At 37.4% G+C, this 72,089-nt stretch overlaps 1 long non-coding RNA gene across 1 annotated transcript; it reads left to right on the top strand.

The window, feature by feature from the left end:
• The first annotated feature begins 40,975 nt into the window (after positions 1-40,975).
• On the top strand, positions 40,976-53,113 carry LOC104661294. The gene is made up of 2 exons (XR_747832.2): positions 40,976-41,094; positions 51,642-53,113. It is a non-coding gene; the product is annotated as an uncharacterized LOC104661294 (long non-coding RNA).
• Positions 53,114-72,089: the final 18,976 nt, after the last annotated feature.

Consider the following 72,089-nt stretch of genomic DNA (forward strand, 5'->3'; position numbering starts at 1 on the left):
AAAAAAATCATACGTAGAACAACTAACATCCAACCACCCCTTGCTTCCAAATTACGTTGGTTCTCTTTTACAGGTTATTGAAGAGAATAGTAAGCTTCAGATGATGGAAAACTGTAGCCTGGGCCTACCAGCATATTGGCATATTGCAGGGTTTAGTTTAGTTTAGCCTAGTTTTGCTCCTTTGTTTTGATTAAGTTAGTTTGATTAGGTTAGCTGGTGCATGTTTATTTGGAATTATTTGTCAATACTACTACTTTGTATGTTGAAAAGAAGATATTCCACTTTTTTTTTTTTTTTTTTTTTTTTTTTTTTTCTGAGACGGTGTCTCGCTCTGTTGCCCAGGCTGGAATGCAGTGGCACAACCTCGACTCACTGCAGCTTCCACCTCCCATGTTCAAGCAGTTATCTTGCCTCAGCCTCCCGAGTAGGTGGGACTACAGGCAAGTTCCATGATATTCCACTTTTATATTTGCTGAATCTGTATGGATACTTTTCCTTTGATATATGTATATTTTTCGTTTACTAATATTTTTAAATGAAGTAGTTTTGTAGTTTCTTTATTAGTATTGGAAATGCTTAGTGATTTAACCTTCTTGTTTGTATAGAAAAACATCTTAGATATTAAATTGTGTGTTCTTAGTCCTACTATTTTAAAGATATTCTTCAATGTAAGTTTTGACATTTTCTTTAACTCATTCATTAAGGATACTGTTTCTTAGGTTTATTTCTTTTTTGAAGGTTTGTTGAGTCATTGATTGATTACATTGTGATCACAAAGATTTGTCTAAATTATGTTTACTTTTTGGAATTCATTGCCATTGTCTTTGGACATATAGAGTCATTTGGTTCTGTATATGTCTCTTTTGTGTCTGAAAGAAATAATTTATTCTAATTTTTCATGGTGCTGAGTTTTTTTGTTTGTTTGTTTTTTGTTTTTTGTTTTTTGTTTTTTGTTTTGAGGCGGAGTCTTGCTCTGTCGCCCAGGCTGGAGTGCAGTGGCTGGATCTCAGCTCACTGCAAGCTCCGCCTCATGGGTTCCCGCCATTCTCCTGCCTCAGCCTCCCAAGTAGCTGGGACTACAGGCGCCCGCCACCTCGCCCGGCTAGTTTTTTTTTGTATTTTTAGTAGAGACAGGGTTTCACTGTGTTTGCCAGGATGGTCTCGATCTCCTGACCTTGTGATCCGCCCGTCTCGGCCTCCCAAAGTGCTGGGATTACAGGCTTGAGCCACCGCGCCCGGCCTGGTGCTGAGTTTTAACATAAATATTTTTTCGCAAGATCTGTAGGGTGTCGCTTGTTTAGCTGGAAGCCTCTGTGGCCAGTGGCGCCTGTGCCTGAGTTTTACTGTGACACACTGGGCTCATTCCACCCACTCAGCCTGGCAGGCTGCACTTGGCTTGTGCTATCAGCCTGGATCCCACACCCGCCAAGGGCGGGCCAGGTATGGAGTGGCAAGGAGTGTGTGAGCAAGTAAGCATGGGGTACAGCCGTTGCATACAGCCAGGCATGCTGGCTGCCGTGGTGGGGCGGGCAGTTCCAGGTGCTGGCACAGGCATCAGCTCCGTGGAAGCCTAAGATGCACCACAAGCAGCTTCCACTGTGGGCACCTGCATCTGAACAAGGGTAACGCGGTGGCACCTAGAAGCTTGGAGATGCCAGGAACCGCAGAGTCCCAAAGAGGGTGTCAGAGCCCTGGCTTGGGGAGCCCCTAGGGCTTGGCTCTCTAAAGGGCTATGACACCCTCTCTGGGGCTGCAGCTCTTCTCTCCTTCTTGTCACTTGCAACGTGGTGAGCAGGGGGCATGTTTCAGCCCTGTTTGTGTTACAGCTCTTTCAGTCCTGCCATTTGGCAGGTTCTGAGTTCTTGTCCAATGTCCAGGAAGAATGAGGTACACGGATGACTGGAGGGTGAGCAAGGCAGAGAGGAGCTTCATTGAGTGACAGAGCAGCTCTCAGGAGACCTAAAGTGGGTAACTCCTTTCCACAGACAGGTTGTCCCAACAAGTGTCCAGCTCTCAGCAGACATAGCTGGACCCGGATTCCACACAAATGAAGGTGACATTGACTTGACTCCTTTTTCAGGTGATGTAAACCATATTTAAGATCAAATGCTTTACATTTGAGCTCAGAGATTGGAAGCTGCTTCTTTCCTTTCCATATTTAGCCACTAAGTTATTCAGTGTCAGTGAGAAGAAGTTTGGCTATCTTACAGCTTCCTACTGGGGTCCTTGTCTACTTGTATTTTTTTCTCTGGATATTTTGCAACACTAGTCCTCTGTTGAACAAATACCTGTTTCATTGAAGAGTGTCTTGTTCTTTTTAGTCTTTATCTCTTTCTTTTAAATTGGTTTAAATTCACTGCTGGTGGGTCACTGTAGGAAAGAGTTTGGCAATTTCTCAAAGCACTTAAAAGAGAATTACCATTCAACCCAGCAATCTCCTTACTGGGTATACACTCAAAGAAGTATTAATCATTCTGCCAAAAGGACATATGCACTCATATGTTCATCATAGCAGTATTCACAATAACAAAGACATGAAATCAAAGTATATGTCCATCAACAGTGGACTGGATAAAGGAAATGTGATACATACACACTATGGAATACTATAGAGCCACGAAAAAGAATTAAATCATGTCCTTTGTAGCAACAAGAGTACAGCCAAGAGTATGGATGCAGGTGGAGGCTATTATCCAAAGCAAATTAATGCAGGAACAGAAAACCAAATACCTCATGTTCTCTCTTGTAAGTGGGAGCTAAATATTGAGTACACATGGACACAAAGAGGAGAATAATAGGCACCAGGGCCTACTGAGGGTGGAGAGTAGGAGGAGGGTGAGGGTTGTTAAACTATCTATCAAATACTATGCTTACCACCTGGGTGATGAAATCATCTACACACCAAAACCCAGTATCTTGCGATTTACCCATATAACAAACCTGCACATGTACCCCCTGATCCTGAAATAAAAGTTGAAGGAGAAGAAATAATGGTTCAGTTGGCTGGCTGCTTTGGTAAGAAGTCAGATTAAAATAACATAATATCTCACTTTGTGGAGTTTTTTTTAAAAGGAATCTATGTGTTTTTTTTCAAAATATATTGTGAAAAATTTCAAACATAAAGTTTAAAGAATGTTACAGTGAATTTCCATATTCCCAACACTTGGATTATACTATTAACATTTTCCTATACTTTTTATAACATTTGACCATCTAGCCATTTATGTATCCATCCATTAATCCATCTTATGTTTTATGCATTTCAAATGGATTTTCAGACATTAGTACCCTCCCCTCTAAATGCATCGGCAGGGAGATGGTTAACTATAGTAAAAATTTGTTTGCTGTGTTTCTTCTTTTGACATAAAATTTACATATAAGGCAATGTGTTAATCTTAAATATACATTTGCTGAGTTTTGACAGATGTATGTACCTATATAACCCAATCTATCAAAACATAAAACATTATATCACCCCTGTAAGTTCTCTTATCCCCTTTCTGAGAAAATCTTGGTTCTTACCACTCCAGAGGCAAATAATATTCCAATATTTTTCTCTGCATATTACTTTTACTTGTTCTAAAATTTCATATATGCAGAGTAATGCAGTACATATTATTCCACTTGTGAATATAGTATAGAATATAATACAATAAAGAGTAGACATTGTTTGGTATAACGCCTCTTTTGCTCAGCATGATTTTGAAATCTATCCAGGTTGTTGAGTGTATCAGTAATTTGTTCCTTTCTTCTGATGAATAGTGTTCTATTAACTGAGTATGCCACAGTTTGTTCATTCTCCTATTGATTGACCCCCTGAACTGCATACAGTTTGGGCTATTATTAATATGACTTTTGTGAATGATATTTAAAGGTCTTATTGGAAACAGATGTTTTCATTTTTCCTGGCCAAACACTTGAGAGAATTGCTTGTCACATGGTAGATACATTGTTATTTTATTAAGAAACTGCCAGAACTTTTTCTGAAATGGTTATACCATTTTACACTCCAGCCAACAATGTATGAGAGTTCTGGTTGCTCACAACTCTGTCAACATGCAGTTTTGTCATTCATTTAATTTTAGCCATTCTCATGGATATGAAATAAAATCTCTTTGTGTTAGTTGGCATGTATTTTTCAAAGAAAATTTATGCCTGGTTTGTAAGTGCATTGTAGCATTGCTTCTAGACTTCAGAAACTAGTGCTAATCAACCTTGTGTTTTTCATCTGCTATTCTGCTTTCACTTGTGTGGTTGGTAAAGAAGCCCTACGTAATAATCTCAGTCCCTCCAATATAGAAGATATGCATTTAGCAGGGTCCTTCAGGAAAAATGCTGCTAGGTTTTCTCAACACAGAGTTGTTTTTTAAATCTGCTCCCAGTTTTTTTTTTTTCAACCAAGACCAAATTGTATTGTACTTGATATACATGCTTCTGACATGTTATTGGAGCCTTTTCGTGTCATGGCAGTAAATGATGTTTCATTCCCTGTTTTTCATTATTGTCACTAATTTTGGGGGTGAGGTAAGAGTTGTATGTGGTCATTTACTTCAGTATTTCCCTAGTTTTTCATAGGGAAATGTTTAAAAAGGAAAAAAAAATCAACAGATTACATACAGTTTTTAAATTATGAAGCAACATTGCAAAAGGTTTATTAATTTTGAAATTCATTTTTATCATATGCTGGTAGTGAAAATGGAACTATCTGCAATCCATTTTTCATCACTATATTAATGAGTTTTGGATGATTTTGTTTTATTTTAATCTCTAATTGAAATTTCACCCCAAGCAGGGTTTTTTTATTGAAAATTATAATAAGAAGATTTTCCATGTAGTTGGTAGATTGGTTTCAAGGCTTTTTAATTTTTTTTCAAACAGGAACAATCAGTTTCTAAGCTGTGACATAACAAAAGCTCCTACCAGTTCTAATGTACTGAGAATACAATTGAAGTAACTCACCAGCTTGGGGAAAAACTAAATAAATGTGCATTAGAATATTAAATTTTCATTTTTCAAGGCAGAGATTGGAGTTGATGTCTAAAAGTTAATGCTCTGTTACAAAACATTCTGCTATCTAAGCAGTTTTGAAAGGCCAACTGGTTGTCAATGCTTATACCGAAAATGCACTATCCAAGATTCAACAAACTTATATGTATAGGCCCTGAAGTAACTCTAATGGATGTTTGAAAACATCTTGATTTTCAAAAATAATCTGGTGGTGGATGGGTTGTCTTGAGGCTTGGAAGCAAGTATGAAGGTACCCCTTCCTGAGGACCCCTCTCCAAGACTTTGAACAGTTTATCAGTAATCTCTGAAGAAATTCAGTATTCATATACAGATCATTGGATTTCTACGCAACACCAAAATTATTGGAGAAGAATATATTAAATAGCCCAAGAACCATTGTGAAGAATTTTTCTATAGCTTGGCAGTAAAACCAGAATATTTTCCCATTTTTGCAACTTGGTGCTTCTTTAGATTCAGTGATAGTGCACAACCTACAAATTCATACAAAGAAAATCCTTAAGTTCATAAAAAGGAAAAATCTGAAAGTGTCTTCTGTGTCATGGGAATAACAATGATTGATCTTTACAAAATAGACTCATGGAATTTTGTCTTTTGGACAAGCTCTTTGCTGGGTGTGGCAGTGGTTTTTATCTTTCACACTGTGAGAGTGAAGTGAATAAATTCAAGAAAATATCTTCAAGTGACTATTCAATTTTTGATAACTGTTATATTCCTGAAATCACTAATAGTTTGCTGCTTTGGTTCTGTAAGTCTTTAACCCATGAAATTGGATACATATTTTGACTGTGACATTACCAGTGGCTGGTAATCCTGATATAAGGCTTCAGCCACCTGAAGACCATCAGCCTCTAGACCTTTGCCCCAGATGTTTAGGCTGGATACAGAGTGCTGCTATTCACTTCAACACTTTAGAATGATTCAGAGCAATTGTGAGGTGTATTAATGATGAATCTACTAACATACCTGGAGTAACTCCAAAATATAGTTGTGAGGATAATATGAACTTAATAAAACCTGTAGAAGCCTTTGAGGAATTGAATGAGTTGTATGGTGAACTGTCTTGCTGTTCTCTAAAATAAGAATTCTCAAATAGCTGTAATCAAAATAAAATACTTGCACATTAAAAAATACTCTACTAACTGCTGAAATAAGAACTTTTATATATATAATTTAATCTTATTGGGTCCTTTATTCAATAGACTCTGCTTTCTAAGATTCCATCATTAGAAAAGCTATCTGATGTGCACACTCTGAATAGTGCTATATGAGTCTGCACACAAGGAACATCTAACTTGAATATCCACACACTAAGAATGTTAAAAAATAACTGTATATTTTCACCTATTTGGTAGTGCTGGGTTAATATATGAGGATTTTATAGACCTAGACGTCAGGGTGTGAGGTGGCAGCAAAGAGAAATTCACTGGACTTTTCATAGCTACTTCCTAGAAGAATGGAGCCAGCTAAAACAAGGATACTCCTGTTACTAAGACCTCCAAGAGCAAGTGTAGATTCAGATGAACTGGATCTGTAGGGAAAAACAGATTGGGCTCACCAAGCTGGCACCGTATGTTTGAAAGCACAATAGATTGCAGCAGGACTTTGGAAAAGTTTAAGGTGATAAAAAAAATATGTGAAACCCTAAGGAAGTTCTCAAACAAACATGCACAGAATTACATATAATTAATGTATTTTGCTATAACTAAATTAATGGTAGCAGTCAAACAACTTTGAATTTCTGAAGAAAACTCAGAGGACCCAAAATAACAAGGTTCGCCCATCTACAGTTTATTTTGGGAAAAGGATATAATAAGTCAAAAATCTTAAGAGTCAGGATACATGTCACAGCCACAGGCTGACTTACAACAAAAAGTTTCAAAGTTTGGAGGAGGCTCCAATTGTCCCCTTCTGCAAGGCCCTCAGTGGCCATGCTTTGTCACTTGGATTGGGAACCACCAACATTTTCATGGAGCCAGTACCAATGGCCAGCAGTCAGTACCATGCAGATACATCTCATATGTCAGTGAAACATCTCAGGCAAATTCCAGACTTATTAGAATTAACCCTCAGAACACAATAACTGAGAATACTCTTTAAAAAAAATCCATTATTTTATTCCACTGCACCATCCATTAAAACCAAGCTTCAGTCTTCTTAGTGGCCTTTCAGAGCAGGCTCCTGTGCCACTGCCATCTCATATTATATTATCATATTATTTTTTCATTTGCTTACTTTTCAAACTATCTTTTTCTAATCCTTCTCAAATAGGCCAAGAGTTCTGTAAAATGTTTTTCAATATTATTTTCTGCATAGGCAAATGAATCAGATAAGTTCCTATCCCCACCCCTTAATTATTATTATTACCATTATTATCCTGTACTGAACTTTCTGTTTACTGATTTCTTTCTTGCTTATCTTGCTAATATAGTTTCCTGGAAAAGAGAGCACGTGAAAAAAGTAATATGACTGTTTTCATTCTTTTGTTTTTTGAGACGGAGTCTCACTCTGTCGCCGGGGCTGGAGTGCAGTGGCCGGATCTCAGCTCACTGCAAGCTCCGCCTCCCGGGTTCACGCCATTCTCCTGCCTCAGCCTCCCGAGTAGCTGGGACTACAGGCGCCCACCACCTCACCCGGCTAGTTTTTTGTATTTTTTAGTAGAGACGGGGTTTCACAGTGTTAGCCAGGATGGTCTCGATCTCCTGACCTCGTGATCCGCCCGTCTCGGCCTCCCGAAGTGCTGGGATTACAGGCTTGAGCCACCGCGCCCGGCCTGTTTTCATTCTTAATAGATGGTTGATTGAATATAGTTTGAAATAACTGTCCCTCGGACATTTTGTTTCATTTTCTTCTAGCTTCCCTTATATGTATTGAGAAATTAATTGCTGTCCTACAGGAAAATTTTTCTTTTTTTACTTTTGTCAAATTGCTTTGGCTACTACCACCAAAGCAATATTAATTAATTGTACTGACCTTGAGAACCCTTTTCCTTGTACATAACTCTTGGTGGAATGCTTTTAGGTTTCCTTGTTGATCATAAAATCACCTTTTTTTCTCACAGAGATGCTTTACTAATTACTAATTTCACCAATGATGCAATGGAATTGGTAATCCCGTTTACTATGGCTAATTTCTACATCTATGCTGTGACTTCTATCTACTCTAATTTCTCTGAGACATCACTCTCTTACTTTTTTTGCCATTTGGATTTTTAACCTTTTCCTCTATAAACCAGTAGGGTTTTAAAACATTCAAGTTTCTCATAAAGTTCATTGTTCTTACAATACTCTCCATATCTCTTTCTTGAACACATTACATGTATTTGGAAGTCTCTGCTTCAAAATATTCATTTCATTTTATTTAACTGGATTTTAGTTTCCATTCACACTTCTGTCACCACTCTTGACAAGGACATTGACAGCCATCTTGATAAAGTCAGTGGATTTTTTGGACCTTATTTTATTTGATAAAACATATGCATTTAAAAATGTTGACAACCTTCTTTTCCTTTGAAAACTCTTCTTTGGCTTTTATCACATATTATCCTGTTTCTTTTTACATTTCTGGCAGTTCTTTTTTTTCTTCTTGTGAATATATTTTATGTTGTCCATACCTTGAATATTGGAGTTCTTTGCGTTTCAGATCTAAGCTTTTTCTTTTGCTTGGTAGACCACACTCTCTCTGGGCAGTTTCACTACTCTTAGAACTTCAATAGCCAACTGATATACAGCTAACATAAAAGTGACATTTTATTAGTGTTTACCTCCAGACTAGGGCTTTCTCTTCATTTTCAAGTCCAAGAAGCCAACTACCTTACAGATATTTCCCGTTGAACGTCCCACCAGAGCCTTAAACTGATTTTATCCAGATTATAAGGTTATCTTTACTACCAGAACTCCTCCTCACACTGTATCTCTCTCTGTTATTGAATAAGTTCAGTTGCCCCAACAATAAAAATTATATGCTTTGTTTAACTATTTTCCCCACTTTATGCCCAGCTTTCAATAAATCACCTAGACTATTGAATGTACATTTTAAATGTCTTTATAAATCTGACTTCCTTTACTTAATATTTACTGCTTAGAAGAAACCAATATCCTTCCTACAAGTCCCTCCCACGAGTCAATTACTCATGCTCAGATTCCATCTGAGTTTTTAACCTCTTCTTGAAACCTTTCCTGGCTTAGGTTGCTCTCTTGCTTTCTTAACCAACACAGACTTCTGCATATAATGACAGTGTATTGCATCATATGGTAATTATTGATTTATTGTTTTTATCTTCTGTTAGATTATAAACTTTGTAAATAACTAAGTCTTTCTTTTTAGTCATTGAAAAAGTAGCACCTAGCAAAATGACAGGTATAATGTGCTAAATAAAAATAGCTCAAATTAATTAAATTAAAGATATCTTAGATAATTGAATGTTGTGGATACTCTTCAGTGCCAAAGATTATCTCACCAAGACAGGCAGACAAATTTCCTTAAAAATTTTCCTCAGATGCCAGTGCAGTGGCTCATGCCTGTCATCCCTGCACATTGGGAAGCTGAGGCAGGAGGATCACTTGAGCCCAAGAGTTGAGACCGCCACCCTGAGCAACATAGTGAAACCCTGTCTCTACAAAAAAAAATTTTTTTTTTGTTTTTTTGTTTTGTTTTGTTTTGTTTTGTTTTTTTGAGACGGAGTCTTGCTCTGTCACCCAGGTTGGAGTGCTGTGGCCGGATCTCAGCTCACTGCAAGCTCCACCTCCCGGGTTCACGCCATTCTCCTGCCTCAGCCTCCAGGGTAGCTGGGACTACAGGCGCCACCACCTCGCCCGGCTAGTTTTTTTTTGTAGTTTTTAGAAGAGACGGGGTTTCACCGTGTTAGCCAGGATGGTCTCGATCTCCTGACCTCGTGATCCGCCCGTCTCGGCCTCCCGACGTGCTGGGATTACAGGCTTGAGCCACCGCGCCCGGCCCAAAAAAAAATTTTAAAACTTAGCCAGGTGTGGTGGCACGTGCCTGTAGTCCCAGCAACTCAGGAGGCTGAGGTGGGAGGATCACTTGAGCGTAGGACTTCAAGGCTGCAATGAGCCATGATCACACCACTGCATTCCAGCCTGGGCAACTGGAATGAATGACAGAGCCAGACCTTCTCAAAAAACAAAACAAAACAAAAAATCCTCTGAGAAATAAAAACCAAAGATGAAGAGGAAAAAATTTTAATATTACTGAAAACTCGTTGGCTAGTGTATATCTTTTTTATTTCTTTTTGAGATATGGTCTTGCTCTGCTGCCCAGGCAGGAGTGCAGTGGCACAAATATGGCTCACTGCAGTCTGGAACTTCTGGGCTCATGTGATCCTCTTGCCTCGGCCTACCAAAATGCTGGGATTATTGGTGCAAGCCACTACTCCCAGTCAATGTGTATTTTAAGTGTGATTTTTGTTTAATCATAAATCTCTAGGAAATTTTTTTTTCATAATTAAAGTACATTCAATGTCAGTGTGGCCTTTTGGACAAGAACCGCTACTGAGAGTTAAAGAATAGCATACTCATCTTCAATTTTGGCAAGTTGAGATGTTGAATTTTATTATATATAAAACTGGATGTGAAGAAATCGTATCCATTCCAAAAGTGCCATTCTTAGGCATCGATAATGATTGGTTGCCTTTACTGAAGTTGAAATATGACTGATTAATTGATATTTCAGAGCATGCATGTGTATGGTAGGTTACACTGATGTTCTGAATTTTACCATTGCCTATATCCACGTGCTTTGCAATGTTCTTTGTAGTCTCCCTCCTCTAACCTTACTTTGGGCAATGCAATCCTAGCATATGTGATGTATTCAGAGACTTGAAATAAGCTTTCACTTTAGCTTATGTACTTTCCTGTGCCTCTGTCATTACCATGAAAGCATTTCTGACTTAGTCTACTGGAAGATGGGAAACATTTGGCCAGAGTCAAGTCACCCCAGTCACCCAAGCTAAACCAACCTAAATCTAAATCAGTTGATGGTCAGTACACCACAGAACATGTAAGTGAACCCAGTCAATTAGGCAGAGATGCTTAGCCAACTTCCAGCTGAGCACACGAGCAATAACTGCTTATCATCACATATAGCCAAGGTTTTTTGTAGTTGTTTATTATCCAGTAAAAGATAACTGATACATTACAATATTTTTATTTTCAGAGTTCATTCGCTATAGTTTCTGAAGAAACATTGAAAAGTTGCTTTCATGTTAGTAGCAATATGAAGTCAATTTCTTTAAATAATGGAACAAAGTGATAAAAGTATCCTGACTGTCAATAAGCCATAAAAAAATAGAAATTCAAGGAGTATTTAATAGTACAGAGTTTCTCTTTGAACATATTTAGCATCCCTCTTTCACTACTATGACTCTAAAGCCAGCGTCATGTGGCAGAGACAATGCTACCTGTTAAACACATCATTTCTTCTTTCTGGAAACAGAAGACTTCATTTACTAGCTTTTGTTGCAGTTTGGCTAGGGTCATGTACTTGAATTTTTACAAATAAGTATATGAGAGAAACACTATATTTTTTCACAGTCCAAGACAGTTTAGGGATGGATATTTGTTCTTCATGCTCACTATCTGTCCCTCATGTATAGCTGAAAGTGAATAAATTTTAGCAGAGGAGTTTATTACCAACAAGAAGCCTAGATTTACAATATACCTTTAGGGGAAAGTCACCAGGCAGAACCACTGGATCAGAATTGACTGTGACATGAACCAGAAAAAATCTTTGATCTATTTGTGTGTTGTGGTAGGTAATATTAACTATCCTGAGTAATACACAGTTACATTCTCAAAATCATTTAAATATGTGCAGGTAAACATTCTAGATATAATATTGTATTAATTATCTATTGCTGTATAACCAATTTACCCCAAAACTTAGTGATATTAGTCATTTCACGGTTTCTATAGGTAAAAAATAAAGAGTGGCTTAGGTGTAGAGCTCTGGCTCAGGATCTTTCATGAGGTTGGCTGACTTCAGTTTCTTTTCATATGGGTCTCTTCATAGGCTATTCTGAGTGTCCTCACAACAAAGCAGCTGCTTCCGCATAGCAAATTATTCAAGAGAGCAAATACAAGGGTCTTTTATAATCTAATCTCAAAAGTGACATATCATTAATTCTATTATATTAGTCACACAACGCAACCCTGTTACAATATGAGCATGAATACCAAAAGAAGGGAATCACTGGGGGCCATCTGAGAGTCTAGCTACAACAAATACAGTAGAAAATGGAGAGGCCTGAGATAACCTGGAGAGTGCATGCCCTAGTAGACTAATTCCATTTCAACTTGTAGAACACTATATGAGTGCAAAAAGCAAGTCTTCTGGTCTAATTACAACTGAAATGAAGCATTCTTTTAAAAGTGCTAGGCCGGGCGCGGTGGCTCAAGCCTGTAATCCCAGCACTTTGGGAGGCCGAGACAGGCGGATCACGAGGTCAGGAGATCGAGACCATCCTGGCTAACACGGTGAAACCTCGTCTCTACTAAAAAATACAAAAAACTAGCCGGGCTAGGTGGCGGGCACCTGTAGTCCCAGCTACTCGGGAGGCTGAGGCAGGAGAATGGCATAAACCCAGGAAGCGGAGCTTGTAGTGAGCTGAGATCTGGCTACTGCACTCCAGCCTGGGCAACAGAGCAAGACTCCATCTCAAAAAATAAAAAATAAATAAATAAATAAAAATAAAAAAGTGCTGTATGTGTGAAGGGTGAGGTGTATATAAAGATGTTTCCATGAAAGGGTAAATGATATGCTTTTGGAATACCTATTATTCTCAGGTTCTAACAAGAGGGAGAAAAAGAAAGTGTCTTTTTCTATCTTTGAATTAAAATGATCAGGTCCTTTTTTTCAGTTAGTGTTAATGGGCAGGTGTTACAATTGTCTGTTTTCAAGATGGAGTTCACATAAAAATAGTGAATCATCAAAAAGGAAGCATCATGGATTTAATTTGGTATTATGAATAAGTACTTCAAATTTCAGTAACGGCACATTGTCTATCAATAATGACAGAAAAGCTATTCAATATGAGAGAAATGTTTAGATGTCTAAAATATAACTGTTTATGTACAAATTAGTGTAGATTGTTTAAGAAATCAGTATAGAGTATGAATTTTATGCCCATTAAACATGTAATATTGACTCTACTTTGAATTTTCATTAACAATATATGGGTCATCATTATGGACAGTATGGTAATTGGTCAGAATACTGATCAAAGAGTTTGACCTAGACTTGCTGATTCTATTATTGGCTGTGCAATATTTGACAATCTGAAGCTCATCAGTTGTTAAATGAGGATAATAATGCATGCCTCAAAGGAGTTTTGGAATGATAAAGGAGCAACAAATTTGCAAAACTCCAGATCATAAAAACACTACACAAATGTTGGTTATTGTCACTCATCTCTATCCTATACTGGAATACAATTTATCTCCTTTTGTGCTTTAGTCTCCTTTCTTTCTACCAGATTGTCCACTGTCACTGCTCCTGCTGTCATAGTACCAGTCTCTATAACAGTTTATTCACTTACAGCCTTCTTATGGTTTAATGTTTCTGATATACTAGGCACTGAAAATCAAAGTAAAACAACCAAAAAGAAAACTAACCGAGCAGCTTGAGATGTTTATATTCAACATAGAAGATTTTATTTTAAATAATTTGGTGTAAAATAAGTGGCAGAAATAGTGAACTAAAGTGTTATTTGGAATGTTCTAGATCATTTACTATTTATTTCCTGGTTCGCAGTGACTTCCAGAAGGATGAAATCTTAGAATTGTGAAACAAGAATAAATGAAATGAAGTGTTACAGTATTGTGGATATGTGCATATGATGTATAAATATATACATGTTATTTCATATATATGTCATATATACATATGTGCATATATAATGTGTGTATATGTGTACACGTATGTATGTCATATATACACATATGTCATATATACATATATGACATATACATATACACGTATATATGACATATACGTGTGTGTGTATATATATATCTCACAGCTCTTCCCTAGCACATGGAACTTGCTTACTCTTTCTCATATCTAATGTCTTATCTCAAATCATTCTCCTACCTAGAATGCTCTCAAGAAAAATAAAATACGATTTTATTTGTAAAATAATTCTGGGCACTGCTTCACTAAAGGAACAGAACAACAGTATTACTGTGTCATTAATAATAGACTGAAATATAGAATATATTTAATAAATATTCAACCAGGTAAATAGTATGATGTAGGTATTTTTGAAGCCCTTTCATTGTGTCCTTTAGCTCGTGGGCATAACAATACCAGAGAAAGTCATATGTGCACTGCCTCATACTTGCTGATTTTCTTGAATGTCTCCCACTCTAGTCTATTAATGCCTTTACAGCACAAATGATATCTTTGTTCTCCTTGTATCTCAAATAACTAGCATAAGAGTGATATTTAATAGTTGTACATAAGTTTTTTAATGGATAGATAAAAAGGAAACAAAGAGGAGGGCAATTAATACAGCCAAAAGTTGTCAGGGAAAATTTCACATAAAGCATTAAAATTTAGTGCAGTGCTCTCTCCCTCTCTCTCTTTCTCTCTCTGACACACACACACTCCTTGCTTTTCTTTCTTTGGGTTTGCCTTTTTAATTTTTTCCAATTTTAGTCATAATTTGCAAACACTTGAAGCCATCCATTATAAGTTTTCAATTTCATGGCTTTTAGTAAATCCAAGCAATTCTGAATATGTCACCACAACACAGTTTTCCATAATCCACTTCCATTACACCAAAAAGTTTCCACGTTCCCATTTGTAGTCTATCCACACTTCCACACCCAGCCCCAAGCAGCCATTCATCTATTAATATTTTCTGTATGTATATACTTTGTATCCCTAAAAAAGTTCGTGTCAATTTAAAATACAGTATATAATCTTTTGTGGAGCCGGGCGCGGTGGCTCAAGCCTGTAATCCCAGCACTTTGGGAGGCCGAGACGGGCGGATCACGAGGTCAGGAGATCGAGACCATCCTGGCTAACACGGTGAAACCCCGTCTCTACTAAAAAAAAAAAAATACAAAAAACTAGCCGGGCGAGGTGGCGGGTGCCTGTAGTCCCAGCTACTCGGGAGGCTGAGCCAGGAGAATGGCATAAATCCGGGAGGCGGAGCTTGCAGTGAGCTGAGATCCGGCCACTGCACTCCAGCCTGGGAGACAGAGCCAGACTCCGTCTCAAAAAAAAAAAATAATAATCTTTTGTGACTGGCTTCTATCACTTAGCATCAGGATTTCAAGGTTTATCCATGCTATAGCCTGTAACACGACCTCTTTACCCTTTATGTCTAATAGTATTTTATTGTATGGATGTACTACATTTTGTTTATACAGTCACCTTATCATTGCAGATCTAACCTTTTATGGGAGTTTAGCCTTTCTTTGAGCTCTGCTAATTTTAGGAGTAATTCCTGGGCCTGGGTGCTCTCCAGCTGAATCAGAGACTTTTTATAAGCTACCTAGGAGGCTTCCTGATTTTCACACTTAGCTTTTAATTGTCAATTAATCACCATAAGCCTTTTTTAACTTTTTCCCTAATTATCTCTAATCTACCTAATTCTACAGTCATTATAGTAACTATTCCTCTCATTTTTCTCAAATGCCTGATACATCATCACACCTACTAGTTCCGTTCCTTTCATTAGAATACATCCTCAGTTTTCCACAGCAAGAGTTGTATATGTTTCACTCCTATCTTACTCCAGGGTATATGTGTGCTCTATCTACCATTAGTGATGGAATCCTTGTTGCCAGCTGACAAGTTGAACATACTATCTTAGTATCTGCTTTCTCTGAGCACACCTGGTCCCAACTATCAATGGTGATGTTCTACAATAATCAGAATATAACATGAAAAGTAGTGTGTAGAAAGTTCCTATGGAGTTACCGTGGCACCAACATTTGTCAGAAGGAAGGAGAGGAAGCAGGGCTTGACAGAAGAAGGGGAGGTTGTCCTGTGATGCATTGTTAATGAAAGCTTCATACATTTGAATAGGGAACTCTGAAGCTAGGATGGTTCTACAGAGTTGTCTGGAGTTGGGGCAAAGGAGGTAGGCCTTCATACCCCTGTACTGGTTGATGTGAGTGACTTTGAGTAAGCTAATTCCTTCAACAGGCAATTCTTGAAGAGGGCTGATAGGTTAAGGCTGTCTATCAGCCCCACTTGTGGCAGCTGGGGAAGTAAACCCTTCAGTCCTGAGGGGGGATCCAGACCGTATATCACAGCATCCACTATGTAGAGCCAAAAGGATTTTTTGACTGATGGTATGAGGTATGTGAAGTAAATTGAGGCATCAAGGATGACTCCAAGGATATTGGCCTGAGCAACAGAAGGGTATAGTTGCTATTCACTGAGATGGCAGAGGCTATGAGTGAAGCATTTTTGAAGGGGATTTCAGGATTTGAGTTTGGGTCCTGTTATGTGTGAGATGTCAATTAAACATCCAAGTAGATATGTCATAATGACAGTTGGATATATAAGTCTGTCAGAGACTCAAGGTGATTTTATTAATGACTGCCAGTATTTTTTTACTGCACTTTCCAAGTTCTTGTGTTGTTGTTTTGGTTTGGTTTTCTGGTGACCTTTGGAAATATTTTCAATCAACTTTCTTAATATGAATACCTAGTTATGCTATTTAGTGAAATATTGGAAATCTAAGAATAACTTCTAATTTTTGGTTTCCTCACTTCAGTGACAACTTAAGTATATATCAACATCCATGAAACGATGAACTGTTCTTACATTCTGCTATAGTTTTCATGCATATATATTTATGACATTTCTAGACTTTTCTCTTCATTTTCAGCTTTAGCATATTCTCATAGAATCAATCCATGATTTAATTATTGTTTGTTGACTCATCCCTGAACATAACAGAAAAAAAACCTATGCTCACTGTTTGAATACACTCAAAATAAGTTGATTGGCTTTAGCTGTTTTTCAGTCATTCAGGTCTATAAGAAGTTATTTTCTTAAGATGGAGCACATACTGATATTTTAAAAGCTTAATAGTATTCTTGGTTAGTATTTTTCCTAATTATGCAGATTTACTTTGGATGCCTAATATCGAAACAGCTGTTAACATATTTTTGTCTTAATAATCGCTGTTTTTATAACAGATCATATGAAATACTTTCTGTTTTAGAATATGGTTTTTTTTCTTATTTTTGGTTGCAGGCACTACTTTTGTTGGGCTGTTTGGAGTAAGATTAGCAAAGCTTTCAGACACTCAAATGTCTTAATATCAAGCTAGATTTTTTGATTTGGGTATTAAAGTTGAATAGAATTTTATCACATGAATTTCAAGTAATAAAGAAGGGTAAATCTAAAATAATAATACCACAGATGGTTATGTACAAGGAAATTAGTAATCTGAGGGAGTGCCTGGGCAGAAATAGTCACCTATTTTTACACCTAATTCCGTATTTATACATATTTATAAAATATATTCTGGAAAATATATTTGACTTTAGGTTCTCACTTTTTTTTTTTTTTTTTTTTTTTGAGACAGAGTCTCACTATGTCGCCCAGGCTGGAGTGCCGTGGTGTGATCTTGGCTCACTGCAGCCACCACTTCCCGAATTCAAGCGATTCCTGCCTCAGCCTCCTGAGTAGTTGGGATTAGAGGCACCATACCCGGCTAATTGTTTTTTGTATTTTTAGTAGAGATGGGGTTTCACCATGTTGGCCAGGCTGGTCTCAAACTGCTGACCTCAAGCGATCCACTTGCCTCAGGCTTCCAAAGTGCTGGGGTTACAGGCATGAGCCACTGTGCCCGGCCAGGTTCCCACAAATTCTTTACTCTTGCCCTGTAACACTAGCAAGGGACTAAAGATTTGCATGTTCTAAACATTCTTTCATGCATATTTCTACTGTAGATTTTAGCAATGATAATAAAATCCCACACATTTGTAGACAGAATCTAGTATTATGAAAGATTACAGCCAATAATTGTAGTTCATCTGTTCCTAAAAGCTTAACTCCGGTGGTCCTCTCTTGGAAGTGTGTATTCGATGAAACTTCAGTAATAAGACCATGAATTAAATTTGGAAGAGAAACTACATCTTTAAGAAGGTGTTGCTTTTCTAAAGTCAATAATGGCAGCTAAATTAGACTAGAACCCTGGCGCCTTGAATGCAAATCCAGAGTTACTCCCAATATACCTCATGCACAAAATTCAAGGCTTCAATTTGACATTTATTTTCTATTGTGGATATTGATTTCCTGAGGGGAAAAATGAAATGTGCTGTTGTGGTCCAGTGTGCTTTATTGACCAAATAAACTATAATTGATTAAGAAGACTTGTATACTACTCTTTATATTACTACAAATGTATTTCAATAAAGCTTCTTCAGTAATGGCTGATTGCAACTACATTTATTAATAAACAGTACTACTAATGTACAAACAGTTACTACAGATTTATCTGGTTTATAGGCTTGCCTTGGCCCAAATAAAACCTTCAGTGTATTTTATAGTACTTCATGAGGAACTTTATAACTAAGCTCATGTTTAAATGAGAAAAAGCATTACAATAGAATGCAGTTCCTCAATCCTTCAGTTTTTGCTGACTGCATTGAGAACTACAGAAGCCAAAGAAAGTTATAAAATATATTTCTGAGTTATATGTATAGTTATGGCTATATCATCTACGTTGTAGATGATACATTTGTTAAATATTTTCTAAAAATATATCTTGGTCAAGTTTAAAATATTTTTCATCCCACTGAAGGTACAGAACACTAAAAATTTATTACATTCCACTCAAAATTTCTTATCCTCACATTTATTTAATATTAGCTTAGTTAATTTTTCCTGCATATTGATTACTATCTGCAACTTCCCTATAATTTATTTTATTTTGATATGCTAAATTCACCATTCTTGACTACCAACAAAATTAATCTAGGGTGAACACATTTTTGAGACGGATATGACTAGTCACTAAATGCAGAAAAACATGAATTCCCTTACGGTTTTCCTAGTGTCTACTGACAATACCCACTGGAATAGTAGAAAAACTTCATTGATAAATGATTTGTTAACCTATGCAGCCTTGACTGTTGCCTTGTATTTTATCTCCTCAATAGCTACATTAAATACAGAAGAAGGGATATTCTAAGGAAGCAGCAAAATAAAATCTATATTGATGTTACATATTTCAAACAAGAGCCTGAATATGACAATCATGATAAATTGCATTGCAATTTATATATAGTCATAAACTATATATCAGATTTGCATTGTAAAACAAAGCAAGGTATACAAACCTTCTTAACTCAACCAATATGCATTGCAAAGACTCCTACTGAAATGTATGGTTCAGGTATATCCATTTCATTGGACAATGCCATTAACCAACAGTGCATGATTGACATTTTAGAACACTTCGACCAACAGCAGAATACGTATTTCCATGAGAAACATATACAAAAACAGACCATATACTGGGTCACAAAGCTAACCTAAAAAAAGTAACAGATTTGAAATCATACAAAGTATATTTTTTGATCAAAATGGAATCAAACCAGAAGTCAATAATAGAAACAAAACAGGAAAATCTCCAAACACTTACAAATTAAATAACTTACTTCTCAATATTGCATAGGTCAAAGAAGATATCTTGAGGGAAGTAAAAAAAAAATACATAAAACTGAACGAAATAAAAATGCAAGATATCAAAATATGTGGGACACATCTAAAGTAGTGCTGAGAGTGAGATTTATATTACTAAATGCTTTCATTACAAAAAAAAAAAGGAAGTCTTAAGCCAACAATTCAAGCACCCACCCCAAGAAACTAGGAAAAAAATGAACCCAAAGTAATCAGAAAGGAGATAATAAAGATATGAGCAGAAATAAATTAAATTGAAAACACAAAAGAGAAAAGTAATGAAGTCAATAACTGGTTTTTTGAAAAGATTATACAAATTTACAAACTTCTAACAAGATTGACAACCATAAAATAGAGTGGATAAAACTTAGTAATCTCAGGAATAAAACAGTAGGTATCATTACAGATGGAATAGGGGTATATGAGGAATAATGAACACAATTTATGCAAGATCTGCATGTAGGAAACTACAAGACCCTGACAAAAGAAATAAAAGAAGATCTGGGTAAAAGGAGAGACATATTCTATTCATGGATTGAAAGATTGACCATAGACAGTAAAGATGTCAATTCTCCCCAGATTGATCTATAGGTTTAATTCAGCTGAGTTTATAGTTATTTCAAACAAAATGAAGCAAAACACCAGCCCACAGACATTAAGTTTATCAGTGTCCCTCATATTGCCATATCTAATGGACCTTTTTAATTTTTTCCTTAATTCTGAATGCTAACTATTAAATTATCTGCTACAGTCATGTTAAACAAATGTCATTTCTTAAATGTACTATTTTGTTTTCTCAGAATTTTTCCTTTAGTTTCATTTTCTCCTAATTTCTGATTTAGGTTTCATTCATTCATTCATCCAACAAATGTCTTCTCTTTGCAGGTATTTTATTATGCAGTTAATGGACAAAGATTTGTAGCAACATCCCTCTTAAGTTGTGTATTTCACATATTGGTTACAGAGTAATAGGAAATTCATTTTATGTATTTAGTCTTATTTACTTGTAAACACAGAAAATTCTTCTACTATTTTTCGTTTCACATTATTAAGGCCAGTGAGTAATAAATGTAATTGGCAAATAAGTGTAATTCAATTCTTTAGTTAACAAACGTGCATGGAATAAGCCACTGTGTACCAAAATGTTTGAATTGCATTGAAAACATTTATCTGATTTGTGTTTTTATAAAATTTAAGATACAATATGGCCCTGGTTTTAAGAACTTCTTTTCTGACTTTGATAGACAAAAAGAATAAACATTATGTGCTTATAATGCTTTAAACATTTATACATCTGGACAAAAATAATTTTAATAGTACAGTTGCTCCAAAATGTCATGTTGTGCATCAACTGACTTCATCTGAGCAAGAACTTTGAATGAAAAATATGCTTATTTTATATTATTTTTCATCCTTGTGAATACTAAAGAATATGGACCCATGTTTGTTATAGAATATAATTTTGAGCAGCTCTAGAATACACTTTGTATCTAGAACATATTTTTTGCAGTTCTAGAAAGTGTTAATTTCTAAAGTTTTGATATTTTAAGATTCTTGAACTTTGTATCTAGAACATATTTTTTGCAGTTCTAGAAAGTGTTAATTTCTAAAGTTTTGATATTTTAAGATTCTTGAAAATATTTTAATCAATTGATAGCAGAAAAGATTGACAAAATCATAAAATGATTTTATCTGTAGCTAAAATTATTCTCTAATCAGAAGACTCATCAAAATAGCATGCTGATTTCTCAGTATCATTTATCATTTCAACTAGACAAGGCCATTTGCACTGAACATGAGAGAGTAGAAACATCTTCAAATCAACCTCTTAAATTTACTGACTAGAAATACATATGAGAGACAAAATACCATAATATTATTCAACTAGTATTTTGTTTTTCTAAGATATTAGAAATGCATTTTTCCCTTCTGTCCTATATGTTTTTGCTACAATTATATTGGCTTTGCTTTACTTTTTTTGTCTGTTGTTTACTTCAAATGATATTTTCTAGGATGTAGTCAAAGCTATCACTGACATTTCATACCTACTGGAAGGTAGCTTTAAGTGCCTATCTAAGGTTTCACTCAGTTCACTATCTTCCTAGCTTTATTTATGAGTGACAGATACCTATTTTGGGTATTTGGGTATGAGGACAGATTCCCCAGTTACTGTTTTTAGTTATAGTTAGATAAAGCTATACAGCAATGTTTTGAAGGCAGATCATAACCACAATGTAGATATTAATATAAATGAAATGAATTACATTTTGTGAAATAAACAATATTGTGATTTTTAAATTTATATTGTGTGCTGTTTCTAATATTTGGATTTCTAATGCAATAATAAGAATAAAGAATGGAAAAATAAATATGAAATATCACTAATGTCCACAGCTTTCCTACTCTAAGTTACTTTTGTAAATGAACAATCAAATCCGTGAATCTTTATGTATCAACTTCAGGTGCTCATATATATTTAACACTGAATAATTATATTTCTCAATTGAATCTAGATAGTCTTTCTAAAAAGCTATAAGACTTTTCAGTGGGCTAACAGGTTCCCTAAAAATGGTAATTGTGCTGAGTGAAGTGACTTATGCCTATAGTCCCAGCAACTTGGTAGGCTGAGGCAGAGGATGGCTTGAGCTCAAGAATTTGAGGCTCTAGTGCACTATAATTGTGCCTATTAATAGCTGCTGTTTTCCAGCCCAGGCAACATAGCAAGACCCCATCTTAAAAAAATGGTAAGTCCACATTTGTCTACTTTTCCAAAATATTTGGAAAATCCATGTGTCTATATTCATTTAGAAGATCCTACTGTTGATATTTAACAACCTCTAAAACTTGATATTGTCAAGTTTAAAATAAGTGGCTCTTGATATGTAGGTAACTCATTTTTCATCATCACAACACAAATTCAGTTACCATCCCTTTCCAAAAGTTACCAAGGCAAATTTGATTGTGATATTCTAGATTTAAATAATTTGAGACAGCTTGTGTTGTGGCAACATGATTACATATAAACGATAGGTCCTAGGAATGATCGGTTTTTATTTTATTATCAATACCAAGCAATATAAAATTTTAAAGGAATGCAGTTAATATTTTTCTAATACTCTGCCATAGTAATCTATTTTCCAGTCTCTAAAGACAAATATTATACATATGTGGGTGGATACATGCACACACATAAGCATAAACTTAGTGTATTTTACTGCACATTATAAAGAGCATATGAAATTATGAATTAAAATTTTCAAACTTCTCGATCACACATCACTGCATGTATCTTTAGCTTCTTTCACCCAAGGTATGGTGATTAACATTGTCTGCATAGACCTGTAATGAAGAACATTCCATATTAGCATGTGAAACTGACTCAGTCTTTCACTTTTTTAAAATTTTTTACTCTTTTCCATTAAATGTGTGGACATAAGGTTTTGATCATTTCCAAGCTCTTGGAAATGTGGGTTGATTTTTGCTGTTAAAATCAATATAAAATTAAATAACATTATATAAAATTCTTTCCATAGCTTTCAAATTGGGCTATGGAGTAATTTCCTACAAAAAAAATTGAAGAGTCAGGGAGTCTCTGGAGTTTACATTTTCTTGGATATTGAAACACTGACCTCTAGAAATGTTTGACTTACTTAGGCACTTACTAGTAGTTTTTAAAAGGGCTGTTTTCCCACATCTTTACCAAATCAATTTTATTTATCTTTATACTTTTTTATAACCAATCTGATGGTTGAAAAAATGTTATTTGCATTTTTTATTTAGAAGTTAAACATCCTTTTATATTTTTAGTCATTTGTATTTATCTTTTTTAATTGCTTGATCATAAACTTTGCACATTATTACTATTTGATAACTTGTCTGTTTTATACGCAGGTACATGCGTGTGTGCACACTTGTACCTACACACACACACACCACACTTAACATTTGAAATTGCTCAGACTTTTAAAACACATTTACATAATAGTGTTGTTAATTGGGGCTCTATAGTTTTTTCTAAATTTTCATGGAATTATTCTAGCGCTTTTTTTTTTTAAGGATAATGTTTTCCTTGATTTGCAGTATATAAACAATTATTTTTTAAAATCAGTATTGAATATTATTTTGTGTGTGTTTTTAATGTAAAGCAGTAATCATAAATTTTTCCCCTAAGGTATTTAAACTATCTATGTGCATATATTTTTATTAAAATTGCTAATTTTGAATCATCCTTGTATTATTGTCACTATTTACTCATACCATAAATATTTATTGTGTTTCTAAAATGTAGCAGGCATTTTCCCAGGTGCCAGAGACTCAAACTTAAAGTTATGTAGTTACTTTAAAATCTCTATATCTTCTCTTTTCTGATACCTGATTTCTTACCTAGGTATTCACATTAGGAAATTTTACTAGTTTAATTTTTCTTGTCAGTATTGTTCTGACATCATAATGTTTAAGTATCACCTTAATTATTGCTCTAGAAAATTTTACATTGCATTAGAATTAACTTCATGGTTTGAAATCACTTGCAAGGAAACTATACGGGCCTTTTAATTTTTAGTGAGGTATTTTCTTAATATTTTAAAAACAATTTACATGCAATTACTGCCTTGCTCAGATTTTCCATTTCTTCTGGGATTAATCTCAGAAATTTATATTATTTTATAATATAATACATGTAATCCTGAATTTCAAATAATTGTATACAGTTATTCTAAAGAACTTTGATAGATGTCTTTTAATTTCCATTCTAGAGAAGACCGGTGATTTCTGCATTTTCAACTGAGGTACTGGGGTCATCTCACTGGGGAGTGCCGGACAATCGGTGCTGGTCAGCTACTGCAGCCCGACCAGCGAGAGCTGAAGCAGGGCGAGGCATCGCCTCACCTGGGAAGCGCAAGGGGGAAGGGAATCACTTTTCCTAGCCAGGGGAACTGAGACACACAACACCTGGAAAATCGGGTAACTCCCACCCAATACTATGCTTTAAGCAAACAGGCACACCAGGAGAATATATCCCACACCTGGCCAGGAGGGTCCCACGCCCACGGAGCCTCCCTCATTGCTAACACAGCAGTCTGCGATCTAACCGCAAGGCAGCAGCGAGGCTGGGGGAGGGGCGCCCACCATTGCTGAGGCTTAAGTAGGTAAACAAAGCCGCTGGGAAGCTCGAACTGGGTGGAGCTCACAGCAGCTCAAGGAAACCTGCCTGTCTCTGTAGACTCCACCTCTGGGGACAGGGCACAGATAAATAACAACAACAAAAAAGCAGCAGAACCTCTGCAGACGCAAACGACTCCGTCTGACAGCTTTGCAGAGAGCAGTGGATCTCCCAACACGGAGGTTGAGATCTGAGAAGGGACAGACTGCCTGCTCAAGTGGGTCCCTGACCCCTGAGTAGCCTAACTGAGAGACATCCCCCACTAGGGGCAGTCTGACATCCCACACCTCACAGGGTGGAGTACACCCCTGAGAGGAAGCTTTCAAAGTAAGAATCAGGTACACTCGCTGTTCAGCAATATTCTATCTTCTGCAACCTCTGCTGCTGATACCCAGGCAAACAGGGTCTGGAGTGGACCTCAAGCAATCTCCAACAGACCTACAGCTGAGGATCATGACTGTCAGAAGGAAAACTATCAAACAGGAAGGACACCTATACCAAAACCCCATCAGTACATCACCATCATCAAAGACCAGAGAGAGACAAAACCAAAAAGATGGGGAAAAAGCAGGGCAGAAAAGCTGGAAATTCAAAAAATAAGAGCGCATCTCCCCCGGCAAAGGAGCGCAGCACATCGCCAGCAACGGATCAAAGCTGGTCAGAGAATGACTTTGACGAGATGAGAGAAGAAGGCTTCAGTCCATCAAACTTCTCAGAGCTAAAGGAGGAATTACGTACACAGCGCAAAGAAACTAAAAATCTTGAAAAAAGAGTGGAAGAATTGACAGCTAGACTAATTAATGCAGAGAAGGTCATAAACGAAATGACAGAGATGAAAACCATGACATGAGAAATACGTGACAAATGCACAAGCTTCAGTAACCGACTCGATCAACTGGAAGAAAGAGTATCAGCGATTGAGGATCAAATGAATGAAATGAAGCGAGAAGAGAAACCAAAAGGAAAAAGAAGAAAAAGAAATGAACAAAGCCTGCAAGAAGTATGGGATTATGTAAAAAGACCAAATCTACGTCTGATTGGGGTGCCTGAAAGTGAGGGGGAAAATGGAACCAAGTTGGAAAACACGCTTCAGGATATCATCCAGGAGAACTTCCCCAACCTAGTAGGGCAAGCCAACATCCAAATTCAGGAAATACAGAGAGCACCACAAAGATACTCCTCCAGAAGAGCAACTCCAAGACACATAATTGGCAGATTCACCAAAGTTGAAATGAAGGAAAAATCTTAAGGGCAGCCAGAGAGAAAGGTTGGGTTACCCACAAAGGGAAGCCCATCAGACTAACAGCAGATCTCTCGGCAGAAACTCTACAAGCCAGAAGAGAGTGGGGGCCAATATTCAACATTCTTAAAGAAAAGAATTTTCAACCCAGAATTTCATATCCAGCCAAACTAAGTTTCATAAGTGAAGGAGAAATAAAATCCTTTACAGATAAGCAAATGTTTAGAGATTTTGTCACCACCAGGCCTGCCTTACAAGAGACCCTGAAGGAAGCCCTAAACATGGAAAGGAACAACCGGTACCAGCCATTGCAAAAACATGCCAAAATGTAAAGACCATCGAGGCTAGGAAGAAACTGCATCAACTAACGAGCAAAATAACCAGTTAATATCATAATGGCCGGATCAAGTTCACACATAACAATATTAACCTTAAATGTAAATGGACTAAATGCTCCAATTAAAAGACACAGACTGGCAAACTGGATAAAGAGTCAAGACCCATCAGTCTGCTGTATTCAGAAGACCCATCTCACATGCAGAGACATACATAGGCTCAAAATAAAGGGATGGAGGAAGATCTACCAAGCAAATGGAGAACAAAAAAAAGCAGGGGTTGCAATACTAGTCTCTGACAAAACAGACTTTAAACCATCAAAGATCAAAAGAGACAAAGAAGGCCATTACATAATGGTAAAGGGATCAATTCAACAGGAAGAGCTAACTATCCTAAATATATATGCACCCAATACAGGAGCACCCAGATTCATCAAGCAAGTCCTTAGAGACTTACAAAGATACTTACAAAGAGACTTAGACTCCCATACAATAATAATGGGAGACTTCAACACTCCACTGTCAACATTAGACAGATCAACGAGACAGAAAGTTAACAAGGATATCCAGGAATTGAACTCATCTCTGCACCAAGCGGACCGAATAGACATCTATAGAACTCTCCACCCCAAATCAACAGAATATACATTCTTCTCAGCACCACATCGCACTTACTCCAAAATTGACCACATAATGAAGTAAAGCACTCCTCAGCAAATGTAAAAGAACAGAAATTATAAAAAACTGTCTCTCAGACCACAGTGCAATCAAACTAGAACTCAGGACTAAGAAACTCAATCAAAACCGCTCAACTACATGGAAACTGAACAACCTGCTCCTGAATGACTACTGGGTACATAACGAAATGAAAGCAGAAATAAAGATGTTCTTTGAAACCAATGAGAACAAAGATACAACATACCAGAATCTCTGGGACACATTTAAAGCAGTGTGTAGAGGGAAATTTATAGCACTAAATGCCCACAAGAGAAAGCAGGAAAGATCTAAAATTGACACTCTAACATCACAATTAAAAGAACTAGAGAGGCAAGAGCAAACATATTCAAAAGCTAGCAGAAGGCAAGAAATAACTAAGATCAGAGCAGAACTGAAGGAGATAGAGACACAAAAACCCTCCAAAAAATCAATGAATCCAGGAGTTGGTTTTTTGAAAAGATCAACAAAATTGACAGACCGCTAGCAAGGCTAATAAAGAAGAAAAGAGAGAGGAATCAAATAGACACAATAAAAAATAATAAAGGGGATATCATCATTGACCCCACAGAAATACAAACTACCATCAGAGAATACTATAAACACTTCTACGCAAATCAACTAGAAAATCTAGAAGAAATGGATAATTTCCTGGACACTTACACTCTCCCAAGACTAAACAAGGAAGAAGTTGAATCCCTGAATAGACCAATAGCAGGCTCTGAAATTGAGGCAATAATTAATAGCCTACCAACCAAAAAATGTCCAGGACCAGATGGATTCACAGCTGAATTCTACCAGAGGTACAAGGAGGAGCTGGTACCATTCCTTCTGAAACTATTCCAATCAATAGAAAAAGAGGGAATCCTCCCTAACTCATTTTATGAGGCCAACATCATCCTGATACCAAAGCCTGGCAGAGACACAACAAAAAAAGAGAATTTTAGACCAATATCCCTGATGAACATCGATGCAAAAATCCTCAATAAAATACTGGCAAACCGGATTCAGCAGCACATCAAAATGCTTATCCACCATGATCAAGTGGGCTTCATCCCTGGGATGCAAGGCTGGTTCAACATTCGCAAATCAATAAACGTAATCCAGCATATAAACAGAACCAAAGACAAGAACCACATGATTATCTCAATAGATGCAGAAAAGACTTTTGACAAAATTCAACAGCCCTTCATGCTAAAAACGCTCAATAAATTCGGTATTGATGGAACGTACCTCAAAATAATAAGAGCTATTTATGACAAACCCACAGCCAATATCATACTGAATGGGCAAAAACTGGAAAAATTCCCTTTGAAAACTGGCACAAGACAGGGATGCCCTCTCTCACCACTCCTATTCAACATAGTGTTGGAAGTTCTGGCTAGGGCAATCAGGCAAGAGAAAGAAATCCAGGGTATTCAGTTAGGAAAAGAAGAAGTCAAATTGTCCCTGTTTGCAGATGACATGATTGTATATTTAGAAAACCCCATGGTCTCAGCCCAAAATCTCCTTAAGCTGATAAGCAACTTCAGGAAAGTCTCAGGATACAAAATCAATGTGCAAAAATCACAAGCATTCTTATACACCAGTAACAGACAAACAGAGAGCCAAATCATGAATGAACTTCCATTCACAATTGCTTCAAAGAGAATAAAATACCTAGGAATCCAACTTACAAGGGATGTCAAGGACCTCTTCAAGGAGAACTACAAACCACTGCTCAGTGAAATCAAAGAGGACACAAACAAATGGAACAACATACCATGCTCATGGATAGGAAGAATCAATATCGTGAAAATGGCCATACTGCCCAAGGTTATTTATAGATTCAATGCCATTCCCATCAAGCTACCAATGAGTTTCTTCACAGAATTGGAAAAAACTGCTTTAAAGTTCATATGGAACCAAAAAAGAGCCCGCATTGCCAAGACAATCCTAAGTCAAAAGGACAAAGCTGGAGGCGTCATGCTACCTGACTTCAAACTATACTACAAGGCTACAGTAACCAAAACAGCATGGTACTGGTACCAAAACAGAGCTATAGACCAATGGAACAGAACAGAGTCCTCAGAAATAATACCACACATCTACAGCCATCTGATCTTTGACAAACCTGAGAGAAACAAGAAATGGGGAAAGGATTCCCTATTTAATAAATGGTGCTGGGAAAATTGGTTAGCCATAAGTAGAAAGCTGAAACTGGATCCTTTCCTTACTCCTTATACGCAGATTATTTCAAGATGGATTAGAGACTTAAATGTTAGACCTAATACCATAAAAACCCTAGAAGAAAATCTAGGTAGTACCATTCAGGACATAGGCATGGGCAAGGACTTCATGTCTAAAACACCAAAAGCAACGGCAGCAAAAGCCAAAATTGACAAATGGGATCTCATTAAACTAAAGAGCTTCTGCACAGCAAAAGAAACTACCATCAGAGTGAACAGGCAACCTACAGAATGGGAGAAAATTTTGACAATCTACTCATCTGACAAAGGGCTAATATCCAGAATCTACAAAGAACTCAAACAAATATACAAGAAAAAAACAAACAACCCCATCAAAAAGTGGGCAAAGGATATGAACAGACATTTCTCAAAAGAAGACATTCATACAGCCAACAGACACATGAAAAAATGCTCATCATCACTCGCCATCAGAGAAATCCAAATCAAAAGCACAATGAGATACCATCTCACACCAGTTAGAATGGCAATCATTAAAAAATCAGGAAACAACAGGTGTTGGAGAGGATGTGGAGAAATAGGAACACTTTTACACTGTTGGTGGGATTGTAAACTAGCTCAACCATTATGGAAAAGAGTATGGCAATTCCTCAAGGATCTAGAACTAGATGTACCATATGACCCAGCCATCCCACTACTGGGTATATACCCAAAGGATTATAAATTATTCTACTACAAAGACACATGCACACGTATGTTTATTGTGGCACTATTCACAATAGCAAAAACTTGGAATCAACCCAAATGTCCATCTGTGACAGCCTGGATTAAGAAAATGTGGCACATATACACCATGGAATACTATGCAGCCATAAAAAAGGATGAGTTTGCGTCCTTTGTAGGGACATGGATGCAGCTGGAAACCATCATTCTTAGCAAACTATCCCAAGAACAGAAAACCAAACACCGCATGTTCTCACTCATAGGTGGGAACTGAACAATGAGATCACTTGGACTCGGGAAGGGGAACATCACACACTGGGGCCTATCATGGGGAGGGGGGAGGGGGGAGGGATTGCATTGGGGAGTTATACATGATATAAATGATGAATTGATGGGTGCTGACGAGTTGATGGGTGCAGCACACCAACATGGCACAAGTATACATATGTAACAAACCTGCACGTTATGCACATGTACCCTAGAACTTAAAGTATAATAAAAATAAATAAATAAATAAATTTCAAAACTTCAGTATAAATTTGTGGTTTTTAAAATGAGTTGTAGGTCTTTAATTTTTGAAACCATAGACATATTGCTTCAGTGAAAACAGACTGTATACACATGGAATTACTGAATGAGTTATTTTGATTGAAAGTTATTTTTACATAGTAACAACTCACGATTTTAAAAATAAATGTCTGTAGAGGTGTGTGTACATATATATATGTATATGTTTATGTATCTATATGTAGTATGGAACTTTCAACAGTATACTACATATGTTTTATTAAGTTATATAAAAAAAAATTCCATTCTATCACTTTTCCCTTCCTCATTTCTAATTTTGGTAGCATAGTATTTTATCATTTTTCATATGTTAATCTAGTATCATTTATATATTTCAAAATATATAAAATAGGTGTGAATTTTTTTATTACTTTATTTTTTAGAGATAAGGTCTTGCTGTGTTTCCCAGGCTGGAATGCAGTGACAGAATCATAGCTCACTACAGCCTTGATCTCCAGAGCTGAAGGGTTCCTCCTACCCCAGCCTCTGGAGTAGCTAGGACTACAGGGTTGCGACACTATGCATGGCTATTTTTTTTATCTTTTAGTAGAGATGGTGTCTCACTGTGTTGCCCAGGCTGGTCTCAAACTCCTGGCCTCAAGTAATTTTCCCACTGCAACTTTCCAAAGTGTTAGAATTTTTAAGTAATGCTATTGATTTAATTCTTTAAAATTTTTCTTTGTTATTTTCATGACCATATTTTGTTTTTCTTTTCTGTAACATGTAATGTTGAAATGTAATAATTTTTACAATATTATTTCTTATTTAGAAATAACTCATAAATCTTTATGAGTTAAACTGTATGGATTTTTTCACTGTGAATAACTTCAGCATTATCCATTGTAAAAATATATATCCTTAATCATAATTATCTCTATATTCTGCAGTATAGATTTTTATTTCTTTTCCAGTCTAAAGGCTATATAATAGTGTTCTGTTATTATTTTTTAATACATAAGGTTTTATTTATCAAGTGTTCCATATTTTATAATTTATGATATTCACAAAGTTTTATGTTGTACAGATGTTCCTGTTTTTTGTAGTTCCACTCCCATCTGAGGAACAGCCAAGTTAACAATGCTACTTTGGAGCAGGTTTTCTTTTTCTTGCTTTTTTTTTTAGCAAGGTTTTTTTTTTTTTTTTTAATTTATTATACTTTAAGTTCTGGGATGCATGTACAGAACAGGTAGGTTTGTTACATAGGTATACATATCCCATGGTGGTTTGCTGCACCCATCAACCCGTCATCTACATTAGGTATTTCTTCTAATGCTATCCCTCCTCTATCCCCCCACTCCCCGACAGGCCCCAATGTGTGATGTTCCCCTCACTGTGCCCATATGTTCTCATTGTTCAACTCCCACTTATGAGTGAGAACATGTGGTGTCTGGTTTTCTGTTCCTGTGTTAGTTTGCTGAGAATGATGGTTTCCAGCTTCATCCATGTCCCTGCAAAGGACATGAACTCATTCTTTTTTATAGCTGCATAGTATTCCATGCTGTATATGTGCCACATTTTCTTTATCCAGTCTATCATTGATGGGCATTTGCATTGGTTCCAAGCTTTTGCTATTGTGAATAGTGCTGCAATAAACATACGTGTGCATGTGTCTTTATCCTAGAATGATTTATAATCTTTTGGGTATATACCCAGTAATGGGATTGCTGGGTCAAATGGTATTTCTGGTTCTAGATCCTTGAGGAATCGCCACACTGTCTTCCACAATGATTGAACTAATTTACATTCTCACCAACAGTATAAAAGTGTTCCTATTTCTCCACATCCTCTCCAGCATCTGTTGTTTCCTGACTTTTTAATGATTGCCATTCTAACTGGCATGAGATGGTATCTCATTGTGGTTTTGATTTGCATTTCTCTAATGACCAGTGATGATGAGCTTTCTTTCATATGTCTGTTGGCTCCTTAAATGTCTTCTTTTGAGAAGTGTCTGTTCATATCCTTCGCCCACTTTTTGATGGGGTTGTTTATTTTTTTCTTGCTCCTTTAGCTTGGAGAAGTTTGTTATTACCCACCTTCTGAAGCCTACTTCTGTCAATTCGTCAAACTCATTCTCCCTCCAATTTTGTTCCCTTGCTGGTGATGAGTTGTAATCCTTTGGAGAAGAGGCATTCTGGTTTTTGGCATTTTCAGCCTTTTTGCCCTGGTTTTTCCTCATCTTCGTGCATTTAACTGCCTTTGGTCTTTGCTGTTGGTGACCTTCGGGTGGAGTTTTTGCTTGGTCATCCTTTGTGTTGATGTAGATGCTATTGCTTTTTGTTTGTTAGTTTTCCTTCTAACAGTCAGGACCTGCTTCTGCAGGTCTGCTGGAGTTTGCTGGGGGTCCACTGCAGACCCTGTTTCCCTGGGTATTACCAGCAGAGGCTGAAGAACAACAAAGATTGCTTCCTGCTCCTTCTTCTGGAAGCTTCATCCCAGAGGGGCACCTGCCAGATGCCAGCTGGAGCGCTCCTGTATGAGATGTCTGTCGACTCCTGCTGGGAGGTGTCTCCCAGTCAGGAGGCTTGGGGTGTCACAGATACACTTGAGGAGGCAGTCTGTCCTTTAGTAGAGCTCACGTGCTGTGCTGGGAGGTCTGCTGCTCTCTTCAGAGCCAGCAGGCAGGAATGTTTAAGTCTGCTAAAGTTGCGCCCACAGCTGCCCCTTCTCCCAGGTGCTCTGTTCCAGGGAGATGGGAGTTTTATCTATAAGCCCCTGACTGGGGCTGCTGTCTTTCTTTCAGAGATGCCCTGCCCAGAGAGGAGGAATCTAGAGAGGCAGTCTGGCTACAGTGGCTCTGCCGAGCTGAGGTGGACTCCACCCAGTCCTAACTTCCCCTGGCTTTGTTTATAGTGTGAGGGGAAAACTGCCTACTCAAGCCTCAGTAATGGCAGACACCCCTCTCCCGACCAAGCTAGAGCGTCCCAGGTTGACTTCAGACTGCTGTGCTGGCAGCAAGAATTTCAAGCCAGTGGATCTTAGCTTGCTGGGCTCCTTGGGGGTGGGATTCACTGAGCAAGACCACTTGGCTCCCTAGCTTCAGCCTCCTTTCCAGGGGAGTGAACTGTTCTGTCTCACTGGCATTCCAGGCGCCACTGGGGTATGGAAGAAAACTCCTGCAGCTAGCTTATTGTCTGCCCAAACGGCCACCCAGTTTTGTGCTTAAAACCCAGGCCCCTTATGGTGTAGACACCTGAGGGAATCTCCTGGTCTGTGGGTTGCGAAGACCATGGGAAAAGCATCGTGTCTGGACCCCATAGCACCATCCCTCACAGCACAGTCCCTCACAGCTTCCCTTGGCTAGGGGAGGGAGTTCCTGACCCCTTGCACTTCCTGGGTGAGGCGATGCCCCACCCTGCTTCTGCTCATCCTCCATGGGCTGCGCCTACTGTCTAACCAGTCCCAATGAGATGAACCAGGTACCTCAGTTGGAAATGCAGAAATCACCCGCCTTCTGTGTTGGTCTCGCAGGGAGCTGCATACCGGAGCTGTTCCTATTTAGCCATCTTACCCAGGAATCTCTTATTATTATTAAAACGTATTTTGAGATAATTTTAGATTTTCTGTCCACCTTAATTTTAAACATTACGCCATTGTAGTCAGAAAATATGGCTTTTTATTTTTTACATGCTGAAATTTATGATTTTCTCTGTGGTCTACTTATGCTTAATTTTAGTAGTTGCCTTATTGTCATTTAAAATTTTCATCAGTTCATATAGAATAGTATATGGCATAGCAGATGCCAGTAGTGCCCTACTCATATTCCTCAGACCTGACAGCTTTCAGTGTGCTTCTTTAAACTTTCAACTACCAGTGTTTGTGTCTCTCTGCCACAACATTCTTTCTGAAATCTTATAAGGCTTTTCTGTTCCCATGCAACAAGCCAGAAGTTCCAGTGAATTAACAAATACCCAGAAACTCCCAACCAATGACTGCTGGGATTTGGTATATAAATACCCCAACTATCTCCCACCTTGGGTGGAAAAATTTGGTCACACTTTACACCATTTCTCAGAATTTTTCCGTATGATTAATTTGTGGCAAGTAGCTTAGTTATGTACAATTTATTGAATGTTTTCCCTCCCTATGTAATTTCTATGCCCTATATTGTGTTCCTTTTCTTCTCTCATAAACAGATTTCATTGGAATTCTCGTCCTAGGACCTGCTTCTGGGGGATTCAAAATAAGACAATACCAATCTTATTAATACTTTTCTTTCTTTTAAGTTCTGGGATACATGTGCAGGATATGCAGGTTTGTTACATAGGAAAATATGTACCATGATGCTTTGTTGCACCTATCAACCCATCACCTGGTGGAAACCATTATCCTCAGCAAATTATTAACACATTTTTCAGATACATTATGTGGTTAACTACTCTAAAATATTATGTGAATTATTCATTAGCTATTCATGGTAGGTTAAACTCTGTTTCTCATTCTTGTTACACTTAATTTTATTCTTGCAGTCTATGTTTCATAGTTTTAGTTTTTTGGGGGGATTTTAGGTACAAGATTTGTTTTACTACGTGTTAAATTTGTATGGATACATAATATTTGTACATATTTTGGGGGTACACATGATATTTTGTTACATACATAGAATGTGTAATGATCAAGTTGTGGTATTTAGGGCATTCATCACCTTGAGTACTTACCATTTCTATGTGTTAGGGCCATCTCAAGCCTTCTCTTGTAGGTGTTTCAAAATATATAATACACTGTTGTTAACTATAGCCACTGTACTCTGCTATCGAACATTAGAACTGACCCCTCTATCTGACCTTATGTTTGTACCCATTAACTAGCCTCTCTTTATTCCCCTACCCACACAGTCTTCCCAGCCTCCCATATCTGTTACTCTACTTTCTGTTTCCATGATAGCAACTTTCTTAACTTCCACATGTGAGTGAGAATATGTGATATTTTTCTTTCTGTGTCTGACTTATTTAACTCAACACAATAACCTAAAGTCCCATTCATGTTGCTGCAAAAAAAAAAAAAAAATGATTCCATTCTTTTCTATGGCCAAATAGTGTTCCATTGTGTATATTTACCACATTTTATTTATCCATTTGTCCATTGATGGACACTTAGATTGATTTCATATCTTTGCTGTTGTGAATAGTGCTACCTTAAGTGTAAGATCTGAAACTATAAAACTACTAAAAGAAAACATAGGGGTAACACTTTAGAACAGTGGCCTAGGCAAATATTTTTTGGCTAAGACTTCAAAAGCATAGGCATCAAAACTGAAAACAGAAAAATGAGACCACATTAAATAAAAAAGCATCTGCACAGAAAAGAAAACAATAAACAGAGTAATGACACAACGTACAGAATGGAAGAAAATATTTGCAAACTCTTCATAGGACAAGGAGCTAGTATCCCAAATGTGCAAAGAACTCGAACAACTCAACAGTAAAAATAATAATAATAATAATAATAATAAAAAGTGGGCAAAGGACATGAATAGACATTTCTCAAAAGAAGATATACAAATGACCAACAAGCATATGAAAAAAATGCTCAACATCACTAATTATCAGGGAAATGGAAATCAAAATCACAATGAGCTATCTTCTTACCCCAGTTAGAATGGCTATTATTAGGAACAGATGTTGGCCAGGATGCGAAGAAAAGGGAACTCATACACTGCTGGTAGGAATGCAAATTAGTGTAGCTACTATGGAAAACAGTGTGGAGATTTCTCACAAAACTAAAATAGAGCTACTGTAAGATCCAGAAATCCCATTACTGGGTATTTACCCCTCCCCCAGAATAGAAAATCAGCATATATTTTTAAAAATACCTTCACCTTTATGCTTATTTCAGCATATTTTTGACATTTTATTATTCAGAACCTAAGTATTAATTACAAAGTTTCCTTATCAATGTAGACAGTAATCAATATCACTATAATATACCTCTCTTTTTCTTGTTTAACAATTCTACATTGCCTAGGATTAATATCATGGGACAACTCAATTCATACTTTAAAATCATTTTAGATACACCTATTAGATACCATATTTATTTGCCGGTGTTATTTGATCAGTCTTTTATTTCTAATATGTGAACTTACCCCATTTCGATTTATTGATATATAAATATTTGGTCTTAGTTCTTTCATCTTATTTTATGCTGTGTTTTACGTTCAATGCTTCCTTTGTTTTCTCTCTTCTGCTGTGGGAATTGTGTGACTGCAAGTTTCTTTGTTCAAGTATTTAGTTTTATAGCCTCAGGTGACAGATTATGCATTTTGAAAGATGGAAAGGGGGTGAAAGTCCTTCCACAAACAGAGATTAATGTATACCCTTGCACAGCAAGCGAATGTTGTTCTAGAGCGAGAGTAGGTATAGTCCTCTCTCTCTTACTGTCCCAGGATGTGGGGATGGGGACAGGTGGAGAGAATTTCTTAAAAGAAAAACACGGTAATGGGATCCTTTTAGTCCAGGCATTTAAATTATTTGTGATTTGAAATTCCTTACGATATCAAATGTCCCACTTTTCCAACCCTTTAAAATCTTGCATAAAGTTTATTCAAAATGAAGTGCATGTTTTCCAGTTTTGAAAATTCCACTGAAGCTTTCCTTTTTGATGATTCTTACTTTCACTTTAAGAAGGGTGTAGGGATATGGAGTGTTAATAATCACTGGCATGTTAAAGTTACTTGTCCATGGTTTTCCAGATAATAATAATAAAAATGATACTAATGATATCTGATGCATAGTGTTTACTATGTAACAAAAACTGGTCCACGTTATTTATACACAGTAATTCATTTAGCCCTTATGAGTTACATGAGGATTCTATTATATTCAACTATGAATTGTGTATTAATGCTGCTATAAATTTACATCTGAAAACACTGAGTAGCAGGAGACTATATATCCTTCCCAGTGTCTTACATCCTTTGAATAGTAGAGCCAGAACTGCAGAGAACATATTCTCCTCAAGTATTACATTAAAAGTATTACATTAAAATCATAAAAATTGATTATTAATCAGGATTTGGTAATGGTCAACTACTAATACACAGCATGTTCTATGACAAGAGTGGAGATAAACTAGAAGTCAGCTAGAAATTTTATTACCCCAAAAATGTTTTTGAATCATGCATTTTTAATATTTTGCATGCATGCATGGTTAGTTTTGACTGTATGCTGGATTTATGCTGGATTTTCTGTATGAAATAGTATAGAGATAATTGGAAATCTTAGATGATTTTATCTTCACTAGGTGATTTTTATCTTCATCCAGGGAACATTTGTTTTTGTTAATGAGAGATAGTTAAGATGAGGGTAGTTCATCTCATAGCAATCAGGGATTGCGACCTGTTGAAGCTGGGCTTTAAGTTTTGTGAGGAGTTTTTTTTTATTTCTGATTCATATGGACCCTTAGACCATAGCCCCTCAGGGATGCCAAATGAACCCTTGGGGCATTTTCCAGGGCCTTTAGAAGGCCCTGAATCCATATATTGTTTCCTGAGGTGAGTGAGACTACTAAAGTCCTGCTCAATTGCTTAGCTTCTCAGCCACAAGTTTCTGCTTAGTGCCGTATGTTCTCAATCACTTCTTTTGAATCAGCAAACAGTTTTAAAGGAAAAACAATATTACATTTTTTTTCTCACCAGCTGAGTGGCTCTTCTGACATCTTGTCCCTTCAAATCTTTGCATCCTTGGATTTCCGTCTTCAAACAGATGTCTTTAATTTTTTGGTTTTTGTTTATCTAGATTTTCCCAGGAAGATGGTTGCTGAAACAGATTATTCTGCCATTACTGGAAGCGGATATCTTTACAAACCCTATTTTTTTTCTCTGAAATAACCTTTAGTTTGTCGCTTTTTATCCTTGAAGCCAATTAATATAAAATTAAGATCAACTTGTATTTAGGTACATGATACTCACTGGCAGTGGATCTTTTTGTCATAATTTGCTTAAATTCTTTCAGTTAATTTTATCGTTTAATTGATTTAATAAATGTTTCTTTAGTACACTTGTGCCAGGTATGAGCCATCTGCTAAAGATTCATTACAAATGTACTGCATGGTGGGAAAATACTCAAGTAAATAAGGTTACATTTTTGTCATTAAAAATAATGGCAAAAACTACAATTACCTTTGCACCAACCTAAATATATATTCATACATTAGCACATACTAATGAAACAAAATCATATACTAGGCCTTAATGAAAGTATCAAGGATTTCAAGAAAATTGTATCTAACAAATCACAATCTCAATTGAAGTTGTCAGTGATGTACTAAGCCCTGCAATATGTGATCATTTGTACATTGGAGATGTTCTTCTGGTCAATACAGACTGGGTTCATCAGACCACTTATTCCTCGAGTAGAACTTAAAAAGCAGGGAGAGAGAGACAGAGAGATAGAGGAAGACAGAAATAAAATAAAATACAAGGTTAAGAATTCAACAGAGAGCTTCAAATTACAAAAACAAAACAAAATCCACCAAGTTTCATTTTGATGTACTTTGAAGTTCTATCATCAAGTACCAAAATATTCAGGTTTACTGATATTCATGTTAAACGGATCCTTTAATAATGAAATACCCTTATTATCTCTAGTTATTACTCTTTTTCTTAAAGGCTACTTTTTTCCTAGTATCAGTGTACCCATTCTAGCTGTTGATGAAAAGAGTCAAACTCTGTAAAATATTTGAAGATATTTATTTTGAGCCAAATATGAGTGACCATGGCCTATGACACAGCCCTCAGGAGACCTCGAAAATATGTGCCCAAGGTGGTCGGGACACAGCTTGGTTTTATAATTTTTCAGTAGACATAAGACATCAATCAAATACATTTTAGAAATACATTGCTTCAGTCCAGAAAGATAGGACAACTGGAGGGGGCCAGGGCAGGAGCATGGTGGGGGGTTCCAGGTTATAGACAGATTGCAAAATTTTCTGACTGGCAATTAGTTGAAAGAGTTATTATCAGTAGAAAGAGTAGAAAGGAATGTTTGGGTTATGATAAGGGGTTGCAGAGACCAAGATTTTATCATGCAGATGAAGCCTAAAAGCAGCAGGCTTCAGAGAGAACAGATTGTAAATGTTTCTTATCAGACTTAAGTTCTGTGTTGATGTTAAATGCTAGCCAGCTTTTCCTGAATTCCTCAAGGGAGGGGGGCATAATGAGGCATGTCTGACACCTCCTTCCCATCATGGCCCGAACCACTCTTTCAGGTTAAATTTACAGTGCCCTCGTAGAGGAGATAGCCCACTTAGATTGTTGCAGGGAGTCATCAAATTTTATTTTGGGTTTTACACAGCATTTTTTTTTTTTTTTTTTTTTTTTGAGACGGAGTCTCCCTCTGTCCCCCAGGCTGGAGTGCAGTGGCGCGATCTCTGCTCACCGCAAGCTCTGCCTCCGGAGTTCACACCATTCTCCTGCCTCAGCCTCCGGAGTAGCTGGGACTACAGGCGCCCGCCACTATGCCCGGCTAATTTTTTGTATTTTTTTAGTAGAGACAGAGTTTCACCGTGTTAGCCAGGATGGTCTCGATCTCCTGACCTCGTGATCCGCCCTCCTCGGCCTCCCAAAGTGCTGGGATTACAGGCGTGAGCCACCGCGCCCGGCCTTACTTAGCTCTTTAATGCTTACTTTTGTTTGTTGTCTTTTCCCATACTATTATTTTCAACCTAATTAGGTTTTAAATGTAAGTTGTCTTTCATATTAAGAGTCTAAAATTGGAACTTGGTTTTTTTTCTTATCTGTAAATCTCTACTAAATTTTAATGGAAAGTTTAGGCCTTATAAAATTTAAAGTCATTATTAATAGTTTTTTTTTAAGTTGACCATCTTCCCCTTCATTTTATGATTTTTCTCTTCTCTTTTAATTTATGTTTCCTCTTTTGTCACCACTTTTGTGTTTATCGAAATTTTTTATTCAATTTAAGTTATTCTATTGGATTTTTATCTGAGGCTAATTAAAAACATTTCTACACATCTTTTGACAACCTCTTCTTCAGAAGATGAGATTGATGGTCCATCCCAGAATTCTGAGCCAATCTTAGTGACTCTCTTGTAACCAATTCAATGAAACAATTGTGATGCTACATACATTTCTAGGCCGAAATTACAACCTACTGTCATTACCTATTGTTACCAGCAGAAGGCGCATCTTGCCCTTCACGCATTTTCAAAGTTTGGGTCTTCACGCGTCATTTCCTGCAGCCTGTAGAGCTTCTGGGAGCAAATAAATTACAGATTGTTCAGAGACGAATTGCCTGAGGTCTGTCTACGTGCATATGTCTTATTCTCAGTTTCAAAGGATGGTCTTGTTAACACAGAATCCTGTGTTGACAGTTTGTTTTCTTTTCTCTTTGGGAAGATTCAGCTCCATTTTTCTCTGGTGGTAGGTCTCCATGGATGCTATTGAGAAGGCAGTTCTCAAAGTCCACAAGGACGAGGACATCTTTCCACCAAATACCACCTGGTTAATAACAAAAGGTTTGTCATCACTTAAGTCATTGTTCACCTGTTGGTAACATGTCCTTATTTCTCTTGCAATATTGGTAGAGAGACATTTGTCCACTTCATTAATATTCTTCATATTTCATGTATATGTCAAATATATAGTATGCTAAAGTATTTCAAAACTTTATAGCTATTTTTAATTAAAATTATTTATATAAACTAATTAATTCATATAAATAAAATGATTTCACTGACAGTAAAAACAAAATTAAGCAAAGGAAAAGCTAGCATAAAAAGAACAAAAGACAAATCCAGGTTTCTTTCTTATTATAATACAGATTTGAACAAATTATTTAAAAATTTTAAAAATATAAGCATAGTTCTGAGCAAAATATCAAAATACTAACCCTTTTCCTTATAAATGGTGATGATGGTAATGTTGACCTGGATAAGAAATTATATGGCCGGGCGCGGTGGCTCAAGCCTGTAATCCCAGCACTTTGGGAGGCCGAGGCGGGCGGATCACGAGGTCAGGAGATCGAGACCATCCTGGCTAACACGGTGAAACCCCGTCTCTACTAAAAAATACAAAAAAAAAAAAAAAAACAACTAGCCGGGCGAGATGGCGGCGCCTGTAGTCCCAGCTACTCGGGAGGCTGAGGCAGGAGAATGGCGGGAACCCGGGAGGCGGAGCTTGCAGTGAGCTGAGATCTGGCCACTGCACTCCAGCCTGGGTGACAGAGCGAGACTCCGTCTCAAAAAAAAAAAAAAAAAAAAAGAAATTATATAAGAATGCCCAAAATCTTCCATAAAGAAAATCAAGTGACATTTGTATTAACTATGGCAAAAAGCTTATATCTAAAATAATTATGTAATATATAATAACATTCAGCTTTGGCAAAGTAGTTTATATACTTTATATAAGATAGTTCAAATCTGAATCAATACAGAAACAATTTATAGTACATAAGAGAGAGTAAAAAGAAAATATACATATATGTATGCTTAAAGTGTAATAATTTTGGTATTTCAAATAATAAAATTATAGCCTAGTTAACAAATGATATTAGTAAAAAGCATAAAAAATGGATACAAAAAATATAAAAGATTGATAAGTATATTAAATATGATTAAGGTAAATTTTATATTTTTACCCTAGTATCAGAGTATGAAAGGAGTTTAAAATGTTACTCTCTTTCTGGAAATAAATTTGATGATCCAGCAAAGTTTTAAAATTTGCATGCCTTTTGCATGTTAATTCTTCTTCTAGGACTGTATTTGATACAACTAACTTAAATACATGCAAAAAAGTATCAATGCATAAAAGACAAAACAGTTGTGAAATAAATTATAGTGTGTCCGTATTGTGACTTCTGTACAACTTTTATAATATTTCAGGTAAATTTATACATATTTCTGAAAAATATCTTCAAGTTACATTATCAATAAAAAGGACAAATTATACACTTCCAAATATGTGCCTAGATTTATAAATGTTATGTATGTAAATATATGTATATGTTTATATTTGGTAATATATACATTTGATGGCTAATTATGGTTATTTTGCAAAGAAATATTCATTTCCTTGTTTTGGAAGTTTTACACAGAGCACATGCCATATTCGTAATTAACAAAAGTCAAAGAAATAGTCGCATGATGGCATATTACTAAAGGTTGTTTTGAAATATTTATGACCTTTCTTTTGTATCTGTAGACATAAGTTTAAATGGTAAGTTATATATGGCAATTTCATGTAAATGGATAGATACAAATATGTAGTCCAATTTGCTTCCTTCACTTGGAAAAATGTATTTGAAGTGGGTGCATGCTTTTGTGTGTATGAGAAAATCAGTCCCTTTTCATTGTTGAATCTGAATTCTATTGTATAGTTATAGTTATACCACATATTGTTTATTCATTTACCAAATGATGGACATTTTGGTTCTTTCCACATTTTTACTGTTGTAAAGAAAGTGGCCATGAACATAGTTTTTAGAAGTCTTTGTATGAACATAAGCTTTCATTTCTCTGGAGTAAATAGAAGGGCTGGAAGTAGAAGGTCTGGATCATATGGTGGTGTGTGTTTAACTTATTGAGAAACTGCCAAAATGTTTTTGGAAGTCCCTGTACCATTTTTCAGTCCTAATATCAGTGTATGAAGTGCCAGTTGCTCCACATCCATGCCGGCTTTTGGTTTTGTGACACTTTTTAATTGCAGACATTATAGAAGGCGTGAATTGGTATCTGAATTGTGGATTTGATTTGTATCTTGCTGAGGAGTAAAAGTGTTGGGAACTTATTCATGAGCTTATTGAATATCTTTTACTGAAATATTTAACCATGAAAGTTGTCCACTATTTTAGTAGTCATTTTAGTATCAAGTGGAATCATTCTTTATGTATTCCAGATACAAGCTCTTGGTTCAGGTAAATGTATTGTTAGTATTTTCTCTAGGTTTATGACTTGTCTTTCATTTCTTGACTTTTAGGAAAAGTTCTTTTTTATATTTGATATAATACAATTTATCTTTTCTTTTTGTATTCTAAGAAATCTTTCCCTACAGCAAGGATTGAAATATTTTATCGTGTAAGTTTTATAATTTTATAATTTTTGCTTTTATATTGAGGCCTAAGATCCATTTCGAATAAATTTATGTAATGTAAGATTGGCATCCAGATACATTTTTCCATTTGGTTATTCAATTATTATAATACCTTTTAAAACAACTCTTCTTTATTCCATTAGATTAGCTTGGCGCCCATGTCCAAAATTCACTGGCCATATTTCTGGACTTTTTATTGTGTTTAATTAAATGTTTATTAAATGCCTTGCTGTAGTCTTCTTTGGGTTAAATCTACTTAGTGTTCTATAACCTTATACTTGGATATTGATATCTTTCTCTAGGTTTGAGAAGTTCTTTGTTATTATCCCCTGGAATAAACTTTCTATTCCCATCTCTCTCTTTACCTTCTCTTTAAGGCCAATACCTCTTAGAGTTTCCCATTTTTGGCTGTTTTCTAGCTCTTGTAGGCATGCTTTATTATTCTTTATTCTTTTGTCTCCTCCGACTCTGTTGTTTTAAATAGCCTGTCTTTAAGCTCACTAATTCTTCCTTCTGCTTAATCAATTCTGCTGTTAAGACACACTGATGCAATCTTCAGTATGTCAATTTCATTTCTCAAAGAATTCTGCTGGATTCTTTTTATATTTCAATCTTTTTGTTTAATTTATCTGATATAATTCCGAATTCCTTCTCTGTGTTGTCTTTAATTTCGATGAATTTCCTCAAAGCAGATATTTTCATTTGTTCTTGTGAAAGATCACATATCTCTGTCTCGCTCGACTTGGTCACTGGTGCTTTCTTTATTCATTTGGTGAGGACGTGTTTTCCTGGATAGTCTTGAGGCTTGTGGATGTTCTTTGGTGTCTGGGCATTGAAGAATTAGGTATCTTTGTATTCTTTGTAGTTTTGGGAAAGCTTTCCAGGTATTCAAAGGGACTTTGGTGTGACCTAAGTCTTTAGTCACTGCAGCAGTATCTGCATTAGTGAGCACCCCAAGCACAGTAATACTGTGGCTCTTGCAGTCTTATAGAGGCATTGCTTTGGTGTTCTTGATTAAGATCCAGGAAAATTCCCTGGATTAGCAGACAAACACTCTTGTTTTCTTCCCTTACTTTATCCCAAACAGAGTCTCTCTCTGTGCTGAGCTGCCTGGAGCTGGGGTAGGGGAGACACAATCACCCCTGTGGCCACCAGCACTGGGACTGCATTGGTTCATACTAAAAGCCAGCACAGCACTGGGTCTCACCCAAGGCCCACAGTCACCACTGCCTGGCTACTATTTATGTTCACTCAAGGCCCAAGGGCTCTACAGTCAGCAACTGGAAAATCCAGCCATGCTTGTGTACATCCCCTCAGGGCAGCTAGTTCAGCCTGGACCTGGGCAGGTCCAGAGATGTCACCCAGGAGCCAGGTCCTGGAGTTGGGAACCCTAGGTATCTACCTGGTGCTCTATTGTACTGTGGCTGAGCTGCAAGACAAATTCCTTCCCATTTTTGCCTCCCGTTTCCTAAAGCAGGGGAGTCTCTCCCCAGGGCTACCACCATCCCCATCCGATGGTGAGTACTGCTTGGCTATGACCATTTACTCAAGGCCCAGGGGTTCTTTACTTAGCTTGTGGTGAGTGCTCCCAGGCTTGGGACTCTCCCTTCAGGGTAGCAGGGGCTTCCCACAGACCTTGAGAAGGTCCAGAAATGCCATCCAGGAGCCAAGGTCTGGAATTGGGAATCCCGGAAGCCCTTATGGTGTTCTACCCCATTGCAACTGAGCTGGTACTTAATCTGATTTTTGGTTCTTATGAAAGTACTTTTTTGTGTGGATAGTCATTCAATTTGGTGATTCTGCAGAGGAGGTGATCACTGGAGGATTCTATTTGTCCATGTTGCTCTGCCTCCCTTAGAGTCAGAGACTTTTAACAGATCTGAAAAGAAACATGTACCATGTATTCTCTCTGAGGGAAGCTCCATCTACATAACAAGGCCACCTTTGCTAGTCAAGCTGCTTTCTTTCTCTTTCTCTTAACCTGTCTTACCTTTAAGTCTGATTTACCTGTTTCTGGTCATGCTCTGAGTCTGCATTCTTTACTGTGGCCTCAGGATGGTATATAAGTTTCTGTAACTCTTTGGGGCATTGGGTCATCATTCTGAAGTCTCCTGTGTGTATGCAGGTTAAATAAATTTGTGTGCCTTTTCTCCTATTAATCAATCTACCTCATGTCAGTGATTTTTAGCAAACCTTAGGGGGCCAAGAACCTATGGCTCCCACAAGGTGAAATGTTTTGATTTCCTTAACATCAGTTGAAATAATCAGGGCTTGAAGAAGGAACAGATTACGAAATAAAGACAGGCCCCTCTGCACTGTCCAAAAGTGATCTAAGCTCAGCAACAAAGCATTATTTTCTTCAGAAGTTTCAACAAAGATATATTTTATCCCCTCTAAATTTTACCTGCCTCTGATAGTTAGCAATTATTTCCTGGGCATTCATCCCAGATTGTTGCTAAGCAATGAATATAAGCTTGTATCTTCTCATTTTACCATTTGCTACATAGAATTTCTTGCATGACTCTGCCAAAATATTGCTTTTCATTTAAAAAATTTATTAATTATGCTTATCTTATGTAGGATTTAATGTAATTTTCTGTGTAATACAATCTTTAAAGAGAGAAAATGAAATTTGTTGGGTCATTGACTTTTATACAATTTGTTCAATTTGTAATCACATTTTCAGTATGGAAACACACACACCCACGTGCACGTGCACACACACACACACACATGCACAAACACTGAATTAGATTTCAAAATTAAAAAAAAAAAAGGAGACCTTATCACCACTAAGACATATGCTTCATCTGATTTGATTCAGCTCATTTCCCTAGAAGAGATGCCTGCTGGGAACTGGACTTTTGCTTGTTTTGAATGCACCAAAAGACCAATTATAAATACTGGTATAGCATTTTGTAATCATATTTGTAGTTTATTTTCTATTTTATAAACTTGCTATAGTTTATTTTTCTATGGATTACTTAAGCCATGCAGAGTTGTTGGTATACTGGAAATAATATTTACCTGTGTTGGGGCCAAAGGCTTGGCTATCTGAAGGTTCACTGAAAAATCAAATTACAAAGGGCAGATTAATTGGAGAAAAGACATATAAATGTACTTAACGTGCATGCACGGGAGCCTTCAGAATGAAGACTCAAAGATACAGAGGAAATTATTGATTTTTATGCTTAGGTTCAACAAAGTATAGACAGCTGTGTTGAAATTTGATTGGAAAAAAAAGATGATCTAATGCCAATAGACTAGTGGGAAAATCCAGCAAGGACTGTCTAGATTCTTCTTGGCCTCTCTGAGCATGCATTTTTTCTTCCTGGGTAAGGGGCAGACCCTTTCTGGAATGTAGGTCTTTTGACCTATAGCAAAAAAAAAATGGGTCAAATAATTTATTTATAGCCAGTTTTTACACAGAAAGGCAGAGGGAAATGAAAGAGTCATATTTTTAGATTTTATGACTAGCTTTGGGGAAAAGGGATTCTGGTTTCTATGACCTGCCTTGAGGAAGAGGGATTCTAGTTTCTATGGCTAGCCCTGAAGGAGAAAGGGACTAAGACACAGGAGGACAGGACAAGGTCATAGGAGGGCTTTTGTTTCTCAAGCTGCTTCTGAAGCTTTCATTTTGGGGTATTGTTTTCTGAGGCCCAGCACCTGCAATCACAGTGAAAGGGTCCAAACCTGGGATTGAGGTTTAAAGAGTTCTTGAGCAAGTAATTAAATTTCTGCAAGCCTCAACTAACTTTACTGGCAAAACGAATATAATTATCCCGTCTCATAATCCTGAGAAAATGTCAAAAACACCAGCCAACGTACTATGATCAATATCCTCTTCCTAGAACAGAGAAACATCTTTTTGCCTTTCCCCCTATTTTAATTGTTCTAACAATATTCTTTCTATGTCATTCCCAAGTCTAAGTGTTGGCTATAGCAGTTATAAGAAAAATCTGTCACATTTCCTTTCAGTTTATTTGGTTTTTAAAAAATATTATTAAGTAGAAGGGCATTTTAACCTTAAGTATATATTTTAAAAGGTTATCCTTCTGTAGGTTTTATTATCATGCTTTCTTTGCATCACAGACCAAGTCACTCTATTTGTCTTTATCTTTGTAATTTGCACAATGACATTCTCTAAGATTCAAAGTGAACTTAAAATTTTTAAGAAACCAAATTTATTTTAATGTGTTTAGACTTTTATAGTTTTCTCTTACAATCTGTTGCTCAAATATCTACAATATGACAATCAGTCATATTTATGTTTTTTAACTATTTATCTCTTTAAAACAAAATACATATGTTGGTATCTTAAAAGTAAATAGTATTGTTTCCTATAGTCAACTATTTATCCTAGTATTATTTAATAAATAATAGATCTGCCTACTGAGCTGAGGATTTTACACATATCTTAAAATTGTATGTATACTAGGGTTTATTTCTGGGCTAACTCTTCCATTTTATTAGTCTATTTATGTACCATTACCATACTTCTGTTTGTATTAGATAACAAATTTAGCATTTGTTGGCCAAGATTGCTAGAAATCTTAATTTCCGAAATTCTGTTATGATTGCATTGTTCTTTATTCCTCCCCATGCCTTTTGGAGTCATTTTGGTTAATGAGAAGGTAACTTTATTAGGACCAAACCACACACATTTCAAAATAGATATTTGTGGAGCAAATTGGTCAGCAGGGGTAGGAAAAGGCAGAGAAACACCGCTTTTTTGAAAAATATTCTGTTCCTCATTTTTGTACTAGGCCTTCTTCCATAGGAAAATAATGTACAACTTTAACAATATAGGGTTTTTCCCTAAATACATTAATGAATGAAATATTGCACTTGCCAAGATCAGATAAAAATCTAAATACATTACTCCATTACTTAGGTCATTATGATTGTATCTCTTTCAATGGTCTTTTAAGAGTAAGGATAAAGAATTAAACTATGTTATTGTTTTGGCAATTACATTGTGGCTCCTAACTGTTTCATCATTCTGAATCTGATGCATGATGATTTCTAAATGTAATCTAAATATATTATAAGAGTTACACTTCATATTCAGCAAATAAACACTTACATTTATTAACATGAAATCAGCAGCCAGGCATGGTGACTCACGCCTGTAAGCCCAGCACTTTGGGACACCAAAGTGGGCAGATCACTTGAGGTCAGGAGTTCGAGACCAGCCTGGCCAACATGGTGAAACCTCATCTCTACTAAAAACACAAAAATTAACTGGGCATGGTGGTGCACACCTGTAGTCCTAGATACTTGGGAGGCTGAGGCAGTAGAATTGCTTGAACCCAGGAGGTGGAGGTTGCAGTGAGCTGAGATTGTGCCAGTGCACTCCAGCCTGGGTGACAGAGAGACTCTGTCTCAAAATCATTAAATAAATAAAATAAAATAAAAATAAAATGAAATCAGTGAGTGATAGTTCCCTTTGAAGTTCACATAAATGTTGCCCTTTTCTCTGTCAGTGAGACAATTATTCACTGAATTAACAATCAGTTGAGTGAAACAGTGTTAAAAGGGAAACAAATGATAAATCAAAAGAGGGTTCTGCTTAAAGAATACTTAAAATTTTAAGAATTCTGCATAAATAATTTTAATGCATGTTAGAGTGTGGTAAGTACTTAAATGAGTCACTGGGTATGATGGAACATTAGAGGAGGGAGAAATTACTGTCATATATGGCAGTCTGGTGTGACTTCATGATGAAGTCTTGACATGATATCTGAACTACACCTTGACAGATGACTTAGATTTGGGGTTGAAGAGATAGCATTACTGAAGAGTTGAGACAAAGCTATTGAGGTGTGAAGACTCTGTATATGTTCAGGGAATACTTGGTAATTTGTTGTCTGGGACATGGAGTGTGTGAGAAAAAAAAACAGTAGGAAATAATTTTGGAAAGACAATTGGAAATCAGATGGCAGAATATAGTTTTTTTTTTTTTTTTTTTTTTTTTTTTTTTTTTTTTTTTTTTTTTTTTTGGTGATTTGGGACCCATAAAGTATTGTTTTTAAAGGCATTGGTAGGAGTGGTACCATGCTTTAGAAAGATTACAAACAGATTATTTTACTAGTTAAGCAGTTAGGCTGGATATTTGTAGTTCTATTGAGATTCTAGGATTCTAACATCTGAAATCACCAGATTCAGAACAGTCTAGATAATGTTAATTTAACCAAAGATCAGAAAAGTTCATCCACTAAGCCATTTCAACCTTTGTGCTATAATGTTCGATGTCAAATTCATATTTTTCCTTGTCCTTCCTTCATTCAATGAAAGACGTTAATATCCTTTGAAAGAGTTAACAGAACTATGTAATCCTGGCTTTCTAAACTATCAGAATAACAAATGTTATGAGATATTAAAAAGTTTTCTATTGCATTACAATAATCCTGAAATATCATGTCATTTGAACATAAATTTGAGTTAAATTTGCGTCATATATTACATTTTTTTCCTCAGTATAGCTACAAGTCAATGTGCCTTCAAGATATCCCCAGATTAAGGAATTTAATTTAATGTTTAGCTAATTTGATGTTTCACATGAAATTATTAGTTTAATTTTTAAATAAAATCTATACTTAAAATCCAAACTCAACTTTGTCACGTGCTTTATTTATTGAATTATTGAGACACATGGTTGATATTCCTTTTGACAGACACTGAAAATGTAAATGAAGTCAACTCAATAATTAACTGGAGTGTTCATGCATTAAAAGAAGTGACTAAAGAAGTCGCAAAATCTAGTTGTAACTGCTTATAGTTCATTAGTGGAAACCAAATCAGTTCTTAGTGACATGTAATCTTGTTATGTTTTTATAGCTCATGTATAATTTTTATTAAAAACCAAATGTCTATAACAGCGTAATTATCAATTTTGTTTAGAAACTAACATTAACTGCTATATGAATGCCTGTAGCATAGTAATTTGGGAAACTGACAGCAATCAGGCTTAGTAATTCTTAGAATATGAGGAGATTTTCTAAGTTTAATGTTTATCAATCTTGTAGGTGCAAGGTTGTTTAATATACACTTGACTATTGGTGTCTTCACAGTTGAGATGCTAACATATGGAAATATATGAGAATTATATAGGACCTTGTAATGGATTGGATACAATAGGTGAGAGAGTGTATTAATCTTGACCCCTAGATTTTGGCTCGCATAACGAAATGGCTTGGTGACCGCCAATCACGGAAATAGCAGTGAGTATGAGAAAAACAGAGATGAGAGATAAAAATCTCATTTTTGCATTTACGTATTATTCATATGATTTTAGAATACCTTTTATTCAACTGGGTGGAGATGGCAAGAATTCCAATTGGATACTGAGATGTGGAGTTCAGAATAGGGGTTGGTGACAGAGAGATAAATTTTGGGAGTTACCAGTATGTAAACTGCCAACTGAAGCATGGAAATAAACCAGACTTCTCAAGACAACTGTGAAGAACACAAGAAGAAATTGGTGTCCTGGGATTGAGGCATGGTGTATTTATCATTTACTGCCCCAGTAAAGGAGATTGATCATGAAAATGAGACCAGGAAAAGGCAGCTAAAATATATAATGACATTTAGAAGGCATGTCAAAGCAGTTACAGGATCAAAATCTTTAAAAGTGCTACTGAGATTAAAATGAAGGTTGACTAATGATAATGATAATGACAATGATATTTAATATTTATTGAGTGATTATTATTTTCTGGGTACTAAGTGTTTTACCTGGATTGATTCAATAGTACTCGAAAACACCATAAGGGTGAATACTATGATCTTCATTTTACAGATGAAGAAAATAAGGCTTAGAAAAGGTAAGAAACATACCCTAATTAACACAAGTAGTAATTAGTGCATGTAGGATTGGAACCCAGACAATGTGGGTCCAGAGACTATACTCTTAGGCTTTACGCTATATTCCATTAAAATGGTCTGAAAAACATTCCTTGAATTTTTCCCTAAGCATGAAAAACAAACAGGAATTTCTCAATGCAGAAAGGACTAAAGCTGTCAAAGGTGTGCTTTTTGTCTGCACAAACAAGTTTCCATTGAATGATAGAATGAAGAGATACTGACTTCCCTGGAGTCTCCAAACTTGAGTAGTCAGGTATGTATCCTTGAGTAACAAGACAGCAAAGTAAGTATTATCCCTCCTGGGATTTTGGTTGGTTATGACAGTGTGTTGAAAATTTGCATTCCATTTTTCCCTTGGGGAATTACACTTCCTGAGACCTCAATTTAGGAGGCTTAAGTGAAGATAATCCATCCCCAGTTACACTTGGCCTGCATAAACCAAGCAGATCAAAAGGAATGCTATGTTCAATGACTCAATGAATTGGTCGATATTGGCCTCCTTGATATATAAAACTCCATTAGTCAAAAATATCTTCTAAATCTGATGCCTTGCTTTACTCCAGAAGGTTGATTCTTTGCTACAGCCCTAATCTTTGGAAATTGCAATGTTATTTTTCTGGACTATCATGGCATATTTAAGCCAGGAACATGGGGTCGAGGATACCTCTGCAGATGTTGTTCTGGATTTCAGGCAACAGTTTGGAAATTTTAAGTAACTCTCATGTTATTTGAATTAGGTAAAGTGTGTTCACATTTGGACATCATTTATTCTTTGATGTACCAGGGATCCCCAAGAACTCTCTCAGAATAGATGATTTGTTAGAATAATTCACAGAACCCAGAAAAGCTATTATAAGTTGGGCATGATGGCTTGCATCTACAGGCCTAGCTGCTTGGGAAGCTGAGGTGAGAGGATTCCCGGAGCCCAGCAGTTTGAGGTTGCAGTGAACTATGATCATGCCACTGCACTCCAGCCTGAGTGACAGAGCAAGACCCCATGTCCAAAAATAAAAATAAATAACAAAGAATAAAGCAAAAGCTATTATACTCATAATTACAGTTTTTGTTTTACAGCAAAAGGGTATACATTAAAATCAGCAAAGGGAAAAGGCACATAGGGAGAGAGTCCAAAAGAAACCAGACTGAAGCTTCCAGCTATCCTCTCCCTGCAGAGTTATATGAACAGTGTTTAATTCTTCCAGCATGTGATATGTGACACAGTACATGCAAAGTGTTACCAGCCTTGGTCATAGAACCATGGAGGGTCTGGATCATTGACCTTTGCTACTCAGTTCCAGCCCCCACAGAGGTCAAAATGATACAACATGTCCTAAAGTGCCAGACATACAAAAGCAGATATTTAGCACTGAAACACATATTTAGCATAAACTATCTGGTGTGCCCCAGATAGTTTCTACTAAAAATACAAAAAATTAGCCAGGTGTAGTGGTGCACACCTGTAATCCCAGCTACTCAGGAGGTTGAAGCAGGAGAATCGCTTGAACCCGGGAGGCGAAGGTTGCAGTGAACCGAGATCGTGCCCCTGTACTCCAACCTGGGTGACGAGAGCGAGACGCCATCTCAAAAAAAAAAAAAAAAAAAAAAAAAGTCTCATCCCAAATATTACTAAAATTATTTTACTTGCAATTGACAACTATTTCCATGCCATGGATAAAATGTCTGACTTGCATCAATAGGTCCTCTCCTTTTTGGGAAAGTACTTGTACTTGGAGTGACATATAACCCGTGTTATATCTGTGGGAGGTCTTTTCTTGAGATTTCTGGAAAGACAAGGACCTTTCCCACTGCATTTAGTATAGTTGGGCAAGCTGGATCTAGGGCAATGTTTCTCAAATGTAATACAAACTAGATTTGCTAGGGAGCTTGAAAACAGTTATTGTCCTGATAGCACCTCACCTCAATTTATCCATAATCCATGACTGAAAAACTTTGTTTTGGCTGGGTGCAGTGGCTCACGTCTGCAATCCCAGAACTTTGGGAGGCCAAGGCAGGCGGATCACCTGAGGTCGGGAGTTGGAGACCAGTCTGACCAATATGGAGAAACCCCATCTCTACTAAAAATACAAAATTAGCCGGGCATGGTGGCACATGCCTGTAATCCCAGCTACTTGGGAGACTGAGGCAGGAGAACCTGGGAGGTGGAGGTTGTGGTGAGCCGAGATCACACCATTGCATTTCAACCAGGGTAACGAGGGAAACTCTGTCTCAAAAAGAAAAAAGAAAAAAAAAGAAAAGAAAGAAAAGCTTTGTTTCGATTTTTTTGTTTGTTTGTTTGTTTGTTTTGAGACAGAGTCTCTGTCGCCCATGCTGGAGTGCAATGGTGCGATCTTGGCTCACTGCAACCTCCGCCCCCTGCACTCAAGCCATTCTCCTGCCTCAGCCTCCTGAATAGCTGGGACTATAGGTGCCCACTACCATGCCCGGCTAATTTTGTATTTTTAGTAAAGATGGGGTTTCACCATGTTGGCCAGGCTGGTCTCGAACTCCCGACCTCAGGTGATCCGACCGCCTCCACCTCCCAGTGCTGGGATTACAGGCGTAAGCCACTGTGCTGACCTCAATTGTTTTTCAATTATCTGATGGAGAAATCATTTTAAAGGATGAAATGAGTAGCAGTGGTTCATTATCATTTTCACATTTTGACAGGCAGTGGGTTCCATGGAAGACTCAATAAATTTAGATTGGTGTCCCTACTTCAAATTCAATTTGCTGTTATGTTGGTGAGGATAGGTTGTGTTGAGAAACTGCATCTCTAACAAGTGCACAGGTGGTGCTGCTCAAGGACCACCCTCAGGGAACCAGTGCTCCACTGTGAGGAAAAGTATGAGTATGCTGGCTAGAAGCCTGCTGTGCTGTGACTAGTGAGAATCATGAAAAGACTTAATTTTGTTTTTGTTCCGTTTTTAAGGATAGAATTCTCAGGTAGCAGAGCCTTTGCAGGTCCCATGGGTAACTGGCCACCTGGGAAGTTTCGTTTCTGTGCAGATCCCAGGCTGTAACACTGATGCTGGATAAGGATGACATTTTGTGAACCACTGCTCTAGCCCACCCTCTGTCCTTTGAACACTTTCAACTGAAGGTGATCTTTGCTTACTGTAACTAGCACTGAGAGTTAAATAGGTTGAATACCAGGAGTTTTACTAGCTCTTTATATTGTTCAACTTATTTCAGCTTCATTGCATAAGTTATTAAAATGTGTATCATCTACCATAAAAGAAAATACTCAGAATGAAATAACTTTCCAGAGGCATTAAGACCAATAGGAAACAGAGCTCAGTATTAGAACCCAAAAGAGGCAGATTCCAAGCTTCTACTCTTCAGCAGGATGAGTTGGAGATTTCAGGCCAGGTGGAGGTACCAGCCACATGTTCTTCTTGCAAGTGAACTTTTTCTGGAATGTGAATCAGATCACCCAGCAGTATGCAGTCACCACTGCTTTGCAGTTGTTCCAGACCTATTTCCTCACCTGTTGGGATGGATGTGACCTGTACCTGTAATGTCTATAATTAAAAGTTTTTCAGTGAGCATTCTGTGGGTTAGACCTATCCTTGAAAACATGGGCTGAACTGGATGTTGCAAGCGACATAACCTCTCAAATGGAGTTTGCCCACAGACTCCAAAGGCCTAAACAACAAATGCCAAAACCCCATATTCTAAACTCAGGTGCTGGATGATCTGGAGAGGCATTGGACCCAAATTGGTTCTGCAGGCATTGGCACATTGTTTAAGTGAGTGACATAAAAGAGTTGAGCTGGTAAAAGGAGGAAAGACTCTTTTGAAACAGTTGGCATTCTGGCATGTATTTTCTCCAAACTCATGGGAGATATAGAAAATGGCTATCCCGGCCAGGCACAGTGGCTCACCCCTGTAATCCCAGCACTTTGAGAGGCCGAGGCGGGCGAATCACGAGGTCAGGAGATCGAGACCACGGTGAAACCCCGTCTCTACTAAAAAATACAAAAAATTAGCCGGGCATGGTGGCGGGCTCCTGTAGTCCCAGTTACTCGGGAGGCTGAGGCAGGAGAGTGGCCTGAACCCGGGAGGTGGAACTTGGAGTGAGCCGAGATCGCGCCACTGCACTCCAGCCTGGGCAACAGAGCAAGACTCCATCTCAAAAAAAAAAAGAAAGAAAGAAAAAGAAAATGGCTGTCCCTATGTCTCTAGTCAAATGAAAGGGGCATGGAACTTTTGCTCCTCTCTGGTATAGTTTGTATATTTGTCCCTGCCCAGATCTCATGTTGAAATGTAATCCCTGATGCTGGAGGTGGGGCCTGGTGAGAGGTTTGGATCATGGGGGTGAATCCCTCATGGCTCAGTGCTGTCTTCATGATGGTGAGTTCTCCCAAGATCTGGTCATTTGAAAATGTGTGGCACCTCTCCCTCCACTCTCTCACTTCCTCCTGCTCTTGCTATGTGACATGCCTGCTCCCACTTCTCCTTCTATAATGATTTTAAGTTCCCGCGGCCTCCCCAGAAGCCAAGTCGATGCCAGTATCATGCTTCCTGTAAAGCCTGCAGAACCATGAGACTATCAAACCTCTTTTCTTTATAAATTACTCAGTCTCAGGTATTTCTTTATAGCAATGCAAGAATGGCCTAATACAACTCAAAGTCAGCTCCAGTGATACATACTGATATTGCCTTCCTTGGTATAGAAAAGTCTATCTTTCTAAAGTTGGGAATTCATACTCTCTTAGTACAATTGAAATACTTTTTCTAAACCCGTTGTCTTGTTTCATTCCCAAAGTCCCAAAGGTGGACTCCTTGCTACGTATTTGCTCTTTGGAAACAAAAATTTTGCACTCTGAAAATTAAATGGCATATTGTACAAAGAGTATGACCTCAAGGATACCACAGCAAATTTTTTTCAGGATACAGTGCAACACTCTGGCAGTTGAAGTAAGAACTCCTCCACACTCATTTAGTAGTTCCCATATTATTATAGTTACTTAAAAAGCATGTCCACATTGGGCATCATTTATTCATGAGCCTGTTGAGGTACTTCAAAGCCAGCTTCAGGTTCCATAATCCCTCATAAGATCTCAGCAGAACCCACAGAGGCCTTTGTGCTGATACTTACAGTACATTACAGTACAAGAACATAGATGAAAATAAGCCAGGGAAAAAGGAGCATAGTGAGGATTCCGGGAGGAAACAGGCTCAAGCTCTCCATCATCCTCTTCTGGTAGAGTCATATGCACTGCACTTAATTCTCTCAGCCAGGTGTGTGTCCACATTAGCAAAGTGTTGCCAACCAGGTAAACTCTTCCAAGCCTTGCTGATACAGGGATGGAGCTTTCACATTCCTGATGTTAGCTTCTGACTCTGTATCTAAAAAGTGAAACTGACATAGCTTGGATACAGCCCCAGTCATACAAAAATGCATTTTTACCATAAATATCATTGTTACCGTGAATCATCTAGTGAGACCAAATTCATAGGTACACAAAACGTTCTTATCAGACAGAAATATAAGAGCTCACAGGTTACCCAGTAGGAGCTGGTCTAGGGCACGTTCCCAAACTTTGAAAGGTGCAGGCAGTGAGCAACCCTAACCTCTTGAGTTACAAGTTTTTACAGCACAGTTTAAAAATAGAAAAGTATTAAAATAATTATCTTTGATTGCTTTCTAATATAGCCTTGCATTAATTCTTAATTTGTCTTCTTACATTGAATAGAACTTCAGAGAAGACTTTTAAACAGGGATGATAATTCTATCATTCACAAGTTAAGGGAGAAATTAGTCAAGTTCTCTGCATGTACAAAAAATTTTACATGAGAGTAAACAATCTAAGAATTCATATGATTTTTAAAAATATTGAAAAAAGCATACATAAAAAATTAAAAACTGTGATGAGTCCTAATGTAAACCCTTTGATTCAGAATAAAAGGTACTTATCCCCAAAAATAAATTTAAGATTTTTCTCAGAAATGATGAATACAATCTTGATATTTTCTGAAAGTATAATATAAATGAACAAAAAAACAGACAAAAGGGAAAATACTAACAAAAGTCATAGCAATAATAATTCTTCCCAAATATTTAATCAACTGAATGTATTTTGATACTCCTCACACAGTCCGATTTCCAAATTTCGTTTTCAACTTTTAGGATGTTCTCACTCCGTATTTTATTCCAAGTGTACTTATTGGAGCTGACCAGCCTTCACATGCTGAGGTTAAGAATGCCTGAGCTCTGCTTGTCAGTTCTCTCCTTCTGGGGAATATGTTTGGAGGTCAGGTGACATATAACCTATGTTGGGTCAGTGGGAGGTATTTGCCTGAGATTTCCATTAAATTATGGGCCTTTTCCCACTGAATTTGATAACCTTGGATAAAATGAGCCTAGATCAGTATTTCCCAAATATATTGCACATTATAATTCGTAAAGGAGGTTGAAAACGGCTTTTGTCTAGGTGATACCTCAAGTCAAATTATGTTGAGACAGCCAGGCACTGTGGTTCACACCTGTAATCTCAGCACTTTGACAGGCCAAGGCAGGAAGATCATCTGAGCTCAGGAGTTCAAGACCAGCATGGGCAACATAGTGAGACCCCATCTCTGCTAAAAAAAAAAAAAAAAAAAAAAAAAAAAAAAAAAAAAAAAAAGAGAGAGAGAGAGAAAAGAAAAGAAGAAAAGCCAGGTGGGGCAAGCACTTGTAGTCCCAGCCACTCAAGAGCCTGAGATGGGAGGTCGAGGCTGCAATGACACCTGTCGTGCCACTGGACTCCAGCTGGACAACAGAACAAGACTCCCTCTCTCTCTCTCTCTCTCTCTATCTCTCTCTCTCTCTCTCAAAAATCTGTATCTCTGACAGTACACTTTTGTTTACATTGTTTTTAAACCATCTACTGAGGATTCCATTTTGGAGAATGTATTGGAAACCAATATTTAAAGTATGAGTATTCTCACACTTCGGCAGGCATTGGCATCCATGGAAGGCTTGTTAAATCCAAATAGATTGGTCCTACTCCATCCTCAGAGCTGCCGACGAGGTGCGTCCAGATAAGTTGGGCTGAGATTTTACATCCTTAACAAGTATATACAGGTGATGTTTGTCGGGGATCACCTTCAGGGAACTGGGGCTGTATTCTGAGGAAAGATCTGAATATGCCAGTGAGGAGGCTGCTGTGAGTGTAAAAAGAGCGACCCATGAAAAGTATTAGTTAAATTTTGTTTTTCTAAGGATACATTTCTAAGGCAACTGAGACCTTACAGGTTGCTATGGGTATATGGGGACGTAGTAAGTTACATTTATTGATAATGCACTGTTACTGCTTGGGGATGGCATTTTGAGAAATACTGATGTAGCTCACCCCCTGGACTGAATCTGACCCTTGAATACTTTAGACTGTGTCTCACTTTTCACAAATATAACCATCAATGAGAACTAGCTGTGTTGTGTTCCAGGATTTATACTGAGGCTGTATATTTTTTTATCTCACTTCAGCTTCACTTCCAGGAAAGTTATTGAAATATGCCTTATATACCAAAAAAAAAAAAAAAAAAAAAGGAAATGATGAGCAGAATAATATTCTGGAGGCTTCAGGGCCAATAGGAGAGATAGCTCATATTGGAACCTGGAACATCTGGACTTCAGACTTCTACTATTAAGCAAGGTGGGTTGCAGGTTTCAAGCCAGATGGAAGTACCAACCCTGTGTCCTTCTGGGCGGGGAAACTTCTTCTGGAGGATGAATTGGAGCCTACAGCAGTATGCAGCCACTACTACTTTCTGGTTGTTTCAGGCCTTCTCCTCACAGGGAGATATACCCTGTAGTGCCTTCAGTTATGATGTTGGGAGTGAGGATGCTTCGGTCAGACATGTCCCTGAAAATCTGCACAGAGCTAGATGTTAAAAGCAGCATGTTCTCCCACAGAGTTTGGCCAGTGACTGCAAAGGCCAAATCCATAAATGCCAAGAACCCCCATATTCTAAAATGAGGGGGCTGGATGATCTTGCAGAGGCACTGCAACCAAATTGGTTCTGCAGTAATTGGCGTATTACTCAAGTGAGCTACATAAAAGAACTAAGATGGTAAAAGGAGAAAAGACTCTTAGGAGAGTTGCCATCATGGCAGGCATTCTTTAAACTCAGAGGAGAGGTAGAAAGATGTCTTTCTTTTTGCCTCAGGCCAAGTGAAAGTGGCTTAGAAACTGCTTTCATGAAGTCCAGCTCTATTGATATTGGATTGCTTGATACATAAAGCTCTATCTTTCTATAATTAGGAATCTACACAGTCTTACTGTAGTTGAAATATCTCTTCTAAACCTGCTGCCTTGCTCTGTTCTTGAAGGTGAATTCCTTGCTACTGCCTTGCTGTGTGGAAACAAAAATTTTGTTCCCTGAGACTAGGATGACAGGTTGTAGAAGAAGCATGCCCTTAAGGATATCACAACAGATTTTTTTCAGAATGGAAAGGGACTCTCTTGCAGCTTCAGTGAGACTCCTCCACACACACTCAGCAATTCCCTTATTATTAGAGTTCGGTAGAGTAGCATGTCTACATAGCACACCTTTATTCACAGGTTTGTTGGAGTACTTCAAGACCAACTTCAGGCTGGAGGATTTCTTAGAAGGTTTCAATAGAGCTTGAAAAGACCTATCTATTGATGATGATAGTGTATTACTGTACAAGAACACAGGTGAAAATTATCCAGTGGAAAAGGAGCATAGGGAGGAATCCCAGAGAAACTAGGCTCAAGCTTCCAGCCATTCTCTTTCTGTGGACTCACATGTGCTGTGCTTAATTCTCCCAGCCACATGTGTGACCACATGTGCCAAGTGTTGCTGACTAGGTAAGCTTGCTCAATCCTTGGTCATGTAATCATGGAATGTTTGCATGAATGACTAGCTCCTGACTCTCCAGACCATGTAGAAGTCAAACTGACATTGCCTGGACACAGCCCCTTTCAAAAGTGACATTCACCATAAATCATATGGTCAGCCTGGATCATTTGGTGTGACCATATTTTCAGGTTTACAAAGACATTCTGATCAGACAGAATATCTAAGGGTTCAGAGGTTGCCTACCAGGAGCAGATCAAGGGCCATTCTCCAAACCTGGGAGGGTGCAGCTTTTCAGCAACCCTGACCTTATAATTGGAAGTATTTAAAAAACAGTTCATAAATTATTATTTTTATGTATATCCTCATTTATTGTATATATCTCCTTAAATGTTTTTGTTATAAATAAAAATATATTTTCAATATATATTTTCTAGTTTGGCCACTTTTTAAGTTATTTTTATTTATTTTTAAAAGTTTCAGTTGCCTGGCATTGCTTTTAAACACATATATTCAGAATTAATTGCATGTACAGAATAGTTATCTTTGACTATTTTCTAATATTTCCATGCATTATTTCTTAACTTGGGTACTTAAATTGACTTGAATGACAGGGAAATCCTGTAAGTATTTGATGTGATAAATTTTTGATTGGAAACTTAAGTGAAAAAAAGTCAATTCTTGTGTGCATATAAGAAATTTAAATGAGAGCATATAGAATGAGGATTTGTATTGATTAGTTATTGAAACCAGACTATTAAGAAATTATAAAATGTGACAAGTTTAGCGCAACTCTTTAAGCATAATTCAGAAAAAAGTTAAATAGAATTTCCTACAAAATAAACTTCTGATTTTACTTCACAAACTGGAGGAAAGATGTGTGCAACCACAATAATTCCTGAATATACAAACAGAAAAGTGTCAAATTAGATAGTACAAACAGAAATATGACAATCTAAATTCTTCCTAAACAGTTAATTAACTGGATGGGTGTTGTTTGCCTTGAGCACTGTCTAATTCCCAAATTTTATATTCCCCTTTTAGGAATCTCTTACCCCAAGTTTAATTCCAAGTATCTAAATTGGAATTGAGCATCCTGTCATGCCAGGGATGAGAATGCCTGGGTTACATCAGTTAGCCCTCTCCTCTTGAGGAATGGCATATTACCCATTTTAGGTGAGCAGAAGGTCTTTTCCTGAGATTTGTGGGAAGAGCAGGTCACTTTCCACTAGGCTTTGTAAATTTGGACAAGCTGGATCTAGAGCGATGTTTCTCAAACACGTTAGAATGGCTAAGGGACCTTGAAAACACTTGTTATCCAGTGTTTGACAGGACACCTCAAATTATCAGAATCTGAATGTAAAACCTTGTTTTAGTTATTTTTAATGAATCATCTGCCATTCCATGATCGGGAAAGTATGAAAACCCATTTGTTCAAGGATTATCATCCTTACACTGCTGAATTGGAATCTATCCAGATTTGTTAAATCCAGATTGGTAGGTCCTACTCCACCTTCCGGTTTTGGATTGTGTAGGACTCCAAAGGAGGGGCTGATAGCCTGCTCCAATTATGATAAGTGAGAACCGTGAAAGGTTTTACTTTGATTTAGGGTTTTCTTTTAATTTAGATGTTTGTTTGTTTTTGGAGTAGCTTTCCAAATAACTGAGACTGTAAAAGTTCCTCTGGGTTAGTGGGTACCAAAGAAGCTGCATTTCTACAGAGATCCCAGGCAATATCCCTGCTGCTGTTTAGGGATATCATATTGTGAATCATTTTTCTAGACCACCTTCTTTCCATTGAGCACGTTAGACTGAGTCTGCCCTTTGCTTATAATAGCCAATAATGACGGATAGATAGGTTGAGCAGCAAGAGTTGTATTACATCTTTTTATTTGCCATCTCTTTTTTCAGTTTCACTGCTGTAATTCAAATATTTCTCTTCTACTGAAAGATAGAATGATAATCAGAATAAGATAACTTTTCACAGGCCTCAGAGCCAATAGGAGAATGAACTCAGATTGGAACACAGAAGAGCTGGACCCAAACCCTGTGTTCTTAAAATGGATGAGTTGGAAATTTCAAGCCAGATGGAGGTGCCAGTGCCATGTCCTACTGGGCAGGTGAACCTCTCCTTGAGGGTGAATCAGAACCCACAGCAGCATGCGGCCACTACTGCTTTGTGGTTCTTTCAGGCCTGTCTTCTCACTGCACAGGCAGAACGTTCCATGCACCCACAGTGCCTATAATTTAAGGTGTAGAGAAAGAAGGGGAAATGGGTCAGATACACCTCTGAAAATCTGCATTGAACTGTATGTTGAAGGCAACTTATTCTTTCACTTGAGATTTTAGCCACAGGCCAAACCAAAGGCCAAACCATAAATGGCAAGAGCCTCCATATTCTAAAGTGAGGTACTGGATAATCTTGCAGAGGCACAAGACCCAAATTGATTCTGCAGGCATTGACTCAACTGCGGGCATCACTCAACTGAGCGAAATAAAAGAGTTGAGGTGGTGAAAGGAGGCATGACTTTTTTAAGAGGTTTGCTATCATGACAGGCTTTTTCGGTAAACACGAGAGAGAGAGAGAGAGAGATCTGTCTCCTTCCCTCCATTCAGGTGGAAGAGGCTTAGAAAGGGCCCCCATGACGTCCAGATCTATTGATAGTCATTTATCTTTGCTTCACTGATAAATAAAACTTTGTCTTCTTATAATTGGGAATGTATACACTCTTAGTATAGTTGAAATATCTCTTCTAAACCTGCTGCCTTTTATTGTTCCTGAAAGTGGATTCCTTGCTACTGCCCTGCTGTGTAGAAACAAAAATTTTGTTCCTTGAGACTAGGATAGCAGGTTGTACAAGGAGCATGGGATTAAGAGTGTCACAGCAGATTTATTTCAGGATGGAAGGTGACTCTCTGGGAGTTACCATGAGCATTGTTCCACACACTTAGTAATTCTCATATTATTAGAGTTAGGGAAAGAACTGTGTCCATATGCACACCATTTATTCATGGGTACCTCAATGCTACCACAGGTTTGATTATTTTTTTAGAGGATGTCAACACAACTTGGAAAGGCCTTTGTACTGATGGTTACAGTACATTACAGTTTAAGAACACAGATGAAAAACCACCAAGTAAAAAAGGAGCATAGGGAAGAACCCAGGAGAAACGAGGCTCAAGCTTCCAGTTGCCCTCTTCCAGTGGAGTCATGTGCACTGCACTTAATTCTCCCAGCCAAGTGTGCGGCCACCTGTGCCAAGTGTTCCCAACCAGGTAAGCTCTCTCAAGCCCTGGTCATATAAGCACGGAACTTCCACATGATGCTCTTTAAGTTCTGACTCTCTAGTTCATTTAGAAGTCAAACTGACATAGCCAGAATACAGCCCCAGTCGTACAAAAACAAACATTCACCATAATTCTCATTGTTAGCATGAACCATCTGGTGTGATTAGAGCCTCAGGTACCCAGTGACTTTCTGATCAGACACAGTATTCTATGGGCTTAAAGGTTACCTGCCAGTGGAGGGCTTAGGGGCAGCCTTCATCCTTGGAAGGGTACAAGGTTTGAACAATGTTTGTCTGCTGAGTTAGGACTTTTTAAACACATTTTTTAATTTTTACTTTATGCCTATGATTTTTTCTACATATTTTCTGAAGTGTTTTTGTTATGAAAACATAGGTATTATAAATATTCACATTTTAACTTGGTTATTTCATAAACATTTGCATTTATTTAAATAAGCTCCAGTTGCCTGGCATTGCTTTCAAGTACATGTACTCATTATTATTTACATCTACAAAATAGGTATCTTTCACTATTTTAAAATATTGTCAGGCATTATATCTTTATCTATTTTAATTGTCTTGAATCTGGGAAAACTTTTAAATATTTGGTATGACCATTTTATGTTTTCAGTCTTAAGTGAGAAAAAGGTTAATCTTTTGCATATACAAGAAATTTACATGAGAGTCTACAGAATAAGCATTTTTAATGATTAAGCAGATATTGAAGCCAGAATAGGTAAGAAGTTGAAAAAATGTGGCAATTATAATACAGCTGTTTATCTATAATTCAGAAAAAAGTAAAAGGAAATTTCCTTAAAAAGATCCTTGATTTTTTTTCACAAATAAGAATAAAGATGAATGCAACCATAATAATCCCTGAAAGTACAAGCAAAACTGTCAAAGTGAATAACACTAACAAAAACATGGCAATAATATTCTTCTCAGTTAATTTATTATATGGATATTGGTTGCCCTGAACACTGTCCAGTTCCCAAATTTTAAGTTGTTCTTCTAGGAAATCCTCACCCCAATTTCATTCCAAGTATTTGAATTGGAGCTGACCACTCGTCATATGCCAGGAATGAGAACACCTGAGCTCCATCAAGCACTCCTCTAGCCTCGTGGGGAAAGTTTTTGGAGTTGGAGTGACATATTATCCATGTGAGGTCAGCAGGAGGTCTTTTCCTGAGATTTCTGGGGAGAGAAGATTGTTTTCCAGTGAGTTTGGAAAATTTGTGTAAGCTGGGCTTAGAGCAGTGTTTCTCAAACTTATTATACCTGAGAATCGTTAGGGATCTTGAAAAGACCTGTTTTCCTGGTGGCACCTCACCTCATATTATTTAGAACTTCTTTTTTTTTTTTTTTTTTTTTTTTTTGAGACAGAGTCTCGCTCTGTCGCCCAGGCTGGAGTGCAGTGGCCGGATCTCAGCTCACTGCAAGCTCCGCCTCCCGGGTTTACGCCATTCTCCTGCCTCAGCCTCCCGAGTAGCTGGGACTACAGGCGCCCGCCACCTCGCCCGGCTAGTTTTTTGTATTTTTTTAGTAGAGACGGGGTTTCACCGTGTTAGCCAGGATGGTCTCGATCTCCTGACCTCGTGATCTGCCCGTCTCGGCCTCCCAAAGTGCTGGGATTACAGGCTTGAGCCACCACGCCCGGCCTATTTAGAACTTCTAACAGTAAAAGTTTGTTGCGGTTGTTTTTAACAAATCCCTTGGGGACTCCATTTTTAAGCAAATATGGAAAACCTTTGGTTCAAGGATAACCATTCTCACACTTTCGCAGACATTGGGATCCCTGAAAAGGGCTTGTTAAATCCAGATTCGTTGGTGCCACTCCATCCTCCAGTTTAGGGTTATGTAGGTCTCCAAAGAAGGGGATGAGATTTTGCATCTCTAACAATTGCACAGGTGATGCTGTTCAGGGGCTACCTTTAGGGAAAAACAGCTCTACTGTGAGGAAAGTTCTGAATATGCCAGTGAGAGCCTGCTCTGATTTAAACAAGTGAGAATCATGAAATATTTATTTATTTTTTATTTTTTGTAAGGGATAGCTTTTCATGTAACTGTGACCTTAAAATTTCCTTTCAATGAGTGGGCACCAGAAGCATTGCATTTCTGCCGAGATCCCAGGCAGCATCTCTGCTGCTGCTTATGGATGACATTTTCTGAACCATTGTTCTAGCCCACTGTATTTCTTTTGGATACTTTAGACTGAGTCTGACCTTTGCTTACAATAGCTAACAATGTGAGCTAAATAGGTTGAGTAACAGGATTTGTACTAATGCTTTATATTTTCACCTCATTTCAGCCTCACTTCAAGGGAAGTTACTGAATATGTCCTATCTAACTAAAACAAAGAAATGATGAAAAAAATAAAATAACTTTCCAGAGGCCTCAGGGCTAACTGGAGACAGACCTCAGACTGCAACTCAGAAAAGCTGGACTCCAAAACCTGTACTCTGAGGTAGGATGACTTGGAGGTTTCAAGCCAGATGGAAGAGCCAGCCTCATGTCCTTCTGGGCAGTTGAACCTCTTTTTGAGGGTAAATTGGAGCCCAGAGCAGAATGCAACCACTACTGCTTTCTAGTCATTCCTGGCCTGTCTCCTCACCTCTCAGGGAGATGTACCATGCACACGTAGTTGTGAGTGAGGGTGCTGTGGGTCAGACATGCCCTTCAAAACCTGCACTAGCTGGATGTTGAAAGCAACATTTTCTTTCATATGAGAGTTCAGTTAGATACTGAAAAGGCCAACTCCATAAACGTCAAGAACCCCTATATTCCAAGGTGAGGTGTTCGATGATCTTACAGAGACCTAGACACAAATCGGTTCTGCAAGCATTGGTGCATCACTTAAATGAATGATGCAAACAAGCTGAAGTGGTAAAATGAAAAAAGACTATTTTGAGAGAGTGTCCGTCATGTTCCATATTTTCTCTAAACTCAGGCAAGAGGGAGATAGCTGTCTGCTTCCTTCCAGCCAGGTGAAAGTGCTCCCATGAAGTCCAACTCTATTGATACCAATTGATATTGGCTTCTTTGGGATATAAAACTCCATCTTTCTGAAGTAGGGAATCCACACTCTTAATATAGTTGAAATATCCTTTCTAACCCTGCTGCTTTGCTTTGTTGCCAAAGGTAAATTCCTTGCTGCTGCCCTGCTGTGTGGAAACAAAATCTTGTTCTCCAGTGGCAGGTTGCAGAAGGAACATGAGTTCAGGAATATCACAGCAGATTTATTTCAGGATGGAAGGTGACTTTCTGGATTTTAAGTGAGAACTCCTCCACACACACTCAATAATCCCCTTGTTATTGGAGTTAGGTAAAAGAGGGCATTCCATTTATCCATGGGCCTGCTGGGGTACTTTGAGGCCAGCCTCAGGTTCCATGGTTCGTTAGAGGGCCTCAACATAACTCAAAAAGGCCATTCTACTGGTGCTTACAGTATATTACAGTACAAGAACAGAGATGAAAATTAGCCAGTGGAAATAGAACACAGACCTGAGTCCAAGAAACTTCAGAGTCAAGTTTCCAGCCACCCTCTTCCAGTGGAGTCACATGCATTTCTCCCAGCCAGGTGTGTGACCACCTGTGCCAAGTGTTGCCAACTAGGTAAGCACTCCCAAGCACTGGTCATGTAAGCATGGGACATCCACATGATTATCTTTAGCTTTTGACCATCTTGATGTCTAACTGACATAACTTGGCCACTGCTTCATTCATATAAAAATAGACATGCACCATAATTCTCATTGTTAGTATGAACCATCTGGTGTATCCAAAGCCTCAGATATATGAAGACTTTCTAATCAGACAAATTTCAAAGGCTCAGGGCCTTCCTTTTAGGAGCCAGTGAAGGGTCAGTCTTCAACTTTTGAATGATACAATCTTTGACCAACTCTGACCTGTTGCATTACAACCTTTACAGCACAGTTTATAAAGGGATAACTATTAGAATATTTAATTTTGATTACTTTCTAATAGAATCATGCATTCGTTCTTAGTTTGTCTACTTAAATGATTTTGGGAATCTCTAAGCAATCTTTTAAATTTGTGGGATGATAATTTTTTCATTGCTTACTTAAGTGAGAAAAGAGTCAAACCTTCTGCGTATACATCAAATATTACAAATTTTAGATTAACTAGAATAAGCATGTGTTTATATTAAAATATTACCAGCATATTTAAGAAGTTGACCATTGTGAGAATTACTAATGTAACTCTATATTGATAATTCAGAAAAACAAAATGGAAATTTTCCTAGAAAACAATTTAGGATTTACTGCATAAATTAAAGAAAAGGTCAATACAACCTTTAATAACTCCTGAAAAAAAAGTTTAAAAAACTGTCAAACTAGAAAATACTAACAAAAAACATACTGTAAAAATTCTTCCCAAAGTATTAAGTAATCAAATGTATATTGTTTGCTCTTCACACTGTCCAAATATGAAATTTCTGTTTCCCTTTTAGGAAACTCTCACGCCACCTTCCACCCCCAGTTTCATTCCAAGTCTTTTAATTGCAGCTATCCACTCCTCATATGCCAAGGGTGAGAGTTCCTGGGCTTCATCAGTGAATCTTCTACTCTCCTGGGGAAGGTGTGTCAAGTTGGGGTGACATATAATCCATGTTAGGGCAATGGAAGGTATTTTCTTGAGATTTCTTAGAAGGCAAAAACTTTTTCCACTGCGTTTGGTAATGTTGGGCAAGGTAAACCTAAAGCAGTGTTTCTCAAAATTATTGCACATTGGACCCCCTAAAGGAGTTTGAAAACACGTGTTGTTTAGTTGTCACATCATCTCAAATTATTTAGCATCTCTAGTGATAAAACCTTGTTTCTGAGGTTTTAAAATTATCTGGTGAGGATTCCATTTTCAAGGAAATACGGAAAACCGTTGGTTCAAAGATTATCATCCTCACCCTTTGGAAACATTGGGATTCCTGGAGCACTTCTTAAATCTACACTGGTAGGCCTCCGACCTCAAAGTTCAGGTTACGTAGATTTGGATAGGTGCGGCTGGTAATTTGCAAAGCTACCAAGTGCACAGGTGATGCTGATCAGGGGCCATCCTCAGGGAACAATAGCCCTAAGGTCAGGACAGACATGAGTATGCCAGTGTGGAGGCTGCTCTGCTGAGTGAGAACCATAAAAAATTTTAGTTTTTTTTTTTTTTTTTTTTTTTTTTGTCTTTCTTAAGGATAGAGTTCTCAGATCTTAAAGGTTGAGATCCTAAAGGTTGCTCTGGGTGGGCATCTGGGAAGTTGCATTTCTATGCAGATCCTAGGCTGCAGTACTGCTGCCGCTTGGGGATGACATTTTGTGAACCTCTACTCTAGCCCCACCTTCTGTTTTGTGAACACTTTAGACTGAGCCTGACCTTTGCTTACTGTGGCTAACACTGAGAGTTGACCTTGACAAGTAGCAGGAGTTGTACTAAAGCTTTATATTTGTCATCTCATTTCAGCTTTACTGCATGAGAAAGTTATTGAAATGTGCCTTGTGACATTCCAGAATAAATGACTTTTCAGAGGTCTCAGAGTCAGTAAGAGACAGAACTCAGATTGTAACCAAGAAGAGCTGAACTCCAAACTTCTACTCTTAAGCAGGATGAGTTGGAGGTTTCAAGCAAGATACAAGTGTCAGCTCCATATCCTTCAGCGTAGATAAACCTCTCATTGAGGGTGATTGTGACCACACAGCAGTATGCAGCCACTACTGCTTTGTGGTTGCTTTAGGCCTGTCTCCTTACCCCTCTGGGAGGCTGGAACATGCAACTATTATGCCTGTAATTAAAGGTGTTGTGTTGTGAGTGAGGGTGCTATGGGTCAGACATATCCCTGAAAACCTGCATTGAACTGGATGTTGGAAGCAACGTTTTCTCTGAGGTGAGCATTCCAAAAGCCAAAACTACAAATGCCAAGAATCGCCCCCACCCCAACAACACACATATTTTAAAGTGAGGTACTGGATGATCTTGCAGAGGCACTGGACTCAAATTTGTTCTGCAGTTGTTGGTCCAAAGCTGGTCTGAATGAATTAAAATATTTGAGGTGGTTAAGGGAGGGAAGACAATTTGAGATTGTTATTGTGACCGCCATTTTCTCCAGTCTCATGAGAAAAGAAGGTTGTGTTATCCTTGACTCAAACTAAATGCAAGGAGGCTTAGAATGATTTCCCCCATTAAGGTTAGCATGGCAGTAAATTGATGGCATATACAGTGAGTAGACTTTGAGACTCTAAAATAACAGAGGCTCCTGAAAATATCCACTTGTCCAAAGATGCCTGCTTAAGTGTTGGGTCCAATAACTTACAGGAGATTTCCACTATAATAATATTCTCTGAGAACAAGGAGGTCACAAACCTAGAGAGAGGTGAAGTAAGTCTTGCATGTGGGAGTTTCTGCATGTGCACTCAATGCTCATAAAATGATGGGAGTAAGTCACTGCTCTGGAGTTTCAGAAACTTCATTGGTGAAGAGACGATTTTCTTGTATCAAAAATGCACTGTAAGTGCTGTCTTATGTACAATTTTGGTGGTTTTCAAATGTTAGTATGCATCATAATCACCTACAAAACTTGTTTAAATAGAGGTTGTTGGAACCCTCCTCTACCCCCAGATTTATTAATTCAATATCTCTGGACTAAGGTCTGGGAATTTGCATTTCTAACTAGTGCATAGGTGATGTTGATGCTGCTGGTTTGGGGAACACACTCTGAGAACCACTGAGTAAGCATCTAGGGCTCTCATTTAAAGGCAGATTATCTGAGAATTAAACCAACACATTTCCTTATTTATTTTTATTTGTATAAATTTAGGGTGTACAAGTGCAGTTTTGATACATGGATATATTGTGCAGTAGTGAAGTCTGGGCTTTTAGTGTAATCACCACTGAATAGTGTAGAGTGTACCCATTAAATAATTTCTCAACCCTCACATACTTCCCACCCTCCCACCCTTCCAAGGCACCAGTGTCTATCATTCCATACTCTGTGTAAGTGTGTACACATTATTTAGCTCTCACTTGTAAGTGATAACATGCAGTGTTTAGCTCTCTGTTTCTGAGTTATTTCACTGAAGATAATGCCCTGCAGTTCATTCATGTTGCTGCAAAACATGTGATTTCATTTTTTTTTTTTTTTTTTTTTTTTTTTTTTTTTTTTTTTTTTTTTGAGATGGAGTCTTGCTCTGTCGCCCAGGCTGGAGTGCAGTGGCCGGATCTCAGCTCACTGCAAGCTCCGCCTCCCGGGTTCACGCCATTCTCCTGCCTCAGCCTCCCGAGTAGCTGGGACTACAGGCGCCCGCCACCTCGCCCGGCTAGTTTTTTGTATTTTTTAGTAGAGACGGGGTTTCACCATGTTAGCAGGATGGTCTCGATCTGCTGACCTCTTGATCCGCCCGTCTCGGCCTCCCAAAGTGCTGGGATTACAGGCTTGAGCCACCGCGCCCGGCCGTGATTTCATTTTTTATGGCTGAATACTATTCTATTGTGCATATATACGACATTTTCTTTATACTGTCATCCATTAATGGACACTTAGGTGAGACCATATCTTTGCTGTGGTGAATAGTGCTGTAATAAACATAATGAGCCCAGGTATCTCTTTGAGGTAATAATTTATTTTCCTTTGGGTAGAAACCAACACATTTAAATTGGGTACCTAGGGGATTCTTTAAAAACATGCGGACATATAGATTCTTGATGACATGCTTTGAGTTTCTGGGGTCAGGAAAGAAAGAACAGCAGGAAACTCACCATGTATATTTTATTTTATATTTAAATTAAGTTTAATTAAATTCTGCCTTCCTTTGGATACTTTCACTTGAAATTCAGTTATTTTACATAATTTAAAATTTAAGTAATTCAATTTGAAGTGAAAACATTGAAAGGGAAGCAGAATTTTAAATGAAAAATAGTTAAAGTGCATGTATTCTTATATGAAATTAGAATTACCATTAAATTAATAAATTGATCATACAACCAAAATCATACAAAAACTCCATAATGTGTTTTAACTCTCCAGTCATTAGGAAATGCTAAAATTTTGATTGTTTAGAAAAAAATCATGGAAATATATAGTTTGGCAGCAATTTTCAGAAAGATTTAAAATTTTGCAGAAGAGAAATTTGTCTGTTAAGGATAAGTCTGAATCATATGATTAGTTTCTGAAAGTCAATATATATGAATAATGCATATACAAACTTACAAAATGTTTTAAAAAGATAGGTTAAAATTATATTTGAAACCTAAATATTTCAAAAAGAAGATATACCAGAAATACAATTTGAGAAGTAAAGAGACAAATACATACATATATATCCTATATTTTTATCGCAGAAAATATCTTTTAAGTATGTTTAATATTCAGAAAATGTTTTTCATTTTCAGATACTAATATCGGACATGAGCCTTGTTCTCATAGTCATTTTGTTGTGCCTTTATATTTGGTCATTGGTTTTGTA

This window comes from Rhinopithecus roxellana, chromosome 7 (genome assembly GCF_007565055.1).
Source record: "Rhinopithecus roxellana isolate Shanxi Qingling chromosome 7, ASM756505v1, whole genome shotgun sequence".
NCBI classification, from domain to species: Eukaryota; Metazoa; Chordata; class Mammalia; order Primates; family Cercopithecidae; genus Rhinopithecus; species Rhinopithecus roxellana.